The following is a 72,089-nucleotide window of genomic DNA, read 5'->3' as shown; positions in this document are numbered from 1 at the left end:
CTATTAGTAAAGCCATTTTATTTATTCTACTGGGGTTCAGGGATTATTGCACAAGCACCTACATATACCGGCTACATACTCCTTGGGATACTCCCCCCTTTCTGTGGGTGGCGGTACCGACAGTCCGGGGGATTCATCACTCCACTCTGGACCACTGTGAGAAGAGCCCAAGGGACTCATAACAACCCGGCAGGTCACCAACCATTGGGGAACAATATAGAAAACCATAACCTAAAAAAAGGTGTAACACCCAACCTGTGTGCTGACGTCACAACAGTACCATCACTGGCTAAGCTGTATTGCAACCACCAGTACATCATCATCTGGTGGTTCACACACACGTCCGCCACACTATGACGCCATTATCTATTGTTTGGAAACAGTATGAATAGTTTATAAGATTGTAGGCTGCTGTGTTACATCAAAAGCACTGGCGTGAGACTCACCCCCATATCATTGTTCCGGTTTTTCAGAGGATTAATAGGTAAATGGTGGCCGATAAACGTAAAGTAGCCATAGGAATTAATGAAAATTATTTAGAAAATTGCTTTATTGTGCATTCAGGAAACAAATGAACCAATAATGGCCCAGAATGAAGGTGTCTTTAGGAGATCCTGTTAGGGCAATAAACAGTTCTTTTACAGTTTAGAAATCTCAAGAACACAATGGACACTTGTACGTCAAAAAATACACAGTTGGCTTTGCTTCAATAGAAGAGAAAATAAGACTTGCTCAATTCAGGCACAGGGCGGTTGCTGGGATAGATATAGATAAGAATTGTTACAGACTCTGCATACTATGGACACTTGTACCAGAGTAAACCTTGACCAGGATAACTTGGAATAGCCTTGACTTGAAGTAGTTGAAGTGTTGGGAATCTGCAGGCTACAGACCGTGTATTCAGACATGAGGTACACTGCTGGGGCTGTTAGAAGAGGGTCCTGTATCTACGTGAAATGACATCCATCTGAGCTATCCTAAGGGCACAGAGTGACACAAGATGAGGGATTACAGGCCCACCTAGTGGGTAGATCTAGCCATTGGGGGTACCCCTTAGGAACCTAGCTTGTTGGCAGTAGAGACCAAGCCTTTGCACTAATTACATATGTACAGCTGGTATGTTATACATCTCCTGTATATATGGAGCATGCTGGTATAACCTGGGTACCTCCTCTATATAATTATATATGTACAGCTGGTATAACCTGGATACCTACTCTATATAATTATATATGTACAGCTGGTATAAGTTATACATCTCCTGTATATATTGGTATGAAGCATGCTGGTATAACCTGGGTATCTCATGTACAGTATATAAAGCTGCATGTACAGCTGCTATGACCTCCATTTTTCCTGTATATAATTATATATGTACACCTGGTAAAACCTGGGTATCTCCTGTATATAATATATATGTACATCTGGTAAAACCTGGGTATATACTGTATATAATATATATGTACAGCTGGTATAACCTGGGTACCTCCTGTATATAATTATATATGTACAGCTGGTATAAGTTATACATCTCCTGTATATACGGACAAAAAGAGAAAGAAGCTACTGCACCTCACACCTACGGTATGGTTGACACTAATGCCTCTCGACTATATTTAAAAACCAGCGCCAGGATGTTGGTATATAATTTGATCAAACCATATTGCCCCATGTACCACGTGCAGGTCCCCTGGTTCACTACACTAACTCAACACTGTGTCGGTCAGGGACCGCTAACCCTGCAGACCGAGCGCAAGCAGGGAAGGGAGGCCATAGAATGGCCCTGACCCCCCAAGCCCAGCAGGCTCCTCCGGCGGAGAAAGCTGCCACCAAGCAACACAAGTATGAACAAGATCTTACTACTCCCTATTGCTCCTGCAGGTAGAATGGGAAGAATAGGAGGTACTTGCTATGTGTGCACTGATATGGAGCATGCTGGTATAACCTGGGTATCTCATTTACAGTATATAAAGATGTATGCACAGCTGCTATGACCTGCATTTCTCCTGTATATAATTATATATGCTCAGCTGCTATAACCTGGGTATCTCCTGTATACAATTATATATGTACAGCTGGTATAACCTGGGTATATACTGTATATAATATATATGTACAGCTGGTATAACCTGGTTATCTCCTGTATATAGTTATACAGTATAAGTACAGTTGGTATAACCTGGGTGTGTGTGTGTGTATATATATATATATATATATATATATATATATATATATTCATATTTATTAGACAGAAGATCCCGTTAAGGCAGTAAACAGTTCAGGAACCTCAAGAATACAATAGACGCTTGTACATTGAATAATGCACAGCTGGCTTTGCTGGAATAGAAAAGAAGATAAGAGTTGCTATGTTCAGGCACAGCACTGTCGCTAGGATAGATATAGACAAGAATTGTTACAGACTCTGCATACTATAGACGCTTGTACCAGAGTAGACCTTGACAAAAATAACTTGGAATAGCCTTGACTTGAAGTAGTTGAAGTAATGGGATTCTGTAGGCTACAGATCAGGGATCTACAGTATTCAGACACAAGGTACTCAGCTGGGGCTGTTTAAAGAGAGTCCCGTTTCCATAGGAAATTACATCCGCCTGAGCTATCCTAAGGGCACGGAGTGACACAAGATCAGGGATTACAGGCCCACCTCGTGGGTAGAGATAGCCTTTGGGGGTACCCCTTAGGAACCTAGCGTGTTGGCAGTAGAGACTCCACCTTTGCACTTATAATTATATATGTACAGCTAGTATAAGTTACAGTATAAAGTAACATGAAATGTGCAGATATTTTTTTTTTTTTATCTTGGTGATAAATTAAACTTCAGTTTTTACATGGTGGACAATGAGTATAAATAACCCAATCACTATGCAGCCAGAAAACATGAGTCTTTATGTGTTCTGGATTGTGTAATTCTTCTTTCCTCCTAAAAGAAAACATACATGAGGTTAGATCGTAGGTTGGATTATGCCATTTTAATAGTTTGTTGTTTTCCTTCTATATGGTATGAAGTAGATATACAGTCATTCAAGTAGCTGTACAGTAATCCAGTTCCTGAAATATTGCTCACCTTTAATTTGTACAGGTAAATCACGACTCATCTTCTTCACATTATTGGTGGACGTCTTCACCTCACAGTAGTAGGTCCCAGAATGATCGTAGCGAGTAGACAGAACAAGTTTATTGGATGATGCAAATCCCTTAACATTCTCCCCATCTCTATAGAAAGCAAACTGGAGTTCTTTATTGTGTCTGTCCGGATGTCGTCTTGTGTTACAGGTCAGGGTGATGTCTTTTCCTTCTACCACTGCATTTGGGGTTACCGTAATGTCTGGAGTAGAGAAGAGCTCTGGCGGGGGCAACAAAGCAACAATTCTAATCAGTATGTACAAAGAGCTTCATTTAGATACCAGCCCCACTAGTTTTACTATTGTTTTCTCAGTTTATTATGGTAACAATATAAGTGCCTTACTATTAACATCCCCATTGCCACCTTTATGCAAGAGCCAATTATATGAATAAAAGACCACAGTGCACCAATGTCCTTTCCATCTTACCAGATTCAGACCCCTGGTAGATACACCAGTGCCCATGAGGTCAGTGATTCCATGCAGCTTCACGCTCTATGGCTTCCATGATTAACTGAATGTGTGAATGCGCCCTAAGTGGGTCACTTTCTTCCACCAATAGGGTGTAAATGTAGAGTTAAAGGTCCTGGGAGAAGGAGTTTTCAAGATAAACTGATTGGTAGAAATGAGTGAACTTTTCAAAAGTTTGGTTTGGCAGGTTCGTCAAACTTTGAAGCAAAATTCAAGTTTGCTTCGGACAAACCCAAACTTTTATTGCCCGAAATAATATCATATATTATTTTAGGGGATTTAGCAGTTGCATACAGTTCATTTTCTTTAGGCTAGCTTTGCTTAGACACAATCCTTGTGTATGCAGATTGCTTTCTAACCCGCCAGCTTGTTTTGTGTATATTTACTTATGACAGCGAGTTTTCATTCCAGTGTTACTGTTTTTTGTTTCCAACCGCAACAATGGAATGAAAACATGCTGTCATAAGTAAATATACACAAAACAAGCTGGCAGGGTAGAAAGCAATCGGCATACATGGGGATTGCTTTCTAACCCACCAGCTTGCTTTGTGTATACTTACTTATGACAGCATGTTTTCTTTCCAATGTTGCCCTTTTTTAATTTCCAAAAGCAATATTGGAATGAAAACGTGCTGAAATAAGTAAATGTACACAAAACAAGGTGGTGGGGGACACCAAAAACCCTTAGGAGAACACTGGAAACCACGGAAAGGTAAGAATTGGCTCTTTTTTTTTTCTGTGTTTTAAATTGTTTGGCCAACATCTTTATGAACTGGTTATGAGCTTGAAAAAAAAAAGTTTGTTAAAAAAAACTACTTTTTGCTAAGTTTGTAACAAATCTCAGTTCATGAAGTTCAGTTCTCTTGTCTCTACTGATGAGCTATCCACAGGAATAAAAGGATGCTCTCATTTCAGCTAATAAACTTATACCATATTTTCCAGGGTATAAGGCGACTGGGTGTATAAGACGACCCCTGACTTTGAAGAAGATTGTCAGGGGTTCGCCTTATACGCCCTTAATTTTAACCCCTGCCTGACCGCAGCAGGGTTTACTCCGGCATAGGCAGTGTCACACTGCCTGAGCCAGAAATAGGACGGGAGACACGTGGCTGCCAGGAACGGGTCATAGGTGAGTTAACTGTTTGTTTTTTTATAGTGGTCGCAGCATGAGGTGGGGATGCAGACATTTTTGAGTTCCCCCACCATATGTGGCGACCATACAAGATGACCTCTGGCTTCTGAGAAGATTTTTCGGGGTTAACAAATCATCTTATAATGTGGTACTGTGGTATAATGTGGAAAATATGGTACTTGTAGTTCTCTTCAAGGTAAATATTTTTGCAAATGTATTGTTTTAGCAAACTTGCCCCCTGCTCATGATATGCTGTTGCACTCCAATTGTTACCAGCTCATTGTTTAGGTTACTGACTACCACTCTGCTCTAAAAGCAGTGGTCTGGTTGGTGTATATAGCTATAGCATAGATTTTTAAATATTATACAGATTATATACAAATATATGTCTACATTATATGCCTGCATTATAGTTATATATATATATATACCAGCCAGACCACTGCTTTTAGAGCGGTGGTCGGTAACCTAGGCTTTTAGAGTGGTGGTTGGTAACCTAGGCTTTTAGAGTGGTGGTCGGTAACCTAGGTAAAGAGCTGTCAACTATGGGAGGGAAAGAGCAGCATCAGGAGAAAGAGGCAAGTTTGCTAAATGTGAAGAAGTAAAGGCACCACCATGGGGTCCTCATTGCACATTGAAGTCCAAGGCTGCTACTGTAGATATATTATATTAGTCCAATGCATTATGGAGCATTCCCTATTTAAATTTGGCTCACCTTTTACATGGACGGGAAAGCCAGGACTCTTCTTTAACACTGTAACGGACGATGTTTTCACTTTACAGTAGTAGCTCCCAGAATTCTCAAGGGGTATAGAAAGAACTTCATATTTATTAGATGATCCAAACCCCTGAACTTCATATGCCTCTTTATAAAAAGCAAACTGCACGTCTGTATTCTGCCTATAAGCATTTAGACTTATATCACAGGTCATGGTGATGTCATCTCCCTCTACTACCGGATCCGGGGTTACATTTATATCTAGAGATGAGAAGAGCGCTGCAGGAGACAAGAAAGCAACAATTCAAATTAGCATCTAGGAATATCTATCTGCATTACTCAGTACTGACCACTAGAGGCCGCTCTTTCAAAGACTTTAAAAAAAAAAATTGGCAACAGTTAGACTTAATCATTTGTTTGAAGGGGAGTGCGCTCCGTTCCTGAGCTTGCTGAATTTTTGCAGTGAAGGTACAAGGTAGAACCCATTCTCTTCATCCTACTCTTTAAAGGTTTGAAAGTGTTTCTCAAATCTTGGATAACCCATTTAAAGGGTTACTCAAGATAAAAAAAAAAGTTTTTCAATCAACAGACATGTAGTTGACTTCTATTTAATTTGAAACCTTCCGGTACTTAACAGCTGCTGTATGTCCTGCAGGAAGTGGTGTATTCTTTCCAGTCTGACACAGTGCTCTCTGCTGCCACCTCTGTCCATGTCAGAAACTGTCCAGAGCAGCAGCAAATCCCCATAGAAAACCTCTCCTGCTCTGGACACTTCCTGACATGGACAGAGGAGGCAGCAGAGAGCACTGTGTCAGACTGGAGAGAATCTACCACTTCCTACAGGACATACAGCAGCTGATAAGGACGGCAAGACTGGAGATTTTTAAATAGAAGTAAATTACAAATCTGTATAACTTTCTGACAGGAGTTGATGTGAAAACATTTTTTCTCTAAAATACCCCTTTTAGTGCTTTCATGGGAATGACAATTATAACAACTTCAACACAAAAAGTTGCAGCAATAACTGGGAAGGTTATCTGCGATGCACACGGCAATCGATTTCTGAGACTATGCTGGTCTTCTCTCATATGTGACATGACCACCTTCCCACTGGAAAAAACAAACAAACTTGTCCTTTCTCCAATATGGTATCTTTTAAGATGGTGACCACCTTCTGTACATAGCCTAAAATATAGTTCCTCTCACCTGTTACTTGCTGGGGTATTCAGATATGTCATATATCATTTGATTTGTAAGCTACTAGGATGTTCTGAGACTTGACTCACTTTGTATATATACAGCGATAACACACCAACATAGACTCCACTTATTCTAGAACATAATATAATTTCTTATATCCACCTAAGCCCCCACTCTATTGGTGCTGCTCTTACAACATATTTAGCCCCAACCACTTGACTGAGATACAGATAGCATAGTTAAAGCTCATACCTGGGCGTCTTGGTCTGTAGTGTATTGGTGGTTCAGGTCCTATCCCTATAAAATCAATTTAGCTTGTTAAAATGATATAATAGATACATGTAGTATATGTACAATATGAACGCCCAATGCCCCTTCTACTACATAAGATATGAGCAGTGTTAGACCTTATGCACACGTTCAGTAATTTTTTCTGGTCCTGAAAAAACCCGCTAAAAATTACGGGTTGGACATCCATATTGCATCCGTATTTCCGTAAATCCGTTTTTGCTGCTGACTGCTTTAGGGTATATTCACACGGGCGGGCTCGCAGCGAGATTCTCGCTGCGAGCCCGGCAGGTCCTGTCAGTTCCCATAAACTACATACTTGCTGCGGTCTAAACGACCGCAGCGAGTATGTAATTATACCGCGCTTAACCCCTTCTACTCCCGCCGGCTCCCCCGCTGTAAGCAGCATACATTACCTGTCCTTGCTGCACGGGTCCGGCGTCCTGCTCTCCCGCCCGGCCAATCAGTGGCTGCGGCTGGGCAACACACTAATTGGCCGGACGGGAGAGCAGGACGCCGGACCCGTGCAGCAAGGACAGGTAATGTATGCTGCTTACAGCGGGGGAGCCGGCGGGGGCAGAAGGAGTTAAGGGCGGTATAATAACATACTCGCTGCGGTCGTTTAGACCGCAGCAAGTATGTAGTTTATGGGAACTGACAGGACCTGCCGGGCTCGCAGCGAGAATCTCGCTGCGAGCCCGCCCGTGTGAATATACCCTAAAACAAGTTAATAAAGTTGAGTAGGTTAAAAAAAAAAAATAGCACCAGTTTGCCCAACCCCTAAAATAAGTCACATGATCGCTTGTCAGCCATTTTACTTTGCCATTTCTGGCTTGCTTTACTGCGAGACAGTTCTGTTAATTACCTCTGCTTGTCTAGCTTTGGTTTTTGGCTTTACTTATCACCGTGAAGATGAGCGATCCAGTAGCTGATGAAGCACTCCTGACCTGGCTTGTTTCCCGGCGCTTTGGAGAGCAGGAAACGCTTGAGGAAGAGCCGAGGAGCAAGCGTTGGAGATACTGGGTACACCCCATTGTCTCTGCACGCCCGGAAAGGGGACAGTTTTATCAGCTGTACACCGACCTGCGAAGGTATCCTGACAAGTTCCAGAACTATTGCCGGATGACCATTGCGACCTTTGATCGCCTCCTTGCTGACCTGCGTCCAGGACTGCTATACCGGGACACAGTAATGAAACAGAAGAAAGGCTCCTTGTGACCCTCAGGTAGGTTTTTTGTTTTTTTTACTTTAAATCCTACTATTGTTTCTTGCAAATTTTAATTAACTAATATTTTTTACTGCCTTTTATTGCAGATTTCTTGTCACTGGTAACTCATTACACAAGACGATTATCGGCCTTATTCGGCTGATATTGGCCGCTATGGACGACAGTTGTCTTGTGTAATAGAAGGCAAAGATCAGCTGGCATGAACGATGTCGGTTGATCGTTGCTGTCGTTCGTCTTTCAACATGTTGAAAGACAAACAACTAATATAGCAGGGATCTGCTGCTGTCTCTCTGTGGAATAGGAGCGGCTGCAGCAGACCGCCGCTATCTGCTATGGGCTGCATTGACGATCAAGCGATCACCCGGGCAGCCTCCCCACAACTCTCCGCAGACCCCCAGCTCTCACCCGCTCGCTGCCGACACATGTAATAGCGCCGGCAGCAAGTGGGGAATGAGGAGCAAGCGAGCGCTGACAGCTCCTCTCAGTCGCCCCGTGTAATAGGGGCCTAACTCAGGCTACTGCCAAATTTTAATGTATATAAAATATATACTGTCATTTGTCAAAAACACTTTACTGGGAACCTCTCATCACTTTAATGCTGCCTCAACCACAAGTCATTAGGGCGGTCCCAGTATGTTTTGCCTGTGGCTACAATTTAAAAAAAAAAAAAGGAGCAATCTGTCAATCAAGCCTGAAGGGGTGGGCAGAATCTGCCAGGGACTGCCCATTAACCACAACATGTGGCAGCATATTTTGACCCCACCCCTGCCTTTTATTTTTCCGGCCCACTAGGATGACCATCAAGTAAAATCACATACTCACCCGAGTATTCCTGCTTGGAACTTTGTACACTCAGGACTGTAGGAAAGAAAAAGATAACTGGGTAGTTCGGGGATAGTTTTATACAAGATTTTATCATATCAGTAATATCAAGAGTCCTCCGCACAGCACGCGGAATCCTAACACAAGATGACTCAACAGGAAACAGACAAGTAAATGTTACTTTTTCAGAAAAAGCTTAGTCCTTGTATGTGGTTCTCCATTGTGAGTAGGTGGTCTGATAATATAACCGGAAAGCAGAAGGACTGGGAGCATGATGGTGATTGTACCATTTTTTGGCATCTTGCATCATTGAGATTTCAACATTTCTAGTAAACATATGGCTGCCCGTTGTATGTGATTGCTCCTTAAGTGTGTTGGATATTTGGACCATAATCTTTATATTACAACCTACAAGGCCACAAGACATCATAAAAACATCTCAAGATTTTCAGGTAGATGAAAGAACATTGTTCAATAATTCCAGAAATTGGGGATTTTATCATCATGTAAGACTTCCCCCCTCAATTTTTGGAAATAATGATAGTCAAGGATGTTATCCGGAAACATATTAAGGTGGACCTCACATTGGCGATGCACCGGGAGACCCATGAGACATCTTCCGTAGCCTTTATTTAATTTATGTAATTATTGCCAAAAAATGGTAAAGTGGTTAACATATTCAGGGCATTTACTTACATTTTACTTATTGTTTAAAGCGGAGTTGGGGGAACCTTTGGCCCTCCAGTTGTTGCAAAACTAAAATTCCCATCATGGCTGGACATCCAAAATCAAAGATTTGGCTGCCCAGGCATGATTGGAATTGTAGTTTTGAAACAGCTGAACAACCACAGGTTTCCCATCCCTGGTCTAAAGTCTTCATAAGTAACAGACACCAATTTATTACCCAGGATACTTTGGAGAATAAGCAGCTAAATATAGAAAGTCAATCAACAGCATAAAAAATAAAATATAATACAGAAAGGCATAGATGAATGAATGCACGGCACTTACACATAAGCAGCGACAGCAGCAACATGCTTGATGTTTTGACTCGGTCATGCGGGAGGAAGTAAATACTCTCTTATTGAAGCAGAAGCTTAATACATAAAATAGTACAGTGAGTCATGTGCACAGCCAGTCATATGCAGTATTTTAACTTTTCATGCACAAGAAATTTACACGACTATTGTGATATGTAGTGAACTGGACATATATCTTTTTTTCTAAACCTTGGTTGTAGAGGAAAGCTGTGGTTAAATACCCTCCCATAGGTCTACTATATATCCTACCACTCCTTCCTCAGGTCTACTATATGACCAACCATTCCTTCCTCAGGTCTACTAGATATCCTACCACTCTTCGCTCAGGTCTACTATATTTCCTACCACCCCTTCCTCAGGTCTACTATATATCCAACCACTCCTTCCTTAGAACTACTATACAGTATATCCTACCACTCTTTTCTCAGGTCTACTATATGTCCAACCATCCCTTCCTCAGGTCTACTATATTTCCTACCACTCTTCCCTCGGGTCAACTATATGTCCAACCACTCCTTCCTCAGATCTACTATATTTCCTAGAACTCCTCCCTCAGGTCTACTTTATGTCCAATTATTACTTCCTTAGGTCTACTATATTTCCTACCACTCCTTCCTCAGGTCTACTATAAATCCAACCATTCCTTCCTCAGGTCTACTATATTTCCTAGAACTCCTTCCTTAGGTCTACTATATTTCCTACCATTCCTTCCTCAGGTCTACTATATATCCTACCACTCCTTCCTCAGGTCTACTATATGACCAACCATTGCTTCCTCAGGTCTACTATATTTCCTCTAACTCCTCACTCAGGACAACTATATGTCCAACCACTCCTTCCTCAGATCTACTAGATTTCCTAGAACTCCTCCCTCAGGTCTACTTTATGTCCAATCATTACTTCCTTAGGTCTACTATATATCTTACCACTCCTTCCTCAGGTCTACTATATATCCAACCATTCCTTCCTTAGGTCTACTATATGACCAACCATTGCTTCCTCAGGTCTACTATATTTCCTCTCACTCCTCACTCAGGTCAACTATATGTCCAACCACTCCTTCCTTAGGTCTACTATATTTCCTAGAACTCCTTCTTTAGGTCTACTATATTTCCTACCATTCCTTCCTTAGGTCTACTATATTTCCTACCACTCCTTCCTCAGGTCTACTATATGTCCAACCACTCCTTCCTCAGGTCTACTATATTTCCTACCATTCCTTCCTCAGGTCTACTATATTTCCTAGAATTCCTCCCTCAGGTCTACTATATGTCCAATCATTACTTCCTCGGGTCTACTATATATCCTACCACTCCTCCCTGGGGTCTACTATATGTCCAACCACTCCTTCCTCATGTCTACTTTATTTCCAACCATTCCTTCCTCAGATCTACTATATATCCTACCATTCTTCGCTCAGGTCTACTATATTTCCTACCACTCTTCCTCAAGTCTACTACATTTCTTACCACTACTTCCTCGGGTCTACTATATGTCCAACCATTCCTTCCTCAAGACTACTATATGTACAACCACTACTTCCTCAGGTCTACTATATGTACAACCATTATCTCCTCAGGTCTACAATATGTGCAACTATTCTTCCCTTAGGTCTACTATATACCCTAGCACTCCTTCCTCAGGTGTACCGTATGTCTTACCACTCTTTCCTCAGGTGTACTGTATAGCCTACCACTCCTTCCTCAGGTCTACTGTATATCCTACCACTCCTTCCTCAGGTCTACTATTTGTCCTACCACTCCTTTCTCATGTCTACTTTATGTCCAACCACTTCTTTCTTATGTCTACTGTATATCCTACCACTTCCTCCATAGATCTACTATATGTCAAACCATTTTTTCCACAGGTCTACTATGTGTCCTACTACTTCTTCTTCAAACCCTTGGGTCTTTTATATGTCAAAAATGACTTCTTTAGGATTCCTATGTTACATAATTTCTTCCTCATGTCTCCTATGAGTTACATTACCTCTTGATCAGATTTAATATATTTCCCACCACTCTTCTTCTATGTCCATTGCCACTAAACAGTGACAGAATATCACTTTAAGGCTATGTTCCCATTTCAAAAACATATCGGGGGGACACAGAGGTCTATTTAATGAGACAGCCACCTTCCTCAGCTAGGTTCCCTAAGTATAGCCTTATACTGTTAATGAATAAAACCACTATATCAGGATCAACATATTTTCCTTACAGTGACCATATTGGTAGATGACAGCTCTACGCAGCATCTGTGCACTTTATCAGTAATTACAGTACAATTATATCCAGTAAAAAAGACAACATCTCTGATCTGGATTGTCCACTTCCTCTTTTCTTCTCCATCCAGCCCAGACTGACATAATGATGACTTTTTCAAGCCACTACTCATCTTTGCAAAATCTGACAAACATCTTAGGCTCCAGCCCCTCACACACAGTAATGGTATCTTCTTTTTGTGTCCTTACTGTAAGTGTGTGTAAGTGGTAAGTAGGTAGGTGTCCTATTAGGAAGATAGATTGCCCTGCATTAAGAAAGCCCCATCAATTAGGTATGTAGGTAGGTCCTCCCTATTAAATGGGCTATCTTGGCACACTGAATAAGGAATGGCCACAATTAGCCCAGAATTTTACAGTACTATTCTGGTGGCTATCTAGTTGAGGTTTTGGCCTTAGGGGCAGGCAGTTGTGGACACTGCAGCCTTGTATGGTAGCCTAAATCTTTGTGGCAATTTAAACCATGTCCTCTATTGTTCCAAGTCTTGGGTATTTCTTTTATGCAACAAAACCTGCATTTACAGTATGTCAAATACAAAGTCGATGTAATACACCAATACATCAATATAGGTTGCTACTAGACATAAGCGAAACAGCATGTTTGATTAACACTAGTGATGCATGAATAGTGAAATATTCGATATCCGTACGAATATCTCACAGATATTCGAATGTTTGATCGAATATTCGATCCCAGTCAATGGGAACAAGTATTCGATTATTGAAAAACATCTATTCGACCACTTGGAGGTTCACTAAGTCTTCAATGACACCTCAGGAAAAGGGAAGGGGTATTTGAACGCTTATCGAATTTTTCTCGAATATTTGGCATACTAATACCTTACTATTCGATCGTACAGTATTCGCTCATCACTAATAAAGACCCTGAAGGGTCAAAATGTTGTATTTCTGTACCAGATATACATTTTTAATCTACCCTTGAATTTTGAATCTACTATGGATGTTCTGGGGATCCACTATAATTCATATCACAGTTCAAAGAAGCTTGTAACCATAACAACCCATATATTCTTGCCAGAAAAATCACCATACCTTGGGCTCTGAAGTTGTCAATCGGCAAAGCATAGGGTTTTCATCTGGAGACAGACAAGCAATAGAGTATGTAGAAGAGAAAAACGCATATGCTGGTGAAAAAGACGGCCAATTTCAAGTTGGTCTGAGATACTTGTAAGTTTATACAAATATGTTTTAGTTTTTTTTCTGGTCTGCATAGCGTGGCCTACAGCACTGTATTGTGACCCAGGAAGTATCCCTCACCTTTCAAATCATAGCAGATCTACCTTAGGCTGGGGCTTACATCAGGGGACAGGACTGTGGAGGTAATCTCTTCATAGCTGTAACCTCACTATCCCCGCACAGAGAGTGCTGCAGTTATGTGCCCACATCTGCTCTGCCCTGCTCATTCCTTCATGCTTCCTGCAGTCTCTGTCAGCCCTTGTGTTTCCCATCCTCTCAATTCCTGCTATAATCTGCTTGCACTTACACTCAGCTGTACACACTGCTGCTAAAATGTGCCTGCACTAACACTCAGCTATACACACTACTGCTATAGTGAGCCTGCACTCACACTCAGCTATACACACTGCTGCTATACTGTGCCTGAACTCACAATCAGCTATACACACTGCTGCTATAATGTTTCTGCACTTACACTCAGCTATACACACTGCTGCTATAATGAGCCTGCACTCACACTCAGCTATACACACTACTGCTATAGTGAGCCTGCACTCACACTCAGCTATACACAGTGCTGCTATACTGTGCCTGAACTCACAATCAGCTATACACACTGCTGCTATGATGTTTCTGGACTTACACTCAGCCATTTACACTGCTGTATAGAGAAGTTACTGCCACTATTGGTCCATGCTGAACACACCCCTTCCCCATTGCTGTCATGTGACAACACAGACCTCTGACAGCAGGCCTGCTACTCTATTCTAGCCTGTTGTACTACGCTACTGCATTATGGGAATCTGCAGTTATATCCTGTATCTACAAACTGCTGCTGTGTTATCAGGTTTATGCAGTTACTATACATTATACTCCACATGCTAAATGCTATACTGTACAGTAACTTATAATATGACATATTCAGCTGTTTCTCATTGTTTGTTTCATCTGTTCTACATGTTATTTAGAATTTAAACAAAAATCATTATTTTGGGGGTGTGGAACCAATTGTCTGCATTTCAGTGATTTCTTATGGGAAAATTTGCTTTGGTTTAAGAGTGGATTTGGATTACAAGCACGGTCCCGGAACTAATTATATTCGTAATCCAAGGTATCACTGTACTTTTGTTTCATAAGCCTTCCAGACTTCATTTACTTTATAATTCTGACACAATAGTAGTTGGATTATTTTATTACAGCATGACGACCTATTAAAAAAAGCCCCGCACTATAACAAGCAGTTGTTTAAATTTTGCACATTTTTGGATTTCTTTATTATTAGAGTACACCTATCCCATATGGACAAAACCAAGCCCACTTGTGGTGACCAATGGCCATAATATTTTGCCGTTTACCAGCAAGAACATGGACCAAATTGGGTGAGCCCATTCATCGGCAACAATGGAACCATTAGGGCCTGTTCAGACTACGGAATTAGCCCCGAAATCCTGTGTGGAACCCCTGTGCGCGGACTTGGCGCTGAAACCACCCTGCTATCTTTTTGAATGGGAGGGCTCGTGCACCTCCGCTCTCCGCTGAAAGAATTGACATGTCGGCGCCCATTCCGTAGTGTAAACGGGCCCTAATTTATATACAGTACACCAAACATATACATCTCTGCTGGATCTGGGCAGTTAATATTCTTATATACAGATGCAACCACTGACATATATGTGGTGGTGACACAATATCACACACAATAGACAGTACATGTATAGTCTTTTACATCTTCTTGTATATGATGAGATTGATGATGCTGCATAACTCGGCTAGGATAGGATATGTACATATATAGCTGGAATCTTTATTCTCTGCCCGGTATCAATTTAAACTTCACTTTTTACATGATGAAGTACAATGAAGAATAAGCCAGTTAATATGAAGACGGATAATGTGATTCGTAGTATGTTCTGCAATGTGTGGTTCTTCTTTCCACCTACAAAAAGAACACGTGAGGTTAGATAGATGTGAAGTATTACGGATGTAATTAAAGATAAAGATATATATGAGGGGTTGCTCATAAGTCTTTGGCGTTACTCAGAAAGAAACGAGATAGGGAAATGAAACTTTACATTTATTCCACATACTCTCCACTCATGTCAACACACATCTTACATCTATATTCAAAGTTCTGTAAGCCTTTAAAAAAGCAGCTATGGCATCAGAAATGGTGTGGAATTTGGTTCCCTTGAGGTGTTTCTTCAGCTTTGGAAACAGATGATAGTCAGGGGAGACTAGATCTGGTGAATAAGGTGGGTGGTCAACCAGCTGTAGGCCTAGCTCCACCAGTTTTGGCATGGTTGCTTGTGCAGTTTGACATGGTCTTGCAGGAACAAGGTTCCTTTGGAGAGCTTGCCGCACCTTTTGGCCTTTAAAGCTGCCTTTAATTGGTCCAAAAGTTCAACATAATACCTTGTGTTGATGGTGGACCCATTTTGAAGGTAGTCCACAAGCAGCATACCCTCCTTATCCCAGAACCCAGACGCCATCACCTTAGTGGCTGATTTTTGCAACCTAAACTTCTTTGGACCAGTCACTCTTTTGACTGCTCCTTGGTTTCATCCATAGTGACCAGTCGATCCAGGACGTTCTTATCAGTCCGGAAAACAATGACAAATGGACCGGGAAATTTTCACTCACATGCTTTTCTGATCTGTTGTCAGACATTTGGGGACCCACTTTGCAGATAGCTTCTTCATGTTCAATTGTTCATGAATAATGACATAAACACATTCACCAGAAATCACCAGGTTGTGCACAGCATCGACGATCTCCGGAACAACAATCGTTCTCAGTCATCCAGGACAATCCTTATCATTGGTGCTAGAGCGGCCTGTTTTAAATTTGGCAACCCAGCTCTTAACTGTAGAATCTGAAGTACATTGATCCCCCCAATGTCAGCGACACATCACCATGAATATCCTTCGTGGACTTTCCTTGCAGAAACAAGAATTGTATCACTCCTTTTCTCTCATTTGCTGTGAATATCGCCTTAGACTCCGCCATTTTGTTTTCCTGCACGCCTAGATCATTGTTGTCATAAGCTACATGCACAAAATTTGTAAAACATATATTAGACACATAAGGCTTTCTTGTGATGTAACATTTGTTACCATAGAACCAAAAAAAAAAAAAAAGAACACAAAGCCAAAGGACCATTGTATGTTGAAAATATTGTATCCTGGGGCATTTGTTAGTTCAGGGATCACTGTAGTTGATAATATAAGTATTGACAGAATCCGAGCCACCATGCTGTCCAAAAGGCATTTGTAGTAAGACAAACTTCTCACTGCCTGATTGATTAGGAAATTTAAAATGTAACTTTTATTTCTCACTTAAAATCTCAATAAACAAAAAACAAAATAGAAGCCAATTTAGGTTAATGTATGATATGTATGATAACTCTTCACGACCATCATCTAGTAACCTGCCAGTTTATTGTACTAAGTTTATAGTCCTGCTTGCCTAAGTCTTGACTGTAGTTATTGCACAGAATTAGTATTTTTTCACTAATATTACACCAGCATTTCTCTATTGCATCAATAGTTATTGCACCCATTTGTTTATTCTATTGCACATAACTTCCTTTCGCAACAATGTCCTTCAATAATAGTTTTTTGCATAGTCCCTTGTTTAGTCATGCATAATTTCTAGAGATGAGCGAACCTGGAGCATGCTCGAGTCGATCCAAACCGAAACTTTCGGTATTTGATTAGCGGTGGCTGCTGAACTTGGATAAAGCCCTAAGGCTATGTGGAAAACATCGATATAGTCATTGGCTGTATCCATATTTTCCAGACAACCTTAGAGCTTTATCCAAGTTCAGCAGCCCCCGCTTATCAAATGCCGAACGTTCGGGTTCGGATCGACTCGAACCCGAACCCGGTTTGCTCATCTCTAATAATTTCTTTTCCATGTTTTATTTTTTTCAATTTTTTCAATTTTTTTCAATTTTACTTCCCTTTATTTCCATGGAAGTCTATTCAGACATACACTTTTATAGCCCAACGCGTTTCTTGTACGATGAATCCTCAGGGTCCTGTCCCGATTGTCGTATTGGGACTCACTGCCCGGGGCCGGACATAATGAGAGGTAGCTGGGATCCCGCAGCTAACTCTTACTAACCCCTTAAACGATGTGATCTACAGCGATCATTGCATTTAAGTTGCTCAGTGAAAGATCAAGCATATAGAGATTATGGCGCAAAAAATTACACCCCAACCAGCCCTGTAGGTAGAAAAATAAAAGTGCTATGGCTATTAGAAGGCGGGGAGGAACATCGCATTAATTTGACCCGGGCAACAAAGGGCTTGGTCTTGAAGGGGTTAAATATAGTCCATGAGTCCGCCTTCCCTATCATAGAAACTCACTTTAACCACTCAGCAACTTCCTCCAGTTGCACCTGAGCTGTAATCAGCTTCTCTGTACGGGATCGTGGTCACATGACTCCAGTGCATCATGTTGCTTAGTTACCTGGAACGCATTCCAAGTCTCGCTTAGGAATCTGTTCCATCTTGCTTAGAACTTCTTGTAAAATGGTTGGTGGAGGGTAAGTGGAGGGTAAGTGGAGGGTAAGAGGGTAAGTCCCCTTTTTGTGCTGTATTTCTATAGAGTTCATTTAAAGCTCATATAAGAAATATGATCGTTCAAGCCCTCTGGTCTCATGGTATTAAGTCTGAACGTCCATTGAGCTTCTTTTTTCAACAACATTCAGTTGTAGTCGCCCTGGCACTTCGATCGCTCAATCACCTCTGTACCTGACATTTAAGTCCATCATTATTTCCCTCATGTACCTCGGTGAAATGCAATGCAACTGGTGTCTCTTTTGTTTTTTATATCACCAATGTGTTCACTAAATCTTTTTCACAGAGTTCTAAAGGTATTTCTTATGTATCCACATGGACATGTAAGTAAATGGACAACTCCTGTAGTTGAACAGTTTGCAAATTTTCGTGTTTCAAAGGTTTCCCCCGTACTAATACATGAGAATGTTTTACTTTGTTTGATGTATTTGCACATTGTGCAGTGTCCACACTTAACCCTTTGAGGACCAAGCCCAAAATGACCCAGTGGACCGCGCAAATTTTCATTTTTGTGTTTTTGTTTTTTCCTTCTCCCCTTCTAAGAGCTCTAGCACTTTCAGTTTTCTATCTTTAGTTGTACTTTGTAATAGTGTCTTTCATTCTACCATAACATGTATGATAGAACCCCAAAATTATTATTTATGAAGATGTAAATTGGTGAAATCGTAAAAAAGAATGCAATATGGTAACTTTTGGGGGGTTCCTGGGTCTGCGTAATGCACTATACGGTAAAAGTGACATGATACCATTATTCTATAGGTCAGCCCGAACACAACCATATGCAGGTTTACACAGATTCTTCAATGTTATTTTTTTTATCCTTTTTTGGGGGGCTATTAATTATTAATTAAATGGGCCTATTGTGACTATAGATGAGTGAACTTTTCAAAAGTTCCGACCGGATTTTTTTTAAATCGTTCGGTTCGACCGAATTTCGGATTTCTTCGGATTTCATAGTTTAAAGCATCTATATGATACGGGGGTAGTGTATTTGGTTGAATTTAGGGCTCTACATGTCAGTATCATCATTATCTTTTCAATATCTCAAATATCATCACAAGGATCCAACTATAGGAATTGTCTGTCTGTATAGCACTTTTTTTTTAATAGTTTTATGCTACACACATGCACTAGGTATATTTGTCTCTCAGGATAACACGTATCTGATAGACACTATCACAAGAATCAAACTATAGGACTTGTCTATTTGTAGAGCACATTTTTGTTCTGTGCACCCTTTGCTCTCCTATGCCTAATCTATCTATCTTTCGCCCTCTCTATATTTCTCTTTCAATTACTATATGTTTCTCCTCTCCGCTTTCCTAATCTTTTGGTTTTTGCTTTTCTACAATATCTTCTCAGTAGTCAGTAGTAGAGCAGCACCAGCAGCGTTTTGACAATGACGAGCTCTGTGCACTGCTAGTCTCCTTTCTCTCTCTCTCTGCAGACTGCGTCGTGTGATTGCTACAGCCTGCCATTAATGGTGAGGGCCCGACTGCTCATTGCAGCCGGCCCCAACCTGCTATGAAGCGTGTTCCGCCCTAGAACGCTCAATAGCACCTTAGACATCCTGGACATACAGTTAAGTCCAGGGTCGTCTGGTGACAGACTTCCAGAATGTAACTGTATGTCCAGGGTCATCTAGGGGTTAAAGGTGCCTTTCTGTTTCTCATTTATGGGTGTCTCATTGACTGGCATATAGCTGTGCACGAGCCTGTCTCTCAGATTTTTTCCCCTTCTATAGGTGATTTGTGGGTGTGTGTTCTGGGAGTAAATGAGTGATCACTTTATCTGATTTTAGTACTGGCCAGTATTGTGTCAGTATTTGTCTGACCGATGCCGCTTTTTCATCATATGTCCCTTATATACGCGTAACCACTTCTTGTTCTGGTTTGTTTGTGGATGTTAGCAATTCAGTTCTGTTTTTCTGTAACTCCTTCCAGTAAGCTGATCTCAACACTTTTTTGGGGTAACCCCTTTTTCAGCAGTCTTTGCTTTATTTCTACTGCTTTTGCTTTATACTTCCCCATGGTAGTGCAATTGCAACGAATGCGCAGATATTGCCCTACCGGTATCCCCATTTTGAGGGACCTAGGGTGGCAGCTATCCCATTTTAGGATGGAGTTTGCAGCTGTCTCCTTTCTGTGTACAGTACTCATAAGTTTACCCTGCTCTCCTATCCAGATTTTCAAATTCAAGAAGAATTCAAGAAGACCACTTCTTTTGCTCTTATTGTTTGTGTGAACCTAAGTCCCAGTTCATTCTAGTTAAGACGATCTACAAATCTGTTCCTCTGTTCCTCCAACAAATCTGAAGTCCTCCACCGTGGAGGTCCATATCAGTAGTACGTTGTCTATAAATCTCAGCCAAAGGCCAATATGACATGACCATTCATGCGACTCCTCTCCGAAGATGACCCGATCCTCCCAGCAGCCGAGGTACAGAGATAGATAGATAGATAGATGATAGATAGATAGATAGATAGATAGATAGATAGATAGATAGATAGATAGATAAAGTATTGCTCACCGTTAACAAAGACAAGTAAGTCAGGACTCCTCTTCAACACTTTGTCGGTTGATGTCTTCACCTCACAGTAGTAACTCCCAGAATTGTAAAGGTGAGTAGAAAGAACTTTATAATTCTTGAATGGGCCAAATCCTTGAACTATGTGCCCCTCCTTATAGAAAGCAAAATGTAGTTGTGTATTCTGTCTGTAATGACTAAGAATTGTGTCACAGGTCATGGTGATGTCGTCTCCCTCTACTACCGGATCCGGGGTTACATTTATGTCTGGAGAAGAGAAGAGCTCTGCAGGAGCCAAGAAGCAAGAATTCTGATTAGTATGTGGAGGCATTTATTTGCACCACTTAAGGTTTCCGCCTTATCAGTTACATGTTAATTCTTTGGGTAGACGGCAGAATCTGTCCGAGCATAGAATGGAGTCTATGGCATGGGCTGAGATGTGCGTGGCCACGAGCGGGACGGGGGGCGACAGAATCTGTGGAGGGTTATCTTCTTGGATTCCGTAGCATGAGTGCACTCTTGTAGAAGAAACAACAAACCCTATCTTCTGGGTCCAGTTCTTATTTTTATTCAAATCTTACTAAACATTTTCTTTTGCCAAAAAATAAATAAATAAATAAGTAGTACTACTACCCTGCCACAAAACCACATACATTCGTCAACATTAAATAGGCAACATCATGAATCTTGGGTTTTTTCTATAATTCCACCACTTTTCCTTCTTGGCGTTGCAACTTTAGTGCTGAGGAGAGAAGCCACACTTATCTAACATGAAAGTGCCACAATAACAGAGGCAAATTAGACATCATTGGTTTCCCACTAAACTTACCAGCTACTGTATATCAAACCCCCCCATACTGTCTTATAACATCGATAGAGTAGATATGTAAAATTGGACCTTAGCATTACGGAGCAACAACTATTGTAATGATTCTCACCTTTTACACCTACAAGTAAGTCATGACTCCTTTTCCACACTTTGCCGGTTGGTGCCTTCACCTCACAGTAGTAACATCCAGAATTCTCAAGGTGAGTAGAAAGAATTTCATATTTTTTGGATGATCCAAAGTCCTGAACTAGAACAAAGTCTTTGAAGAAAGCAAACTGTAGTTCTGTGCTCTGTCTGTCCGGATGTAGACTTGTGTCACAGGTCATGGTGACCTCATCGCCCTCTGATACGGGGTCTGGGGTTACATTTATGTCTGGAGAAGAGAAGAGCTCTAAAGGAGGTAAAAATCACCAACATTTATATAAATTCGCAATTCTCATGACAGAGGACCCTATAGTGTCTGTAAAAGGGTGTTAAATTGGTAACTATGTCCACCCTCAATCTCTCTCAAGCCCTGTTCCTCCTCAGTTATGAGAACCTAAGCAACATATTACTTACATGAAAGCCTAATTCTGTATGTCAGTCATGGTCTACATTATGGACTCTGATTTAAAACAGTTGACATCTCTAGATGATCTGAAATAAATCTCTAAAGGCGTGCATAGTTGTCAGTATAAAAATTAATGAGGTGTGAGCTTAAAAGGGTTGGCCATTGTATAGTAAAATTGTTTAGTGTACAGTATTAGTAGTTGTACTCATTGTATATACTGACAGCAGCTCCCTGTGTATCTCATAGAGCTAATATCAGACTCCCCTCCTCCAGGCTTTGCTGTCCTGCTCTGTGGTGGTTCTGTCCATAAGATGGACAACACGGAGGAGCATGTGACCATGCCCCGCCCCCCAGTGTCCACCATAGGCATATACAGGCTCAGTGGAGGACAATGGGGGCGGGGCATGGTCACATGCTCCTCCATGTCAGCCATCTTATGGACAGAATCACCACTCACAGAGCAGGGCAGCACAGGCTGGAGGAGGGGAGTCTGATTTGAGCTCTATGGTGTACACTGAGAGCTGCTGTCAGTAGCTACATTGAGTGCCCTTACTATTACTATAGAGTCGCCAACCCCTTTAAAGAGTCCTAGGAAAATCTTTTGGTTTAGCTTTTTTTAATCTAGTTCTATTTTTTTTCTACCTCTTCACTCCTCCACGTTGCACTCTACATACCCTATTATTGCCCTTAGATGGTTACACCTAGCACTTGTACCGTCATGGACATCTTTTACCACCATCATGCTACTGTATGAAAAAGGGGAAAAAATAATCTAGAAGACCCACACATTGATCTTTCCAAGACTGTGGATTTTCCATCTGCGATGGGGGTCAATGGACTAAGCATTTACTATATTTACTCTGGCCCTATATGAACTCTGTGAATTCTTCTCTTTCTCATCATATCAAACAAAATGGGTTTTTTTGCACTTTTTTTTTATAGTGTTTTTCACAGTGTACTTATGGTTAGAGATGATCAAACATTGGAAAATCTTAGGTTCTATAGAACTCGAACCTTGTCGAACCTTCCGCATTTGATTCCTGATGCCTTCCCGGTCCGTGAGGAAGGAAGCCTATTACCAAGGCTGAATCCTGAAATTCCAGGCGGTACCCGAGCTGTCTCCTCCTTCCCCACCGACCGGGAAGGCATCGGGAATCAAATGTTCAACAAGGTTCGAGTTCTATAGGACCTAAGATTTTACGATGTTGGATCATCTCTACTTATGGTTCAGAAACAAAATCATGACTACTGGGGAATTGAGGAATACTCACCTTTTATACTGACAAGACTGCTTCCACTCAACTTTATAACAACGTTGTCTGAGGTTTTTATCTCACAGGTATAATTCCCAGAATCCTCCTTTCTAGCAGACATAACTTCATATTTATTGGATGGCCTGAATCCTTGAACCTCTTGTCCATCTCTATAGATAGCAAACTGCAGTTCTTTGTTCCGTCTGTTCGGGTTAATATCTGTGTCACACGTCAGCGACAACGGATCTCCTTCTACCAAAGTGCCCGATGTTCCTTTACTTATAGGGGAAGTGACACCATCTACAGAAAGACAACTATTAGTGCCAGTCAGTGGATTGATGGAGTGTGGTAGAGTAGACGCAGGAGCAGAAAGGTAAAAACTGATGAGAAATAACAGGTTGTAGAATTTGTTAGTACAGTACAGGTAACTACATTTGCCCAGATTTAGTGGAGGGAGGATTAGACCAATCAGGAGCTTGCATGTTATGGGGTGGTCTAAGTTGGAGGTTCCTATTTTTAAAAATGCTTACCGTCGGAATTTTTCCTCCATTACAATCAGAAAACAAATTATTTTTCAAGTCAGTTACAGAACCTACAATATAACACTCTTTATTCTACAACTAATGAAGTATATGGACATTACAAGGGGTAGTTCACCAGTTTTTTTTCTTTTAAATCAACTGGTGCCAGAAAGTGCCAGAGATTTGTAATTTACTTTTATTAAAAAGTTTTCCAGTATGTATCAGCTGCTGTATGTCACACAGAAAGTGGTGTATTCTTTCTAGTCTGAAAAGCAGGAGTGGTTTACTATGGGGATGTGCTACTGCTCTGGACAGGTTCTGACATGGACATAGGTGGCAGCAGAGAGCACTGTGTCAGACTGGAAAGAATACACCACTTCCTGCGGGATATACATTAGCTAAGTACTGGAAAACTTGAGATTTTTTAATAGAAGTAAAAATTTTAGTGAGCAACCCCTTTAGGCTATGTTCACACGCTGTGAACATCCGTCCGTTCCGTGACCCCGGCCGGGTCACGGAACGGCCGGTCTCAGCCCGGATCATCGCGCCCGCATCAGAGCTTCCCATAGCCCATCGTGAAGCAAGCGGCCGGAGCCGCTTGCTTCACTGTGTGAACTGACAGGTCTTTCTGCGGCCGGAATTCACTGACGTGTCAGTTCTTTCCAGCGCCACATGGGATCCCGGCCGGAGCAAATACGATGTGTATACACTCTGGCCGGGATCCCATTGAAAATAAGGCTATGTTCCACCTCTCAAAACTATGGCCGTAGTTCTGCGTCGAGAACTACGGCCGTAGTTTTGCGTAGTGTGAACATAGCCTTAAAGGGGTTGTCCGGCGATAAAAAATTATTCACAGAATAACACACATTACAAAGTTATACAACTTTGTAATGTATGTTATGTCTGTGAATGGCCCCCTTCCCCGTGTTTCCCCCCACCCACGCTAGACCCGGAAGTGTGGTGCATTATACTCACCGCATATCGTGTCGTCCACGGTCTCCGATCGTCAGCAGTGACGTCTTCTTCGGGAGCTTGGCGGATCTTCCCGAGTGCCGGCCATCCTCTGCAGCGTCATCCGAAGCTCAGCCGCGATTGGCTGAGCATAACTGTGCTCAGCCAATCGCGGCTGAGCAGCTGATGACGTGGCCTACATCAGACCTCCAAAATGCCCCAACCCCAGACTAGATCAGATAAGATTACTTCTAAACAGCCATAGTTTTACGCAGTTGTTGTAGGCTTTCCCATCACATTCCATTTTTATTCCTCAGAACCTCACCTCTTCTTTCACGAGTATCCTCCATGCTCACCCTAACGCAACTTTATATGTGTGAACATATGTTCTAGAATTAGATAACCAAAATCTTGTGAAGCTGAAGATATGTTTTGTTTCAAGTAAAACTCATAATTGGTTTACATCGAGAGAACATGACTTTGAGATGAATGAACATGAGACTCTTAGGCATATAGAATTCATTTCAGTCAGTCCGACAATTCAGTGCACTCAGCTCCATATTGTATTCTATTGATCACATGTTACTGCTAGAGCCAATGAATAGGTAGTATAGGACTGATGTCATAAGGTGGCAAGCAGAGCAGCCATTTTGCAACCTGATTGACAGAGAGAGAGTTAATGTAATGGAAGGACTAGTTAACCAGTCTGTACCCAGTGAGGGAGAAGAGCGATGTACACTGATTTAGTCAGGTTCTGCAGGAACTGAAGGGTCACAGTGACCTTGTGTATATATTAGAGGACAGACAAAGTTTCACTTACTTAAAGTAGTTTATCAACATTTACCCTAATAATATCAAAATTCTATAAAACTTCTCAATTACTCTAATACTTCTCTATCACATCTGGGAGAGAAGTCTTCACTTTTGACAGAGCAAATATCACTTCATATATGAATGTTTCTCATTGTTATACCATGAATGGTTTGACTCAGTCAACCAAGAGCCCAAAATTATGGGGATTGAGGGCAATAGAGACCCAAGACAAATATTATTAGAAGTTGTAAATTAGTTGGATGTAGATGGAAGCTGGTAGGACCATAGTCCCATTCAGCTGTATCCACTGTCCCGATCTTCTGTCTTCTTCCACTTTCGCGATGAACACTATGGGGGAGATTTATCAAACTGGTGTAAAGTATTATTTTTTTAGTTGCCCCTGTCAACCATTCAGATCCCACCTTTCATTTTTCAAAGAATGGAATCTGATTGGTTGCTAGGGGCAACTAAGACAATTCTACTTTACACCCGTTCAATAAATCTCCCCCTTGGTGTTGGACCTACCACTCAGCCAATCATTGGCCCAGAGAGGACACCTCTGCAGCCATTGATTGTCTCTGTGGGCACAAAGACGACAGCAGATTGGGGTCACAGATGGAGCCAAATGACTATCGGGGGGCAAGGGCTAGATAGTTTAGGTTTCTTTCTATTTTACTCCAGACGTAATTTTAATAAAGAAAAAAAAAAAAAACCTCTGGACAAGTACAATGCTGTTTTTGGAAGAAAGCGGCAATATTACTCTTTACAACTCCTTTGAAGTGCTATTTCCATCTCAGCTCACTATTTCATATCCACAGATTGGGGAATAACAAGCTTGAGGCTGTGGATATGACTGCCGGGACCCCCACTAATTCTGAGAACAGGGATGCAATTGTGCCAGAAGCATGTAGAACTCAGCATGCCTGCATGACCACCATGGCCTGTTCCCAAATCACTCTCTATGGGACAACTGAATGCCTTTGAGTATTGAACTCAGTATTTGGCGGGCTCGTAGGCCACAATGGTTGCACAAACCCACTGCTTGACTCCCCACATTAGGCTTGTTATTCCCTATCCTATAAATTGTTAATATCAAGCTGAGCTGGGAATATTCCCCTAAAAGAAAGACTTAGGGGGAAATTTATCAAACATGGTGTAAAGTGAAACTGGCTCAGTTGCCCCTAGTAACCAATCAGATTCCACCTTTCATTTTCCAAAGAGTCAGGAATGAAAGGTGGAATCTGATTGGTTGCTAGGGGCAACTGAGACAGTTGCACTTTACACCATGTTTGATAAATCTCCCCCTTAGTTTGGAGCCATACTACCTTTATTGTAAACATTTTATAGGCGAATTCCATCATAAATAGAATGTAATGACAAACCTGATGGCCTATCATGGCCAGCACATTATGACCCCACCCCCGCCCTTGTCCGGCCCACTAGCAGTCACTTTGAAGCAAAATCAAGTACTCACCAGAGGTTTGCACATTCAGTACTGCAGGATAAAAAATGATAACAGGACTTGTCAATGATATCTAAACAGAAGATTACATTATTGATCAAGGATAGCTTTTTTCTCTTTTTGCAGAATAAATATTTTGTAAAGAGGAAACATTTTAAGGGGAAGAGTTGTGTAAGTAAGCCTTGTATCTGGGCCCTGGTAGCTGAGATACCCAGAGATGTTTTTGCTAGAGATGAGCAAAGAAAGCGACCTGATCCCATATTCGTGCTGAGATTTGCAAAAGGTTTGGTTCACTACCAAATCAAACTTTTTGCAAACTTCAGACAGGTTCGGGAAGAGCAACTGCACATCCAAAAAAAAAAAAAAAGAAGTTATTCTCACCTGTCCGCACTCCCCCGGTTTCTTCTTGTGGCTCTCCGGTCCGTCCTATTGGATTCTCCAGTGAGGGCCTACTCAGCCAGTCACAGGTCGTGGTGCTGTCTTGTCCAAGTCAGCCTGTAAAAGGCTGAGTGGGCTGTCACTCCTGAAACAAGAGTGACAGCCCGCTCAGCCAATCACAAGCTGCCTGGGAAGGGACAGCACCGCGGTCTGTGATTTGCTGAGCAGGTTGTCACTCTAGAGACAGCCTACTAAAGACACTCTAGAGACAGCCCACTGTGCCAATTTCAGGCCATGTTCACATTCATACTTAATAGAAGACTAACACATTTCATGCTCAAAGTGAGCTTTATTTCTGATTCCTAAGTCACAGTATAGACACACATAAATCATTTATAGATAACCCACACTTCAAATGGGTTGCTATCTTCTCCAAAATTGGTGCATTTCAGTAAAAATGCTGCAGTACTCAGACAGTACTACAATGAAACTGCAACATGTGTGAACACAGCCTTAGGGTTAGGGTATTAGGCAAAAAAAGGCATATTTAGTTCAATTAGCTGCCGAGATTTAACATTGGCTATTGATAGAACGTCACTGGTCAGTATTTTTGGCCAACATTGTAGAACGTAAATTAAACACATTTTTATACCATTTGATGGAGCTTGTGTTAGTATTTTACAAGCTACCAGGCTATGACACGAATACAAGCTGGTCAGTATTTTCAGCCGAACGAAAATAAAAGATGAAAACAAAGTGAAAGGACACTCAGCCAATCACTGACTGAAGCAGGACAAGGGCACATTGATAGGAATCCATTGCGAAAGTAGCAACCAGACCATTCAGCCAAAGACATCACAGAAGGGCCCCCGGGGGAGTATGTTAGGTGAGCATGGGTTGTTTACTACTTTCTCTGCAACCATAGCAATATCTATAAAGAATATATATGAATGCATGCAGTACCACTATAACACTCTTTATTGCCAAGGCGAGACAAAAAAATTACATTCTGTCAAATTTATTTATGTATGAGATCACAGAAAACAATTTATAATGCTCAATAATAGACGCTAGTCTACTAGTGGTCCCAGAGGAAAAATTAGAAAAGGAAATAACGGTAGTGGTAGGCAGTTAAAGACTAAGTTTTATTAGATATATATATAAGATATATCTATCTATCTATCTATCTATCTATCTATCTATCTATCTATCTATATATATATATATATTATATATATAATAAAACTTAGTCTTTTAACTTGACTGAGTCCGTCTACCACTACCGTTATTTCCTTTTCTAATTTTTCCTCTAGGTCATTATAATACGGGTGGAGACACCGAATCACATCTATCTACTAGATATCAGTCCTACTGTACTATTTTTCTCCATGTTTACTAATGGTCCCAGCCTCAGACCTCCAAGAATAAGAATCTAAACATAAAATACCAAACATGATATAAGGCACTGGATATACTATGGCAAAAGACTTAAAGAAACATACAGCACTTACAGAGGAGCAGTAGCAGCAGCATGCCTGTGGTGAGGACTCCCGTCATGGGTGAGGAAGGAACTGGTCTCCTGTCTAGAAGCAGAAGTTAAATAAACACAAAAGATAGAGGTGTGAGTCATGTATACAGCCCATCATATACTGTAGAGTATAATAAAGGAAACTGACAGTATGGACATATACCTGTGCTGCCAGTTTATAGTTACCTACTACTTAGGAATAATCTAGTGTCTAGGCTTGTGTCTGTGATTCGGCATTTTATGCTTAGGCTGGGTTCACACTACTTTTTTAATCAGTTTTTGCAAAAAAAGGATGAAAAAACTGATGCATTTGTGTGCATCCTTTTTCTATTTACTTCCACTATTTAAAATAAATAAATAAATAATCAAAATGCATCCGTTTCTTTTTAACATACCCAATAAAAAGGTCAAATAAGTTTTTGTGTATGTTAAAAAAAGGGTGCGTTTTGATTTTTTATAATTGAAGTCAGTGAAAAAACGAATCAAAATGGATAAAAAAAAGTAGTTTGAACCCAGCCTTACAATTAGGCTTGATCGAACATCTGAAAAAGCTAGGTTAGAACGAACTTGAACCTAGCCGGACCTTCCACATATAATTGCTGATGTCTTTGCAGTCTGTGCGGAAGGAGGAGACATCCCGGGGACCGCCTCGAATTCTGTTATTCAGCCTAGGTAATAGGCTGAATCCCGGAATTCCAGGCAGTCCCCGGAATGTCTCCTCCTTCCGCACGGACTGCGAAGGCATCAGGAATCAAATACGGAACCTAGCTTTTTTAGATGTTTACTCAAGCCTACTTACAATGTCACAGAAGCAGGTCTGTGACAGGCCGCCTACTCTCCTGAGAGTAATTAACATCTGGCTCATCTTCACCTGCGCTGGATTTCAATGTAAAATGTGTCTTTATCTGTTGGTGGAAAGTCAGGAACCCACCATACACTTTATAATGTTGGGCAAAACCGCCAGTTATGTTGGGTGAGGTAGTTTTTTTGTGTACAGACACCTCAGAAATGAGAGGAATCATGATGATGTACTTTACACTATAGACTAATAGAAACCATGCTTGAGACTAGAAGTGTAAGGAGGACCTACAATGGGGACAAGAATTGAGGGGCGCCATGTTAGACATTTAGAATAAAGGGAAACCATGCTAAGGATTAACAAAGAGAGGATAGCTATGCTTGGGACTGGGCATGGGAAGTCTTGTTGAAGACCAGGAATGATCTGATAAGAGCAGTCATGTTGTGGACCAGGCTTAAAAAAGACGACTGCTGGGGACCAGGATTGAAAAAAGGGGATGAATAAAGATAGGGAGAACCATGCTAGGAACTATCACTATGATACCTCACAAAAGAAACACAATTTTCAGAACTTTCATGATCGTTTCTGTTCTTTTGTGTACTATTATACTCACCAATTAGAGCAACAAATTTAATATTGGCTATTTCTGTGAAATGAAGGGAACCGCCATGGGGCCAAACATTATGCAGCCATTTGCAAAAAACCATTTATCTATTTTTATCACGATTATTTCTAATATTGTACATTGTAATTTATTAATTTGTGATTATCTAAAGGTCCGTAACATTTATTTTTATGAATTTTTATTTCTGAAATGAAAAAACACTGGACAATTTTAATATTCACAATGCTTTATTTTATTAAATAATTTGTCCAAATAACTGACACGTAATGCAATGTAACTTTACAAACAACACAGAAGAGTCTAGAGAGAAAAAGCCAAGATTAAGACATTGGAGACCAGATGCTTAGTGTTCATCTCTGGTCTTCACTGCTGCATAGGTAACATCCTAAAGAAGAGACAAAAACAGCAGGTACATTGTGATTATGATAATGATTTGTTGTAAAAGGTTCATATATCTAGACATGTGTATAACTCTAACTGTATGAAGTAATATGAGTAAAACTGGCACTAAAGAGGTTTTCAATTGTTTTATGTTATGGGTCAGGAAGTAGAAAGAGGTGAAGGAATGAAGAATGCACAAGATGCACTTAGTGAAGTGTGGTAGTCATTGATGCTGTGGGACTGCTTTGCACTGCAGTGTGTGGAGAGCAATGAATTATCAGGGAATTGTGGGCATCATTGGACCTTTCAACCAGGGCCGGACTGTCCATCTGGCATTTCTGGCAAATGCCAGATGGACTGGTCCCCTCCTTGGGCTGGTCTTATCTGATTCCTGGTGGTGTTTCAGTAAATATCACCAGGGGTGGGCTGGTCTGGAAGTAGGGTGGCATTTGCCCCTTTGCAGAAAGGGTGCACTTGCAGAGCTTGGAGAAAGAGAAGATAGCAGTGGACTGGCCCAGGAGCCAGGTAAGTATGTGCATGCCTACAGTGGTGTGGATTACCTAAAAGGAGGTATCTATGTAAGGGTGGGTTATTACACAGAGGGGATTACCTACAAGCAGGGAGATTGCTTATAATGGAAGGATTAGCTTACAGAGGAATTTCTTTTTTATTTACGGTATATATTTTTTTATGGGGAGATTATATTTTGTGTGGGCTGGAAAGGTTGTCTATGGGCCAGGGCTGCTTTTAAGTCCCAGTCTGTCCTGGCTTCCAACAGTATAGCAATCACAAGCAAGCCTCAAAACCCACCAAGGCTCAGTTTTAGGAGAAGTCCTGGAGGTTCTACATTAGCTGCCAAAGAACTTAACCCCATAGAAAATCTTTGTAGTAGGTGGTTGCAGCATGCAAACCTAAGAATATTAGTGACCTGGAGGCCATTGCCCATCCGGAATGGTCTAAAATACAAGAACTGATTATTTTTGCTGTACTTACATATGAGGTGTCTGTAGATGATGATATAGCTGAAAAATGAGCAGAAAAATATCTATTATTTTACATTATATCTAGAGGCATTAAAGACATCAGAGACAAATTGTGATTTTTAGTCCTTTGCCCAGTTTCAGTACTTTTCGGTAGTCACCCAAGTGATCACAGGAAGGAATAAATAAATGCTTCACTATTTGTGGTTAAGTTGTAAGTTTCCGCAGCTATGAATTTCTAGGGGAAGATGAGATATGATCGTAGAAGATACACGCGAAGCTTCCTCTTAGATGGAATTGTAGGAAATGGAGAACAGGTGTGTAAACTAATACTAGCTGGGGGGGCAGTGGCCTGGCTATAGGGGTGGCAGAAATTTCAGCATGCCCTATGACATTTCAAAAGTTTTTTTTTTTTTTTTAAATGATAGTAATTCTAGTACTTTTTAAGTTTTGGAAAGGTTCTTTAGGCTTTGTTCCTTTAGAGAGGGGATAAATGGGTCACCCACATTAGGAGAAGCAGTGTGGATAGTAGGAAGAATTATTACCATAAGTCTCCTACTCAAACCAGTGATTAAAGAATAGATTGGAAAAATAAGCTAGGCATTGCTCCCATCTAGCCAGAATCCTGCACCACACTGATGAGGGGAAACACCCCGAAACAGCTGTATGTGGATGGATAACTGGCCTTGTTTTTTCCCTTGTCATAACTTTGACTTATAGGGCCACTTGATATGGTGGTTTTGGTGGTTTCCCTGCAGGAGCCACCCCTTGGCTGGGTCCTTCCCTGAGGGATATCTGGCCAGTCCTGTGTTTCGAGACTCTTAAATGAGGGTCCGTGGGCTCTTCTTTTGCATATTCATGTTTCCCAGGGGGCAATGCACCTAGGATTTCACTACATTGGAGCGCTTTAACTGGCAGCCGGCAGTGTTATCGTTTGGCTGGTCTCCCTGAGAACAGCGATCTATTTCTCTTATGGAAAATAATCCTGACTGAGATGCAACTAACCTGTATGGTCACGGGTGAAGTTAACATGAGCGTAGACCACATTGCTTTCTTCAGTGATGTCTCCTATGAAAGAGCCTGGGTTCAACACAACAACCTTAGAAATGCCCAAAATCCTTACAAATATGTCATAAACACAATATTACCAGGAGGTAAGAGCAATAGACAAATTCCCTCCAGCTTTCATACGCTAGTTTAGTAGACGGCATAGGAAGACAATGACGGCACAAACTACAATGGCTGAGAAGACATATGGTGTGCTTAGATACACTAACTTGGTACACAGTATCACACATGGTATGCTTGGATGAACTAGCTTGGTACACAGTATCGCACATGGTATACTTAGATATACCAGTTTGGTACACAGTATCACACATGAAGATGATGGGAGTTATACCTGCTTTCTTTCTGTGACTCACAGTTTCTGTGCTTCCCAACCTATGAGATTAAACAATACTCTGTAAGGCTTTGTTCACACAATGTAAGAGACCGGCAGTTCCGTGACCCAGCCGGGTCATGGAAGGGCCAGTCTCTGAAAAGATCATCCCAGCCGCCGTAGCAGTACCGGCTGGAGTATCTTTAGCGCCGCTGAGTTCTAATGCGGGCGTATCTGTGTGCCTATGCAAGATAGGAACATATTATTGCTATTTTCTGCTCATTATGTTATGATTAAGGCTTCTGGGGATATATATATATATATATATATATATATATATATATATATATATATATATATATTCAGCTTTTCCTGTTTTATAACATGATGCTGACAGGTCAGATAACATTTCCAGTACACAGTTTCCTTTTAACCTCTTCTCGGCTCATGGTATACATGTAGGTTCAGGTGAGGGAGTATGACGTGAGCTCAATAGCTTGGCCCGTTTCCTACTCTGCAGGTGCTGCTATCTGCAGGCCATGTTGGCCATGTTGGCTTTTGCAGCTCAATGGATGGGGTAAAACTGTAATACTAGACACAGCCCATGTAACAGTGCTGCTACTTCTGTAAAAAAAAAATGAATAAATAAATACATTTTTTTTTTTTTACAAGAGGCTTTGTGTACTAAATAAGTCTGTTGTTTCATAATGACAGCCATGATTATATTTGGCATCAAACAGCTAAAGAGAGTTATAGTGTGGATATAGCCTATAAGTGTAAAAGTAAGGATATAGACACTTACATTTGAGTTTCAGAAAGTGTTGTATCTGTAATAATAATAATAATAATAATAATAATAATAATAATTTTATAGGTGGGTTCTGTACTATGTCAAAGAGATAATAAACAGGAGCTATACAATATAATATACTGTACAGTAAAACCTCGGTTCCCGAACACCTCAGTATTCAAACAATTCAGTATTCTAACTAAATTTCCCCCTGATGTTTTGCTCAGTACGCGAACATTGCTTGGTATCCGAACAAAATCAGGGGGATAACTGCAGCTGAACTGATGTTCAGCTGACAGTTAGAGGTATTCGGGAACAGGAGCGGCAATTCCGTTTCCCCGCAACAGTGAGAGGCAGGAGCGGGCGGCTGTGCTCCTGCTCCACTCAGCTGCGGGGGACACCCTGTAAAGAAGTGGGGATTCCCCTCATTATGACCTGTCACTCCACTAAGCCCTGCCGGCCCGGAATACTTCCTGTATGCTTCCCCAGCTCGCGGCGCGCCCGTGCTGTTGTGCCCGCCACCCTGCTTATCAGCTCCTTAGCCGCTTGTTCCCGCTGCTCCCCGCCACCTCTGCGGGGAGTGACAGGTCAGTAAACAGGGAGCAGTGCAGCCGGCTTCTTTACAGGGCGTCCCCCAGTGAGAGGTTGGAGCGAGTGGCTATTTAAACTTGCCGCCGTGTTCCTGCTCCTCTCAGCTGTTGGGGACACCCTGTAAAGAAGTGGGGAATCCCATCATAATGAGGGGAATCCCCACGTCTTTACAGAGTGTCCCCTGCTGCTGAGAGGAGCAGGAGCACGGCGGCAAGTTTAAATAGCCGCCCACTCTTGTCTCTCACTGTTGCGGGGAACATGGAGCGTTTTTACGGTCTGTGGGCCGCGTGCTCTGCACCTGACCCACGGAGTGTAAGAATCAATTAATCAGTTTAACATTGTTCCCTATGGGAATTTACAGCTCGGTTCTCGAACTGCTCGGTTCTGGAACAGTCTTCCAGAACCAATTATGCTCGAGAACCGAGGTACCACTGTAGAAACAATTTAATATGAAAATAATAATAAGATGCTGCAGAATTTCTTATGGATAGAATAAGCAGGTGCTGTACAACAAAAGCTGAAATACAGTATGGGATCAATTCTATATTTTAGACTCAAGATCATAGATGACATTGACTTCCTTACCTGTCCTGGACCACTGGCAAGTACTGATATAATGGGACAGTTTACGTCTACAGAGAAGCAGCAGGATGGCGGCCATCATCAGTAACGTTAGAAGGACTGCGATCAGTATGATGTGGGGGTATCTGGAGATCTTGGCTTCATGTCACGAGGGGGAAAGAAATATCAGTAATGGTAGATGTAGAACCACCGGTATATTGCTTTTTTGCTTTTGACATGGATAGACCCACGACGGTTGGGGGATGCCGGTGCTGTTGTCCTTTTTTTGAACCACCACCCGGTTCCCTTGCATGTCTCAGGTCCAATTCCGAGCACTGGCCAGGCATGAAGCACTGGAGATGAGCCCGCTGGCCCCCAGTGGAACGATCTGCCCTCCCCTTTGTGACGCGGCTCCATTGATTCTAATGGAGCTGCGTCACAGAAGAAAGGGTGTTCCGTCACACTGGGGGGCCAGCAGACCAATCTCCAGTGCTTCATGCCCACTGAGGACCACATACATTCGAGACTACTAAAAACATCCCAAAAAATTGGCTATGGAGGAATCAGATTTGTTTGGGAAAAACCCACAATAAAATTTATTCTAAAGTTAGTATATATTTCAGTAAAATTGACAAATTTGAGTTAGACCTACTGACCCAGGGTGTTATCAAAGATGGTGGGTCAACACCTATTATGAAGGTCTCATGGCTTTTATTTGTGAACCATACATCCATTTTGTCAAAATGTTACAAGATCAAGATTTGTCATTGGTCATTGGAAGGTCTATGCCGAGAATTCTATACTTACGTTCTATATGGATAGTTACGGTGTTGCTTATTCTCCATGGACTGTTGGGGGACAATCTTACTTGACAGGTGTAGTTTCCAGAATCCTCCGGATAGACGGATAATATTACATATTTATTGGATGACCTGAATTCCTGGATCATCCTCCCATCTCTGAAAAAGGCGCACTGCAGTCTGGAATGTGATCTAGGAGTAAGATTCGTATAACACATCACGACCATGGGGTCACCTTCTGTCTGTGGATTTACAGTCACATTAACCTGTGGGAGAAGTTCTGAAAAAGACAGGTAGCCATAATTACATAATAATAGGAATATAACAATATTATATATTAACAAAAGAAAAAATATAACCTGCTAAAATATTCATATTGCAGAGGAGATGCCAAGGGGGAAGGTATGTGTCTTACCTTCATCCTTGGCGCCGTTCCAATGCAGTTAGTAGTTTGATCCATGGTTCGGTGAGAATGTTAGAAGCACTGGAGCACTCGTTAGGAGCACTGCCCGCCCCCATAGCCTTGATCCGTCCCCGGCTGGCCCACTCCATTCAATTTCATTTGAAAGAGGAGGGGGGCAGCAGGGGCAGATTGGTGCTATGGGGGTCGGCAATGCTTCTAATGGGTGCCCCAGTACTCCTAATGGTCTTGCCGGACCAAGGAAAAAACTACAGTATGAAATGCAGCAGAATGGCACCAAGGAGTAAGGTAAGAGACATACCTTCCTCCTCTGCGTCTCCTGTGCAATAAGAGGCAAAAATAATAAGACCAAGTAGAGTTTCCTAGGGACCCATAGCAGAAGCTTTACCCACTTCTACATGTACACAGCGTGGAATTAGTGTAGCTCGTGGTGCTACCCTGGTTATGCAACTCCTATTACCATTGATAGGAAGTAGAATATAAAAAGTAGTTTTCTGATGCCAAACTTTGAAGGTAGCTTTCCCTTTACGTCAGTGCTAAAGTCCTTAGAACATGACTGGGAAATTAATAAATTAAATTAGAAATTCCCCAGAAGATAAAGTTGTCCATCTGAGAAATGAAACAGAGAAAATATAATGGTGCAGCTCACAGATCTATTGGAGAGACTGAGGGTAACTAGATGTTACCCCTACCTTTCAGGACATTCAGGACATTTTTATACAGTATGTATGCATATAAATATATGTATTTTGGATACACTAGTTTTATCCTTTTATCTTTGCTTCAATGAATGTGTACTATGATTTTAATCAGGATGATTTAGAGGACTAGATAGCTGTTTTTATTCGTAAAGTTGACCATCTGTAGACAACTGTTTTGGGATTGTTGGTTCCTGTCAGCACAAATCAGACTGCTGGTCCACTATCAAATACTTCTAAAAACAAAAAACTAAACATTGCTATGGAAAGGTGACAACCCTTTGTTGTTCAGCTCCACAAACTTGTATAAACTCAGGCTGGCATAAAGAAAAATAAAATGTTATACTCACCTGCCCTAATCCTCCACTGCTTCCATCCAGATGGTCCCAAGTGTCCTTTAGCTAGCCTCCTCCTCCAAGCTAGGTTACTGCTACAGCTAGTGACTGGCTAAACACTGCACTGGCTGAACTGTATTTTTCTGAAAATTGAAATGTATTTAAGAAGCACTAGGGTACCTGGATTGTCTATGTGGACACAGCAGACACAACAGTCTATGCTTCACAATTCTGTGGTACCAGAAAATCACTGCAGGCTGGGATACATACAATCATCTTCAAACGTAATACTGACACTGGGAATGTGGAAGTCATACAATTGGAGTAATGTTAAAAATTTCCCTCTGATGTCTTCTGAAGTTGACATACTGACCTCTATATTTAACCTGCCCAACTTTAGCCCTTCCTCATCTCATACCTCAATGGTTATCTTGGTATCTTACCAATGTTCCCCATTGTTGCACCTTTGAGTATTCTAATGCATATTGATGCTGGACAACATGTGACCACCATGTAACAAAAATGTAACAAGTAGTTGTGGGCCCAATAGTCACACGTGGAGTAGGGCTTCACCGAATAGCAACATTCTCCTGCTACTTATGTTTACTGGTTCCATGTCTTCTTCTCGTCAACGTCTAGTGATCTCCATCCAAATTTCTATTTCCAATTCTTCTGAGGAGAGTTGAATTCCCTCTTTTAATATCTTTCTAAGTCTATTGCCTTAAATATTTTGGAAAAAAATCTAAAATGCATATAGGAAACAGCTGCCCCACCAAAAAACATAACTTATTCACCTAATACGTTGATGTGTAATGGCGGACTCCACTTAACATTATTTGTAGCTGTTCTGACTTCACATAAATATTTCCCAGAATCTTCCAGTTGAATGGACTGAATTTCATATGTACTGGATGAGTTGTATCCCCAAACCTTCTTATTATCTCTGTTGAATGTAAAGTAAAGTTCTGTGGACTGCTTGTTTGGAGGAAGACTTGTGTCACATGTCAGGGTCACATCACCGCCCTCCACAATTATACGCGGGAACACATTTATGAAAGGCCAAGGGAACAACTCTAGAAGAAAAACATCTGAATGAGCTTCAGGTTCATTGGCCTTAGCACTATGGAATGGTTACATATTCCTGCAAGAAACGCAGACCATGACTTTGGATTACACTTTACCACTAGCCTCTTTATAGTTATATACAGTATACCAGCCCATTTCTACACTCCCTGTCAGAGCATATGGATATCATAGAGGTCCTCACTCGAAACTCTTGTCTATTAAGCAAAGGAGGCAACCGGCCTGCCCCCGGTGAGAGGAAACCCCTGCCCCAATTTTCACTAGTACTCGCTGGGTCCTCTCTGTTTTACTCACCACCATCACCACCACCACCACCACAACTACCACCACCACAACTACCACCACCACCACCACCACCACCACCCAGCTGTCCTATCTGATCACAGTTAGGAACCATCAGGATGTTTTCAAAGGTTTCCACCCCAGTAAAGGTGTATCTCTGTGCTTCTAATATTCTTTCCTGTTGCATGTCCTGATCTACAACCTATTACTCCCGATGGCTGAAGTCGTCCTGAACAATTTCACCTTCTGCCTTTTCCTAAAGTAACCTGTCTGAAAACCTAAGCCATTGCTTTTAGATACCACACTGGGGATAGTGACCAGCGGATTCCCTTTAGGGAAGCCCACACTCTGGCATAGTCCTATGTCGAATCTGAAAGTGATTGTGTTCTAGGTAGGCCTTGTGTCACTCCATTCTAGAGTGACACAAAAATGTGGTCGACCACGTTTTTGCATGCGCTAAAAAAAAGGCTGTGTTTTGATCCTTTCTTTTTGATAACGGAAGTTAATGGAAAAAAGGAGCAGAACGGATGCACACAAATGTATCAGTTTTTTTGTGAAAACTGATAAAAAAAAAAGATGTATGAACGCAGCCTAGCACTTACCCTATTTTACCCCTTTTTTTTTTTTTTATATTCTAAGTATTCTAAGTATATGTTTGACATATACTACTGTACTGTAGATGTTGCTCTTTGGTATAAACCACAGGTAAGGGCAAGTTTGGGCCAGAAGCATATAAGCATTTTTTCCTTAAAGAGGATGTACAACCAGGTACATTCTCTTTAAGCTGAACCCACCGATCGAACGGCGCCGTCACAGGGAAGCCAGTGCCGCGGTCCGTTTTTCGGACCGTGGCCCGGTTCCCGTTCTATGCACCAGAACTGGCCGGTGCTCAAGCACTGGAGGTAGGCCTGCCCACCCCCAGTGGGAGGGAATTCCCTCCCCTCTATGACGCGCCTCCCTTAGAATAAATGGGCCGCGGCACCGGCTTCCCCGTGACGGCACCGTTCGATCCGTGGGTTCAGCTTAAAGAGGACGTACCTGATGGTACATCCTCTTTAAGTGCAGGTATGATGCTTTTATAACAAATATAATTAAAAAGATCTATAGGTTTCATCTTCACTATTTTTAACCTCCACCTTTCCACAATCAATCCTGCTATTCCGGCCCGAAAACCTCCATACACCTTATCCCTTCTGCTGTGACTGATGAAAAATAGGACTTTTTTACAATTTTATTATGTTTAAGAGGGGCCTGAATGCCCTGAAAGAAATTTTGTAATATTACAAGCTATGGTTACTAGATTTCTGGTGGAACGTCAATCTAGGAGTTGATCCCGATGTTTAGCTGATTAATGTTTGGAGCCAATAAGGAATTCCCCCCCCCCCTGGTATGAGGAATTTTAATATCTGCCTCATGTGGGGTTTTGCCTCCCTCTGCATTAACAGAGTAGGGTCGTAACTTAGGGTACAAACACACACAGCAGATACGCAGCAGATACGCGGCAGATACGATACTGTGTTCAGTTATTTAGATCTAATCTGCTGCGTATCTGCTGTGTATCGCAGCAGTAAATACGCAGCGTATATGCCGTGTGTTTTTGTACCCTGAAGCTGAATTTGATACTCAAGTTTTTTTCAACCCTATTAACTATTGGAGATGTGTCAGCCAATGTGTATTTATAAAAGAGATCAACCCCATGAATAAGGGAAATTTGGTTGAAGAGAACAATCATTTTAGAATATTAATGTATTATATTGCTTATCTTGTGCTCATCATCAGTCCGTATAATACTCCAGAGCTGCATTCACAATTCTGCAGGTTGAGGCCATGTTCACACTATGTATAAGACCAGCTGGTGTTACTGAAGATCATCCTGGCCGGTACTGCAGTACCGGCTGGATGATCTTTACTTCTGCTGAATTCGGATGCAGGTGCACCCTTGTGCTCCCGCAACCGAATTCTACGCTGCACACAATGGAGCGTGCAGCAGTGTGAACTGACAGGTTCTCTGCGTCCGCTATTCAATAAATAGCGGCCGCAGAAAACTGACATGTCCGTTTTTTGTGTGGCTGCCAGCGATCCTGGCCAGAGAGTGTTCTATGTGTATGTATATATGTACTATGTGTATACACTCTGGCCGGGATTCCCTCTTGCTGCAGCACAATGTAAGTTCAGTTTTAATCACGGCCGTTGTTGAAAATCCGCAACAACAGCCATAATTAATACTGAACTTATGTTGTGTGAACATGGCCTGAGGCTATGTTCCGGCTACTGAAGCGTAGCGGGGAAAGGTGGCCATCTCATTGTCATGATCATTGTCTCATTGTCATGAACGAGATGGATGCCTTTCCCCACTATGTTCCCAAAGTTGGAACATAGCCTGTAACTGGACACTTTAAAGGGGTACTCCGGGCCAGAGGGTATTTTTGAGGATCGCCGGGGAGGGGGTGGAAATCGAAGCCGGCTTCAGTTTCCACCCCCTCCCCAGCGATTCTCAAAAATACCCCCCAGCCCGGAGTACCCCTTTAAGCAACTTTGCCCTAAGACCTAACGCCTTTAACAGTGTAGATGAGCTCCCATAACACAAGAAGAAATTCAACTCTCTCTATATCAGATAGTTATCCAGTGCCTTGTGTAACGGTCACATTTCCCGACAGAACGATTTCTGCTCTGAAGCCAAAGAAATGTGAACACACAAACAGCTGATCGTGTATCTCCCATAAGTCATACATATATTACAGTATTTACCTCTGACAGTAATGTATGTTGTATCAGAAATAGGGGCAGAGTTATAAGATACTCTCCTCTCACATCTGTATGTGCCGCTGTCTTTAGGTTTAACTGTGTCGATACGTAGTTGAGCATTGTTCGGAAAGTGTTTGATGACTTTGCCGTCATTGCCGTAGAATGTGACTCCTGGCAGTGTAGCATAGCTGTGACATCTAAGACTTATTGTGTCTCCTTCATAAACTACTGGAGGTGCTTGTAAGATGATTAGACCTAGAAAATATCAAGATATTGTTTTCTATTATACCGTATTAACCAACAGTTTGTAGCGTATTGATTGTCTACCTGTCTAAAAAAAACCATATCCTTAAAATTAAATAGTCAGAATGGTGGGGTGTCGAGTCCCTGCAGTTGGCCGAGGTGAATATAGATGAAACCTTGGCAGGCGCTGGCCGATAGTAGATATAGAACAAAGTCCAAAGCAGGTATTACAAAAAACACATTTATTTGTCTTAAGGGACAACGAGTTTTGGCGTACTGGTGTCTAGAAATGATCAAACAGTGGAAAATCTTAGGTTCTATAGAACTCGAACCTTGTCGAACCTTCCGCATTTGGTTCCTGATGCCTTCCTGGTCCGTGGGGAAGGAGGAGACAGCCCGGGTCCCGCCTGGAATTCCGGGATACAGACTATTACCTAGGCTGAATCCCGGAATTCCAGGCGGTACCCAGGCTGTCTCCTCCTTCCCCACGGAGCGGGAAGGTATGAGGAATCAAAGGTTTGACAAGGTTCGAGTTCTATAGAACCTAAGATTTTCCACTGTTCGATCATCTCCACTTGTGACCCCTTTCTCAAGTTAGGGAGACATGCAGTAAACAGTAATGTAGTCTCCCTGACTTGAGAAAGGGGTCCTCTTTCTCATGATGAGTTAAGATGTTCTTACTTTTATTCTGAGCTTTTCATGTTTTTCAGTACAGATGGTGACTTTAATGATCAACAATAAGCGTTCGTAAACCAGATTGTTTATCGCTAACCTGGAATCGTTCACCATATAACACAGAATAATAGTCATTACTACGATGGGGAATTAAACTGAATGATTAGTGAACGAATGCGGCATTACAGCCAACGATTAGCAATGATTTTGGTGTCAGCACCAAATGAGCAGTGAACAATTTCCCATTGGTCGTTCAATCGCCGCCTGCATTTACACAAGACGATTAACGTACAATATTAGGATAATTTGCACAATAATCACCCTGTAATGTGGTCTTTAGCCTCATAGTCCCACCCCCTGACACCCCATTTTAAAATTGCCTCCCATCTATTTAGAGAAGAGTACAAAAAGTCAACCAAATAGTAAAATCCCTAAAATATCTTAAATGGTTCAGAGGGATGATGTTGTAGAAGAAAGCAAACCACCATTGGAATCATTGCACTAAAAGCTACAAGATGATTAAAATAAACATATTTTTCTGAACTGATGACATTTTTAGGTTTACAGGTTAGTAGTAACTTACCAGCAATGACTTGAAGATGGACAGGGTCACTCTTCTCACTGTCTCCGATCTGACATTCATACTTTACATCACTTTCTTCCTTGACATACTGAACCATAAGATGTCTTTCATTGTCCCTCAGCTTTACGTCGTTCTTGTACCAGCCATATTGGTCATGTGTTTGTCTGTTTGGCTCCTCAATACATGTAATGTTGATTTGCTCACCAACCAATATCTTGTTCCAGTTTGGTGTGAAGCTTACCCAGGGCTTGGAAGAAGCTGCTAAAAGGTCAACTGATTAAAAAGAGTAGTAAGATGTAGTAACGATAGTATTTTTAGAGTTGGTAAAACCCCCAAGTCAGAGCTATGACCCTCTTTGTGGTCGTGGGGCAGAATAGTTACCTTTTTTATCCACGCTCAAAATTCTAACCTTGTCAACTATCCTCCAGCAATGTAGAACTCCACATCTGCCTATAGAAAAGGCAGTATGGGGGCAAAGCTTTGGGGGTATCGGGGCGGGGGGGCACATGCAGCCATGGTCCAAGGTTAAAAGGCTTAAAGGCTTCCATAGGATAAGCCCACACTTAGGTTGGACCAGTGCTAAGGAGTAATATCCCCCCTGAGCATTTACTGTATATTAGACGGGATGTTATGCAGGGTACCCTGATGGTTAAGTTTATTGTCAGTAAGACCCAATCTCAGTACTTTATGGTTGAAACAACTAGCTGTAAAGGTGCATGGAAGGTAAGTGTGTGTGTGGGGGGGGGGGGGGGCGATAGGTCTGGGTGTTTTCTGCTCTACCTTCCTATGGTGTCGTTAGTTTAAAAGTCTCCGATCACTTAGGTGTTCTGGTCTACTGGTTGGCTGCCATCACCTAATGGTTGGACGCTACAATTCTCATGACAGGCTGCAGGTCCTTGGTAGGCACAATGGAGCCTGAGAGGGTCCTGGTGGAGTAAAGGGGGCTTGTAGACCTTTCCTTAAAGTAACTCTGTATTCACCAACCCACCCCACCAAAGTGCAAGTACCATCCCTTTGATGAGAGAAATTTCTTACCGGTCGCGTCTTTTAAAATGTGCCCAGTGCTTTGATTAGAGCAAAAAATAAACTTTTACACTTGCAGCACTGTGCCATACTGGTGTGGTCTAGAGTTGGATTCTCTGATCATAATTTTGTATTATGTATTATTTATATATTTTTATATTTTTAAATTATTATATATATTATTTCATGTATCCAAAAACCACCACCTTTAGTTCTCATTAGTCGTAGATCTTCACGTCTGAGGAAGCCCATAGCTATATAATGCAATATCTATTGAAGAAGAGCCTTATTTCTGGGGCTGGTGGGGGCCCTTAGCACTGATGGAGATTTGAAAACAATATTTAGTGAAGCATTTCTGAGATAAACAGATTGCAATGTTATGTGGTATTTCAGATGAGTCTTCTTTTTGTTTGTTTTATTTTTTCCTTTTAGAAAAGTTTTACAGTATGACTTGAAGGCTGCACCCACCTTGATCTCATACTCATCACATGAGATAAAGTATACTTCAGTGAGAAAAAAAATCAAAGCTGTAATAAACTATTCAGACAGGAAATGAAAGCTGATAATATTGACAAACTACATGAAAAAATATAATTTGTGTTTCTAAAGGTCCAGCAGACTGGTCTGCAACAATTCAGAAGTTCCTTATTGCCCGGTAGAGATCTACAGTAGGTCCTTGTGCCTGGCAGTCTGCGGTGAGGTGGCATTTTTTTTTAAAAATAATGTCCTATAACAGACATCTACTTAGTGGACATGGGGGCGGAGCTGCAGCAGCATGTATTTAGACTGCAACCAATGAGCCTCTCACGCTTGATTATCACCCTAAGGCCAGGTTCACACGTACCACATCCACAGTGGTATCTGCTGCGGATCCCTTGCCCGTTAGTTTCCATGTGAATCCATACTCGCAGCAGGATTATCATCCAGCTGCGAGTATGTGAATGCCGCCCCTTTAACCCCCCCACCGACCGGAGCATACATTACCTGCTCCATGCTCTGGCTTGCTTCGGGGGTTCCCAGCTGGACGTCCCACTCAGCCAATCAGTGCGCTGCCCCGCCTCAGCCACCCAAGATGGAGCATGGAGCATGTAAATGTATGCTCCAGCCGGTGGTGAGTTAAAGGGACGGCATTTACATACTTGCAGCTGGATGATAATCCCGCTGCGAGTATGGATTCACATGGAAACTAACAGGCAAGGGATCTGAAGCGGATCTGTTGTGTGTGTTTCTACCCTAAGGGTCCTATTAAGTGGCACAATATTAAGAGCAAGGGAGCACTGACCTGTCAGGTCAGCACTCACATGCTCCTCGTTCCCCACTCCCTGTCTGTTCTATTACATGTACCGATATAGAACAGGGGGTCGCAAGGAGCTGCGTCAGGGGCTGAACGGATGATCTTTAGATCATCCAGGTGGCCTATAGAAAATAGTGGGGGTCTGCTGCTGCCACTCCTACTACAGAGAGCGACGGCCAGCAGACCACCACTATCATTATCGTGATTATATGTCATGTTTTAACCCCTTAACGATGCATGATGGGTATACCCATCAGGCGGCCTTAAGGGTAAGCAGAGAGGGCTCCCAGTGTGAGCCCTCTCTGCAGCCTGTGGCCCCCGCTTGCTATGTGCCGCTGGGGATCGCAGGGGGGTTAGCTGGCGTGGCCGATCACAGCTGCCGGATAATTAATTATTTAAATGCATCTGTCAAAGCTGACAGTGGCATTTAAATAGTTGCTGTGCCCCTCTCCCTGGTGTCTAGTGGGGGGATCTCCCCCCCACAATCCGATCGGGGAGGGGAGATCCCTTGTACTAAGCTGGCCGGGGCTCAGCATCGGAATGACGCTGATCTCAGCTTTGCAATCAGTATATCTGGTCTGCTGCAGACCAGAGTAATAGAGCACTGATCTAATGGATCAGTGCTCTATTATATACACAGCATTGATCTCAATGGGAGATCAGTGCTGTGTATATAGACGTCCCCCAGGGGGCTTTTAATTGCTGTATGTGAAAAATTCCCATTTTAGAAATAAAAATGAATGAATTAATTAAAAAATAAACATGTTTGGTATCTCCACAAGCGTAATCACCCGAACTATTAAATTATCACATTCCTGATCTCGCAGGGTAAATGGCGTAAGTGCAAAAACCCGCCAAAGTGCAAAATTGCGCGTTTTTGTTGACATCAAGTCCAGAAAAAATTATTAAAAAGTTGTAAATACGTAAACAAGGTACCAAAAGAAAGAACAGATTGTGGGGCAAAAAAAATGACACCTCAACCAGCCCCATAGACCAAACAATAAAAGCGTTATAAGAATGGGAATGGAGCATCTTTAAACACATTTTTTTTAAAGGTTTTAATTTTTTAAAAGCCATCAAATAATATAAAAGTTATACAAGTTACATATCGTTGTAATGGTACTGACTTGTGAAACATAGATAACATGTCAGTTTTACCATAGGGTGAACGGCGTAAACACGAAACCCCTCAAAATAAAACGAATTGCACCTTTTTTTTTCCAATTTCACTGCACATATAATTTTTTTCTGGTTTTGCAGCATATTTTATAGAAAAATTAAGTCTGTATTTGCAAAGAATAATTGGTGTTGCAAAAAATAAGTGCTCATGTGGGTCTGTAGGGGAAAATATGCAGGCGCAGTGACCTTTTAAACACGATTAGGAAAAAATTAAAGCACAAAAATGAAAACTGGCTCCGTCCTTAAAGGGTTAAATCAACGATCAGCCAACACTCTCCTTTAAAATTCTACAACCTATTCATTTAAGACACTGAAGGTAGTGTAGTTTATTCTGTTCCTCTCCTTAATTCTAAAATGTCAGTGGTGTAACAGGAGCTATCCTCCCAGCTGGCCTCCTCAGCTCCGCATCCTGACAATGGTCTCAGCAAATCTAATAGGAGAATCGCCGAATATTGCCGCTTTATAGCGGATCAGATGTAACCACAAAAAGACAAGAGTGACTTTCTAGTAAGAACCAGGGACTAGGATTCCAGATCAATGTTCTGTATAGTAGATGCGTATAACATCCTTTAGTTTACATCTTCATACTGAACAGAATCTGGGTCCATGGGTCCATTAAGCTCATTACATTCACAATTTCTTAAAACACATATCAATGGAATATAGTGGTGGCTCAGATGCCCCCGCTTACTACACTACAGCATTGTACATCACAGCCAGGTCACAGTGTATTTGTAGATGGTGCTTTTCCCACATATTGTAGTCATCTATAAGTGCTTTGAACTACACGGAGAGGAAGCATAAAACGATCATAGATGAATACATATAGATAAGAGATCACCCAGTACAACAGTAACAGAAGTATTGCCGGAAAGAGTATAGATTCATCTAATACCTGGTCACTGCCTTAGGGTTAATCACACAATGTAAACTTCCTATGCCCTGGTATATAGAAGGGCTATACAACATGCCCTTCCTCGGGAATTACACATCAGATATATACGGGTTATATAGCATGCTATCCACTGGGGATTACACATTATATATATACGGGTTATATTACATGCAATACCCTGGTATATATAAGGGTTATATAACATGCTATCCACTGGGGATTACACATTAGATATATAAGGGTTATAAAGCATGCTATCCACTGGGGATTACACATTATATATATATATACGGGTTATATTACATGCTATCCCCTGGTATATATAAGGGTTATATAACATGCTATCCCCTGGTATATATAAGGGTTATATAGCATGCTATCCCCTGGTATATATAAGGGTTATATAGCATGCTATCCACTGGGGATTACATATCAGATATATAAGGATTATATAACATGAGGTTAGACATCAGATATATAAGAGTTGTAAACAGTTTCCAAGGCTGATAGTTGGGTGTTAGTGCCCTAATTATTAGAAGAATCGAAGAATTAGAATTATTAGAAGAATCTCCAATACGCTCTACAACTAACAAATATATATATGAAATATTCCAATACTTACAGAGTACAGTGACCAGAACCAGGGCTAACATAGCGACTGCAGCCTGTAACTCAGTTTCACCAAAAAAAAAACTGTCGCCCACACCTAGCTTCTGTTTTCATCCGTCACTGCAGACCACAGCATATGTCATGCAGATAGGTAGTGCCACTGCCTAATGAAGCTCACGGACAGATAGCACCAAATATGAACCATTCTCGAATCAATTTCCTATTTTTTTCTTTTTTTTCAATTTCTCTTTCATTGTGAGCAATGAGTTTGTTTCTTTTTCCCTTTTTTTAAAAAGAATATATAAAAAACTTGTTTCACTATGGTGGCACGTTCTATATCTAATGACATACAGCCAGCATGAAGTGTGAGGAGAGAGGTAAAATTGTTGGTTTGAGGAATTACCAGATATAGATGCATGTCAGGGTGTCCAGATACATAAGCTATGATTACAACTTCAACAGGCACCAGTTAAAGGGAACCTTTCACCTAGACAATGCTATGTAATCTATCACCATCATTTTATACAGCAGGAAAAGCTGAGCGGAATGATATATAACTTTGTGGGAAAAGATTTAGTATAACTTGTAACATGTTGAGTGAAATCCCTGCTCACTCTGTGTTATGGAGTCCAGTGGGCGGTGTCACTCAATGGACCGGACTCTTTAGCATGGAAACATTAGAGATTTCAGTCAATAAATTAAAAGTTATAATGAATCTTCTCCCATAAAGTTATATATCAATCCACTCAGCTCCTTCTGCTCTATAACATGATGACAATAGCTTAGCTAGCATTTTCACGAGTTCTCTTTAAGCTGCCACTCTTACATGACCACACCCAACTAGAAGCTCACAGGTCGTGAACTGCAACAAGACTTGTATCTTTAGACCTATCATTGCAGGCTAGTAGTACCTTAATGCTTTTGACCAGTAGATATAGATTTTAGATTTAGAAGAAATTCAGCTTTTAGTAACCACTTAAATAGGACTCAAAATTCCTGGGTATTTAACTTTGTTTGGTTAATTTCAGACCTGTACAATCCAAGGCTATGCAGCCTCCCACTCGACACTGCTTACTGTATACTTTCTACCTATGCACTGTACTGCTGAGTACTTAGTAGAGATGAGCGAATACGATTCGATTGAGATCATATTTAATTGAATATTGCGGTATTCAAAAGATTCAAATTGAATCGAGTAGTGAGGCGAATACGCGGGAAACATTCAAAAGCCCTCCCATCGCAGTTGGCGCTTTTTTTAAGCCAATCACCATGCAGGGAGGCCATGAGGGGCCCTGGGAGTACGCATGCAGCGCGAAAACTGTGTCTACCCTCATTGGATGGCTGAACCACATGACCTTGAATTTAAAATACTTGGCTCCCGCCTCTCGACCGTAGATGCGCTTTCAACCTAGCCAGGGAAAGATCTTGCAGCAGTGAGAGGTTTTAGTAGCGTTTTGGTTAGGCAGGATTACTACACAACCCAAAAGTCCTTTTCAGGGCTAAGATACAGCGAAAAAGTCATCTCAGAATCCAAAGCTTCTCAGTGCTAAGACATAGATGATATAACAGCATTAGCAGGTGTATTCATTCCAGTACCCTGTGTGTACAAGTGACTTATAGTGTCCCTGTTTAACTCCACTAAGGACACGTCATACATACTGTTCCAGTAGCCCACTAAGGGCACCTGATATATACCGTTTCAGTAGCTCAGTAAAAGGCATGTGATACATATTGTTCCAGTAGCCTAGAAAAAGGCACGTGATACATACTGTTCCAGTAACGTTTGTAGAGCATGATGCTTGATACTCGCGAATAACATGACACTCTACGGACGCACATTGGAATCATGTATGTAACGCTGCGCAAGAAATACGAACAAAATGTGTGAACATTGCTGTAAACGTTCGTAAAGCGTTTGCAAATATTTTTCCTTCACAACTGTGAAGAGTGGCATTATACTGCGATTTTGGGGTGTTGGGTGCACCCAGGCATGCTCTTCATAATGTCCCAGTGTCATTCCGTTTCATGGGGGACTTTGTGACCTCTAAGTGGTCGAATTTTGATTTCCAAGCGCCGCAATTTTTTTTCCCATAGACTATAATGGGATCGAATATTCGTTTGAATAGTCGAATCTCGGTGCCTATTCGATTCAAATTCTCTAAAGTCAAATATTTCACTACTCGCTCATCTCTAGTACTGAGCAAACCATTCCCTCCTTAGGAAGGAATTCTGTCTCCCAGCTGGGGAGGGGATTGGTGGCTGAGCAGGGACCTCCCCTTTTCTAGAACCTTCTTTACCATATATGGATAAAGTATATTGCCCTTTAATCCCTTCTCTGCCATAATGCAGTTTACCCAATTCATGTCACTAGACATGTACATAAAATACAACCTACGTTACTTCTTAAACAGGCATTTACACGGAAAGCAGTAATGCTTAAAGCACATCTGTGATTGGAATCTTTTTTTATTATAATACTAGGCAATGTTAAGGTTTTTGTGGCCCTTTCTTATGTAAATCTTTTCTTACCCCACCCCCCCTTCTCCAACTCCTAATGGTCGTTGCTCTGCTCAGTCTGTACACAGTTATCTCTACTGCACTGTCAACTTGCTGCTCCCATCTTTGGAGTTACGTGTCCATCAAGATATTGAGACTTCACGTAGTAGGGCACTGCATTACAATTACTGTCATATGAACACTTTTTCAGTTGGAAGCTTTTCCTCCCACTTTCTCCATGCTTTTGCACTCTTAGGGTCCTGTCAGACGAAGCGATTTTTAAGGACAAACGATCACAAAGAAGATAGTTTATCGTTAACCTGAAATTGTTCACCATATCACACAGAACGATGGTCGTTAGTTACTACAATCGTTTACTTCATCTGATCCCAGCAAATGAAGGAACAATGTGGAATTACACTAAACGATTAGCAAACAAATACGGAATTACAGCCAACAATTTGTCAACACCAAATAAACGGTGGACAATTTCTCATTGGTCATTGGATTGCTGCCTGCATTTACACAAAACGATTATAGTTTAAGTTCAAATGATATAGCGATAATTTGCACAATAATCGCCCTTAGCCTTGCTGAGCATGCATTTGTTTTCAGCAGTGAGAGAGGAGTAAGCGGTTGTCAGACTATTCTGGCAGAGGCTTCTCTCCCACAGTTATAAAGGAATGGGCATGTTGAAATCCACAACGTCTGCCCCCACACATACATTAGACTACACTGCTAAACTCTGATTTGGACTATTATGTGTATAGACTCCTTTACACCAGGTGCATTGTGTTTGATCTTCTGCTCTTTTGATAGGACCCACTTCTCACTTGATATATATTTGTAGGCTTTGGTGGGTTTCATGACTGTGAAATAGAAGATTTCCTGTTTGTGGTCTATCTGTAGCAGCAGTATCGGAGCTAAGTACAAAGCCGAAAGCTTATTGTAATCATCGCCTGACCAAAATGGAAAATGCGAATGTATTTTTAGAGCTGATAAGTTTATTTTACACGTCTACCTGGAAATCTGTTTTAGAATTTACAAAAACTCACAACATCTCTTATAGGGCCGATGTGAAGCTTTCTTGTGTCCTACGGTCAGCAAATTACATACAGTGAGAGTTATCCAAGGATACTGTGTAATATTGTGTAGCGAACATATGTTGGTAAATTTGGTACTTTATCACCTTTCCGGGGTCTTCCATGCTTTTCTTCTGCTTTTGATATAAACTGCTCTTGTCTGGTGTACATCCTGTAACAGGAATTTGGGAATTCAGCCAACTCTATCTCCCTCCCACTATACATTCTTTATTATGACCTGTATTGCTCTGATGAGTATTGCCGCCTCCATCCTGGTACAGTCCATGCTGCTTTCTACCCGAGTCTCCGTCCTGCCTTTTCCTCCACCGCACTTCTCGGTTGTCTTGGGGCCACTGGTGACCTCCAGTTTTCTTGGTTCTGCTGTTTTCTTTTGGCTGCAATGCAACTCCTATCCATCAGGGTGCGCACATGTTGTTTTCCAGGGATTTAAAGGGCCAGTGTGTTTTAATGTTTGAATCTCCGCGGCACTGTAATAACAGAGCCGTGCGGAGATTCAAATAGTTTCCCCGCTGCCGCCATGATATGCGGGGAACCAATCCAATACTTGCCTGCCTTCCCTGTATTTAAGTCCTGCAAAAATGCACATGTGTGAATGGAGCCTTAATCAAACAAGCACTCATCTACAAGTGTGATTTTCCTACTCTCCATCTGGATAAATCCCCCGCAAGTGGTGTCTATTAACAGCCTAGCTCTCTCTGAACTGGTGATCTACACGACGGTTCCTCTCAAGCTGCAAGTCGGTGTGCTGCATACGAAGGAGATCACTTTTTACGTTCTCCAGGTCTCCCATGAGTCCTGTGATCCTTGGTATTCTGGTCAAGTCCTACAGTGAGGTGCTGCCTCCACACAGTCCTTATGACTGCAACATAGACCTTCTCTCAAAAACCAGTCTTCGTCTCCGGCCGGGGTAGAGAAAAAGGATAGTACCATTTAGCCCAGCATAGACTATCATGGTCTGAATAAGATCAAAATCAAGAATAAGTATCCCTTACTGCTGATTCAGAAACTCTTTGACTGGATCTAAGGGGCCAAGGTCTTTTTCAATCTGGACCTACACGGTGCCTACAATTTAATCTGCAACTGCAAAGGTGACAAGTGGAAGACCACTTTCAACATCTGTGACGGTCACTACTAGTACCTTGTCATACCTGAAATGCTTCAGCGGTCTTTCATGAGTTGCATCGGAGACACGTTTGTCTGGTCCTTTAGCGGTTAAGGAACAATACACTGTACGCCAAGCTCAAGAAATGTGTCTTTGAGAAGATCTCTGTAACATTTCTGAGTTTTCTAGTCTTACATGCAGGGCTTCAGATAGATCCAGAGAAGTAATCCACCATCTTGAACTGTCCACCTCCCCAGGAGGAGCAATATGTTGTGAGCTTCTGGTCCCTTATTGCACCTATCTTTGCTCCGATTTGGAAAGGGGTAGTAGCCAAAGTCTGGACACCTGAGGACAAGGCTGCTAACCTCCATCTAAAGAAGAGCTTTGCAGCAGCCCCCTCCTGCTGGTATCTCCATACAGTTCTTTGTGGTCGTTGCCTCCCCTTTGGTGCAGGAGCAGTTCTTCTGCAGAAGAGTGCCAAGGGGAGGATGGTGATCTGTGTTTTTTTCTCTAAGCTATTTTCACAAATCTAGAGGAACTATTCCATTGGGGATAGAAAATTGCTGGCTTATAAGCATACCCGGGAAGAATGACGCTATATGTTGGAGGCTGACCAAAACGAAAGGAAAGGCCTGTCATATGTACTAACTGGCACACCAAACAAATGAAGAAGAAAATATGTATCTTTATTTTACATAAATCAAAGTAACAAACATCACACTGGGGAAAACCACCCAAAATACATCAAGGGGGCCCCACTACATAAAGGGAAAAGCCCCCAGGACACTCCGACAAGCAAAAATGGCAAGGACCAAATCTAACCAATAAATCTGAAGTGATAACTAGGCCCCCCTACCGTAAACAGTGATGATGAAGTTGAATAACCTTAGACTCCATTCTCTTGCACAGGTGGATTATGGCGTCCTTACGAAAAATGAGCCACAGATTCCTCAGTGTGAACATACCCTTAGGTTGACTTTTTTACCATGTAACAGTAATGGATGCTGCGGCACCACACCTGTTACCATCAGACTTCCCATAACTCAATCACTTTCAGTTATTCTCATAGGTCTCAGCTATGGTTTACAGCCTATATAATTTCTGTTCTGTTTTTTTGGAAGATTTCTCGCTATAGATGGACAGTCACCTGCTGGTTCTGCGTGCAGCCACATAACCACCGCTTCGAGTTCACATTAACTACGTGAGTGACATAACCCAGTTTCCTTTTCCTGTGTTGACCAAACACCAGACCTTGTAATTATACATTCAAAATGTATCGTTCATTTATATTGTACGCTACGGCCACTGTGCTAAGTCTGAGATTCTGGGATTTCGTTGAACCTGGTAAGTATTGGGAGATGGGGGGCTGTGAAGCATTGCAGGTAATAGAACTGTGTAAAGTTGAACATTTTTTGATCAATCCCATTCATTTTGTTGAGTAAATTGTCGTAAATGTTTCTGTAACGTCTCTTGATAGATAAGGACATGTTTGGATTAGCAACAATAGTACAAATATCTAATTCCCTTCTGTATTGTTGATACATATGTATAGGAAGATTGGATTTTGTAAGATTGTGTTTGAGTTTTGTGGTGTGTTAAGAGAACCTGGCAATTTTTTTATTTTATTTTATTTTATTTTATTTTTTTGTATAAAAAAAGATTCAGTATAAATTGTAACTTGATTAGGGATGTGCATTATGAAGCACAGGGAGCACTGACCATACAGCCATAAGTGATGAATATTTGGAATGGTTGATCTCTGTCCATACACATTCAACACAAATCATCGAAGAATAGTTTAAAGAGGTTGTTTGGGAAAAATGAATACTTGGTCAGGCGGGGGACATGTCGGTAATGCATACTTACTTGTTCCATTCTCCGCCACTGCCGGATGCCATTCCGACAACTATTCACTGCTTTCTGTGTTTTCATAACATACGATGAACATACGATGGAGACTGTATACTATGTCCATTTCCTATAGGAGCACCGGAGTCATCGGATGTTTTGAAAACACAGGAAGCGATGTAGAGCGGGCGAAATGGGATGAAAATAGGCATTATCGACATGTCCCGCGCTTCCCAGACAACCTCTTTAAAGTGACTCCGTACCCACAATCTGCCCTCTGCCCCCCCCCAAAAAAAACTGCTTATACCGTCAGATAGCAGCTTTTAATCCAACATCTATCTTGGGGTCCGTTCAGCAAGCCATGCAGTTATTGTTCGAAAAGAAAAAGCTTTTAAAGGGGTTATCCAGTGCTACAAAAACATAGCCACTTTCTTCCAGAGATAGTCCCACTCCTGTCACCAGCTTGGGCGGGGTTTTGCTGCTCAGTTCCATTTAAGTGAATGGAGCTTAATTGCAAACCGCACCTGAACTGGAGACAAGAGTAGTTTTGACTCTGAAAGAAAGTGGCCATGTTTTTGTAGCAGTGGATAACCCCTTTAAACTTGCAGTCCTGTATCAAATTGGCATGGCCTGGAGTGTCTGTGCCCTAGTCCTGCACCACCTCTCCATCCCTCCTTTTTTAACATTCAGAATGCCCCAGGAAGGATTTCTTCCTCATTAGTCTGGACACTGCACATGTGCTGGATAGTTAAGGCTCCTGTGCAGTGTTCAGACAAGTGATGAATAGGATAAATCCTGCTTTAAGCCACACCAATAGCTTTAAGAAATACACTATTTGCTATATTTGCGTGGCCCACCTCATATATACAGTTGTACACTCTGTTACAAAAAGGTTATGCTTTTTTTCATTTTTTTCTTCTGCATCCTAAATGTAAGCAACTGTGCTTTGTTCTATTTAAAGGGTTATTCCACTTCCACTGGTACATTTTAAATCCCCCCCCCTTCCTGGAGGCTAATATTTCCTTCTATATTTGTTATTATCTTTTCAGTCTCCTTCCCCCTGTTTGGAGCCTGCTGCTTTGTGCTAAAGACACAGAAAACTGTGTGTGAGCCGTTTACTCCATCTTTGCTCTGAACACCCTCCTCCCCCATCCTTTCTGAGATGGCTGTCTCCCCACTATTTGATGCAGGGAAGGTTAATTACAGTGAGGTCACCTGGCTGGCTGTCTCTGCTCAGAAGGTTAATCACAGTGAGGTCACCTTGCCGTCTGTCTCTGCACTCTGTGATGCCAGGAGGGTTAATCACAGTGACGTCACCAGCAACTTGATCTCAGATTAACTCTCCCGACATAATAGAGTGCAATGACAGTCAGCCAGGGACACTGTTTACACCCCATTATGTTCCTTTGCATTTGCTGTGTATAGGGTACTCCCATTGACATGATAAGTCTAGCTTTCCAGGCCTAACTGTATCATATAATTATTTCCAGTTGTAATCAGACCTGCAGTGACCTTCACCCCAAACTGGGGCAAAGTTTTTACGGGAGAGTCTGTAACTATGACATGTGTTGTGGAGTCACCTGAGGAAAATCAGGCCTACTTGTGGTACAAAGACAATAACCAATTACAAACTGAAGGACAAATGTTTACAATCGACTACACCAAAACATCAGATACTGGAGATTACCAGTGCCAGACCCCCGCCGGTGAAATGAGTGAGAGTGTTATACTAGAAGTTATTTACGGTGAGTAACATACCCAGCTTAGTAGCAGTATTTCCATGGAGAACCTCTCTAAGGGTCCACCAGTTCTACCACTGTGTAATGGTAAGGTCTAAGTAGCCTGAGGTTATCTCATAGAGAGTCACCAGGTATGTTTTTCATTTTAGGTTATCTCATTCTACAAGTACCAGCCATTGCCTATGAGGGGGATGATGTGTTTCTAAGATGTTACAGCTGGCCTGGGTACTCCGGGCGACGTACACTATTTTACAAAGATAAAATGGAATTCCTCCCATCAGATGGAAAAACTGGACTACTCCTAAAAAACATTAAAAGAGATATGGCCGGCAAGTACAAATGTGTAAAGAAAAGTCAGCAATCGCTCGTAGCTACTTACTCTGATGAGTCCTTTATACACGTCAGAGGTAATCAGATTCATTTTATAATCTTAATTTTGTTTTAATTCAAGCTTCACCAATACAATATGTGGACTTGTCATTAACATAATAATATGTAATATATAGTCATTTTCAAGCCAGCTTGTCTTCTGCTGGACGTCTAGATACTTCCTATGTTAGGGTCTCAGAAATTGAAGCTTTTAGGGGGACATTTGTTAAGACTGGCATTTTCGTACTTCAGGTCTTAACTTAGGCCCAGCCCACAGCCTTTTCCCCAGGTGAATTCACTAAGAGGTGCATGCCTCTTACTGAATCCAGCCAGCCGTGCGCCCAACCCTGCACCCAGTGTACCAAATACACACCTGCTTCCAGCAGGTGTAGATTTGAATCATGATTTACTCCTGTGAGCGGGCACAAATCATGACAAATGAAGCGTGTGAGGAGGCCACACCCATGCCTTGCCGCGCCCCCTGAAACCCCCCCCCCCCCCGCCTGCCCGTGGGGCAAGTGCCGAAAACAGCAGACGTACGCCAGGGAGAAGGGGCAAATTTTCGCTTCACCCTAGCCTTAAGTTTCAAAAATGTCCCCCTTAGTACCACATTAATCTGGTCTCACCGTTGTGTATACCTGTAACTATGGCGGGTGACTCCTGCATCCTATCAGTTACCCTTGCTGCCAGCTCTGTGCTTTGCTATGTGTACATCACCCTGCTCCCAGCCACTGGTGCCATGGTACTGCTTTGGATTCTCCCTTTTCTTTCTGTAATTTAAAAGTACATGTGTACTACCAAAACCTGTTCCCCTTGTACCCAATCCCAATGCATTAGCACCTATTTAATCCAGTACTACCCACTCCCTGGTGCCTTGTTAGTATCCATTCTGAAGCTGTGCTGCATCTAATCCTCTTATCCTTCTCTCCGGGTAATAACCTGTCTTTTCTGGATTCGGTCTCTGACTGTTCCTTCATGTATTGTGTTGTCTCTCTGGTGCCTGAACCGGATTCTTAACCTTAAACCTACACCACTTGTCTTGACCATCTTGTCTGTTAATTTCTGCTCAATCTGCTACTGACTGCTGACAATGCTTCTAGTCTACTGGGCCAGCCATATAACCACTGGGCCATCCATAAAGCCACTGGACCAACCATATATGGATCACACTTGTGGAGTCACTTAGTATCCTTTATCCTAAATCAAGAGTAAAAACCTGGTGGGTATTTAAACTTCACTCCTAGATGTGGCCCAATGCCAACTCTGTTCGGACAACAAATTCACAACTCTTTCCTTGGTTCAATACAGATGTGCCCACCAGAGAAGGAGACGATAGTTTGAGGTCCATGGTCCCTCTTGTACTAGCTGCAGTCTGCAGTGAGATATTTGACTTATTTTTTAGGCTATTTGTTGTATGATATACCATTATATATTGATGAATCTCAATGAATCTTCATAAATTTTTCAGAACTGTTCTCAACTCCAAAATTAACTGTGACCCCAAATCCAGCACTAGAAGGTGATGACGTGGCTCTCACCTGCTACACAGACCTTAGTTTTCTCCGACGGGATACACAGCTGCAGTTTGCCTTCTACCGAGATGGAAAAAATATACAGCGTTTTAGTCCATCTAATGTATATAACATCCAGCCTGTTCATTTAGAAGATTCCGAGAACTACACCTGTTCAGTAAAAGCCTTCTCCAACAATGTGAGGAAGGAAAGTCCAGGGTCATACGTTCAAGTACACGGTGAGTAACAAGTCATGAAGTGAGATTTTTTTTATAACTGAAAGACATATAGCATCTACAAGTAATAAAAACATGATGGCACCTTACTGGGGTTTCATTTATTTATTTATTTTGGACTTCGACATGGGTGATGGTTACAGTCACTTTAACGCTGGTTATTCAAGTCTTGAATGTTGCAGAATTTGAACTTTGCTTCTTTAAAAAGTTGCTTAAAGGAGACAAAGGAATCTGGTCAACCCAACCCATCTGGTCTTCTAGAGCAACATGTTCCCAAAATACCTGAGAGCTTTCATCCATGCAGTTCACTATAGGTAAATGAGAGAAGTCTGTCAGCCCACAGGAATTCACTGATACTTCTAAGGCCCCCAGTAATTGTATAAACTAGATTCTTCTTGAATTTTACCCTGGACCTCAAGATCATAGTTTTTACAAGGCTCTCTGTCACTTACAGTCATCTCATCAGTGGTTGTGTAGTGTCCCACCACGGGTGGTCCTCCTGTCTTTTACACACCTAGGTAAAACTAGTTATTTCAGGTGCCCTAATTCAAACACGTGGTGTCTCACTTCCACAACACACAGCTGCAGTTTAGAAGGAAGGTTAGCCTACACAACCTCTCTCTTACACCTTTAGTTCCAGTAACAGGGCCCTATATAAGTTAAGGGGCTTCCTGTTCTTGGCAGTTTAGTCCTTGCCTGCAGGACAGAGGGCAGTGGAGTTGGAGTCTAGTCCAGTTTCGGTGTGAAAGACTACAACAGCCATGCACTCCTGAGCCTAACTTCAGGGTAACTGGAGTTATAGGAGTAACCCCCTACATCGTGGATTATTCACTTCAGGACAGTCACCCCCTAAGAAGAAAGGATAATGGGACTCTACCGCAGTAGAGCACAGTACCAGTAGACCTCTCTGTGCTGACTACTATGCTCGACTAGTAGGAAGGACTCAACTAGTTAGCTTTACCCAGAGACAGAGACCTGGGACACGTACTACCTCATAGGGCGGTCACTGAGACTGAAAGACAAAAGGTGGTCAGATAAGATAACTAAAACTTATCTAAACATGAGCACAAGGAGTTCTTACTTCACACACATCTCGGCAGATTAGGAAAGTGCTCCTATACGGCCCCTGTCTCCTACTACAGAGTTTTCTTCTATATGTCTTCACCTCAGGTTACCATTATATTATTGTACCTAAGCATGGTTATACCATTTTTGTATTGCACTAAAGATATTTTCAAGCAAAGTTAAAGTCTTGTTTAAGTAAGACTCATCTCTGTCGTTGCACCCTGCACCTCACACTAGTTCTACCAAATGTCCAGTGCCTGTGTGTCCGATGTGGGTATTACCACTCCTGGCCACCATGACAAGTAACCCGAAAACACCAGAGCCCACCGGCTGCACCCAACACTACACCAGCACCCTGGGCCACGGCAATTGGACCTTCCTACCCTTGTTACAAAGTCTCTCTGGCACATCATGCACTTCACAGCACACAAACATAAGTCTTAGAAGCATGAGGATAACAACCATGTTAATAAAAGTGGTCTTGGCACACTGCCTCTTTCTTCAAGCTGGCACACCTTATTCCTTTTGCCAACTGTAGCATGGTATAGTAGATCTACCCTTACAAAATACCAGCCAAAAAAGTAACAAATAGGTCGGTAACACTTTCCCCATCTGAGGTTCTAGTCTTCATATCATTATGTCATTGTTGTATTTTGTAGAATTATTCTCGGATCCACTAATAATCGTGAGTCCAGATGACACCACAGAAGGAGACAGGATGACCCTGACATGTAAACCCAATCTCAGCCGGCAAAGGAAGACTACGGAACTACTGTTCGCTTTCTACATAAAGGGAAATGAGGTTCAAGGATTCAGTTCATCCAATAAATATCACATTTCATTAGTCCAGCTGAAGGATTCTGGGAATTATTTCTGTGAAGTAAAAACCTCTACTAAGAACTTAAGGAAGGGGAGTCAGGAGATTAATATCCAAGTACAAGGCAAGTATCTGGCCCCCACAAGCTCTGCCATCCCGCCCATCAGGCGAGTGGGGCGCACGGGAGATGTACGCCAGGGAGAAGGGGCGAATCTGCACCTTCTCCCTGGCATATGCCTCTGGCGTAAGTCTTGTAAACCCCCCCCATATGATGTGTGAACTCAGCCAAAGACTCGAGATAGATTTAGGGTACAAACCCACTTGACGTATTTGCTGCGTGAATCAGTCTTAAAAATAAGCAGGCAAAACGCAGGTTGGCTTTATACAATTGTTCTGCGTTAAAATACGCAATTGCGTATTTTTGAAGCTTGAAGCTTGTTGTTAGCAAAGCATCAGTTGTTAACAACCTGTGCGAAAAACGCATGTAGCTTCACACTTCAAAAATACGAAATTGCGTATTTTAACGCAGAACAATTGTATAAAGCCAACCTGCGTTTTGCCTGCTTATTTTTAAGACTGATTCATGCAGCAAATACGTCAAGTGGGTTTGAATAGTGATTTTGAGGTCAGCTAAAAATATACCATCAACAACATATGAACAAATTTTTGTTTATCGTTTGATCATTGCCGCATTTACACCAGAAGATTATTGCTTAAATTCTAAAGATTTATTAAAAGGTTTATTTATTACGTCATTGTTTTTTGCAGAATTATTCTCAGATCCACTAATAAACGTGAGTCCAAACCGCACCACAGAAGGGGACTCGATGACCCTGACATGTGACACCAGTCTCAGTCGGAACAGGGAGGTTACAGAACTACTGTTCGCTTTCTATGTGAATGAAAACAAGGTTCAAGGTTTCGATTTATCCAATAAATATCACATTCCATTTGTCCAGTTAAAGGATTCTGGGAATTATTCATGCGAAGTAACAACCTCAACTAATACCATAAGGAAAAAGAGTCTGGAGATTAATATCCAAGTACAAGGCAAGTATCTAGTAGGACATAAAGAGTACCCGTCACTTAAAAAAAAAAAAAAGCACCAGGGGCAGGGAGTGTGTGTGTGTGTGGGGGGGGGGGATTGAAAAAGGTAATAAGTTTATCAGTCCCCGAGCCCACGCTGCGCTGCATCACAGAGATCCTGGACTGCATCGGCTGTCATCTTCTAACCGATTGTGGGTATGTCACAACCTGGGATCCACATCACAGACAGTGGGGCATCCATCAGCCTGGTCATGATGTAGCCGGCGTGGGTCAAGGAGTTGGATGCAGCTCTACGCGGGCACTTGGACAGGTGACTATTACTTGTTTTTTATTCCCCCCACCCCCTGGCCATAATGAGTTTTTAATTCCCAGCTGGAATCCTCCTTTAATAATCTTAATAATCAGTCATCTTTTATAGGAGCTATGGAGTTCTATACCACTCCATATGCAACTATAAGACGACTTTAAGACGACGACTGCATAACATATTTTTTGGCCATTATTTGTGGAATAACAGTCATTGTTTTGAAATAATGGCCGTTATTTGGGCTCGAAATTACGTTGGTCAAAAAAAAAAAAAAAAGGGCCATCAAGGGGACAAAAAGACGTCGCATGGTCGTGGCCTAATGGTATTAAGGTTGCCCAGATCATTATTTAATCCTTTTTTTTTTTCTTTTGTTAAAGGTGCAAAGTCTAGAAATTATGAACTGGAGAACATAGTGAGAATAGCCATCTCATCCTTCCTATTTATTGTCTGCTGGCTTATGGTTATACGGTGTTGCTGATAATTCAGAAGTCACTCAAACTATCGGGCAATTGACGTTGGTGTGAAGCCTGCGGAGCAGGAAATCAGAGGAGGATTTGATGGATAATTGTTCCTTTGGAGAATCAAGTTGTGGGTGAAGATCTCCAGGAAGATCTATGTTACCAAGCAGATGGTAGATGTTGGTGGTGGGTTATCTAGACCTCTACCTTATCACTTATATCTCACTTACAGGACATGTGTTTGATTCCTTTAAACCAACAAAAAAACAAAGTGAGAGTCTTTGTAGGATGAGGATCTTCTTATTTCTATATTCATCTCTATAGAGGATAGTGTAGAAACACTACAAGACTTCAGGAAGAGCACTTGGCATATTAGTCAGAGCTTCTCACGTCTTGTGGTTTGTATCAGGCCGTTTCCAGAATTCTGTGGTTTCCTCATCTAATGTTCCTTTTTGTTCTGATTAAACTAGAGATTTAGCATCTTAGCTCAAGATAGCGATATGAAGAAGTATCCACTTTCCATATACTCCTTATTATTGTCCCGTGTCTTTAGAGTTTTGCTGCCCTTATAACTTTCAAAATATAAATCAAGACGTGAAATAAGCAAGTTTGCAATATAAATTCATTATAATTATTATTATTTTTTTTTAGTTATCATTCTGTAAAACAAAGCTATACTTACTTGTATCCAAGTCTGGTCTCCTGAAGGCAGCTACTGTATGTAACAGCTATACTTACTGTATCCAGGTGCAGTCTCCTGAAGGATACTATATAACAGCTATACTTACTGTATCCCGGTTCAGTCTCCTAAAGGTACTGTAGTTATATAACAGCTATACTTACTGTATCCAGGTCCAGTCTCCTAAAGGCAGCTATATAACAGCTGTACTTACTGTATCCAGGTCCAGTCTCCTAAAGGCAGCTATATAACAGCTGTACTTACTGTATCCAGGTCCAGTCTCCTGAAGGCAGCTATATAATAGTTATACTTACTGTAGCCAGGTCCAGTCTCCTGAAGGCCGCTATAAAACAGCTATACTTACTGTATCCAGGTCCAGTCTCCTGAGGGCAGCTATATAGCAGCTATAGTTAGTGTATCCAGGTCCAGTCTCCTGAAGGCTGCTATATAACAGCTATACTTACTGTATCCCGGTCCAGTCTCCTAAAGGTGCTGTAGCTATATAACAGCTATACTTACTGTAGACAGGTCCACTCTCCTGAAGGCAGCTATATAACAGCTATACTTACTGTATCCAGGTCCAGTCTCCTGAAGGATGCTATATAACAGCTATACTCACTGTATCCAGGTCCCGTCTCCTGAAGGATGCTATATAACAGCTATACTCACTGTATCCAGGTCCCGTCTCCTGAAGGCAGCTTTATAATAGCTATGCTTACTGTATCCAGGTCCAGTCTCCTAAAGGCTGCTATATAATAGCTATACTTACTGTATCCAGGTCCCGTCTCCTGAGGGCTGCTCTATAACAGCTATACTTACTGTATCCAGGTCCAGTCTCCTGAAGCTTTTTAGACTTGTGCTGGTTTAAGGAAATAAACCAAACACATGAAGTTCCGGCCAGTACAGAGTGTCACGACTCAATGTGTCCATCAATCACATGACTGCTCTGTGAGCGCAGATGACCTGGCAAGCACGGCATATTTAGACTCTCTGACCACAATAAGGAGTCAGAAGACAGGAAGTGGCGTGTTTTCCATGATAACTAAAAAAAAAAAAAAAGAATGTGAATTGCAAACTTGCTTTATATCACATCTACTGCTGATTTAGGTTTTGAAAACCTAAGCTAACATCGAAGGAAATGAGAACTGGGGTGGTTATTAACCTCTTAAGGACATAGGACGTACCGGTACGTCCTATGTCCTCACTTGCACTTCAAAGCGGGGCCGCGCGGCGGCCCCGCTTTGAAGTGCCGCGATCCCGGGTGCCGCGTGTAGCCCGGGACCGCCGCTATTAGCGGGCACGGTCTGATCGCCGTGCCCGCTAATTAGCTAATCGGAGGCAGCTGTCAAAGTTGACAGCTGCCTCCGATTACCGGAGGCAACGTTTCCCTGGTGTCTAGTGGGGGAGATCGCTCCTCCGGGACCTTGTCCCGGAGGAGCGATCTCCGTTACTGATGCCGGCCGGGGACGCGTCCAAGATGGCGCCGTCCTCGGCTCGGCACTCGTTCGTTTTCGGCTGCAGCAGCCGAAAGCAAACGAGTGCCGATCTCATGGATCTCTGCAGCATATCTATGCTGCAGAGATCTCAATGAGAGATCACAGTGTATATACTAGAAGTCCCCCATGGGGGCTTCTAGTATATGTGTAAAAAAAAAAAAAAAAGTGTTGTTAATAGTAAAAAGCCCCCTCTTCTAATAAAAGTCTGAATCACCCCCCTTTTCCCAGGTTTTAAATAAAAGTAAACAAATAAATAAATAAATAAACATGTTTGCTATCGCCGCGTGCGTAATCGCCCGAACTATTAATTAATCACATTCCTGATCTCGTACGGTAAACGGCGTCAGCGCAAAAAAATCCCAAAGTGCAAAATTGCGCATTTTTGGTCGCATCAAATCCAGAAAAAATGTAATAAAAAGCGATCAAAAAGACGTATATGGGCAATCAAGGTACCGATAGAAAGATCACATCATGGCGCAAAAAATGACACCTCGCACAGCCCCATAGACCAAAGGATAAAAGCGCTATAAGCCTGGGAATGGAGCGATTTTAAGGAACGTATATTGGTTAACAACGGTTTGAATTTTTTACAGGCCATCAGATACAATATAAGTTATACATGTTATATATCGTTTTAATCGTAACGACTTGAGGAACATGCATAACAAGTCAGTTTTACCCCAGGGTGAATGGCGTAAAAACACATTTCCCCCAAATAAAAGAAATGCGTTTTTTTTTTTCAATTTCACCACACTTCGAATTTTTTTCTGGTTTCGCAGTGCACTTTATGCAAAAATTCAGCCTGTAATTGCAAAGTATAATTAGTGACGCAAAAAATAAGGGGTCATGTGGGTTTCTAGGTGGAAAAATGCAAGTGCTATGACCTTTTATGCACAAGGAGGAAAAACCGAAAACGTAAAAACGAAAATGGGCCATGTCCTTAAAGGGTTAAAGAGAACCAATCACCTAAAATTTACTATCCCTATTATCAAAGATTCTCTCTCCCTAAGTCTATCTATGAAGATACAGACTGCCTTCGCAGTCTGTATCTTATTCTTTACCTAATTTCTCTTCCTCTGTGCAGTAATGCTGGGCGCCGCCATCTTGATGACGTCACTCTGGAACGCACCGCTGGAACGCACGTGACGTCATCAAGATGGCGGCGGCCGGCATTAATGCACCAGAACAAAGGAGCAGGTAAAGCATAAGATACAGATTGAAAATGCAGTCTGTATCTTTATGAAGTCTATTTATGAAGATACAGACTACATTTGCAGTCTGTATCTTATACTTTACCTGCTCCTTTGTTCCGGTGCAGTAATGCCGGCCGCCGCCATCTTGATGACGTCACGTGCGTTCCAGCGGTGCGTTCCAGAGTGACGTCATCAAGAAGGCGGCGCCCGGCATTACTGCACCGGAACAAAGGAGCAGGTAAAGTATAAGATACAGACTGCAAAGGCAGTCTGTATCTTCATTTTGTCTATTTATTAAGATACAGACTGCCTTTGCAGTCTGTATCTTATACTTTACCTGATCCTCTGGTCCGCTACAGCAAGGCCGGCGCCGCCATCTTGATTACGCTACTTGCGTTCCACCGCTGGAACGCAAGTGACGTATTCAAGATGGAGGCGCGCGGCCTTCCTGCACCGAACAAGAGGATCAGGTAAAGTATAAGATACAGACTGCAAAGGCAGTCTGTATCTTAATAAATAGACAAAATGAAGATACAGACTGCCTTTGCAGTCTGTATCTTATACTTTACCTGATCCTCTGGACCGCTACAGCAGGGCCGGCGCCGCCATCTTGATTTAGTCTTTTGCGTTCCAGCGGTGGAACGCAAGTGACGTCATCAAGATGGCGGTGCCCGGCCTTGCCGCTTTGCATGACGAGAGCTTCCTGTCTCGCGCCGGCTCTTTTGAAAAGAGCCGGCGCGAGATAGGAAAGTAAAAAGTAAATATTTTAAAAACACAGCCAAAAAAGTAATGAATTATATTTACAAATATTAATAAAATAAGTAAATACATCAAATTAGGGGAAAAAAATTTTTTTATTTTCATCGATGATTGGTTCTCTTTAAGCAAAGTATTAAGCTTATTTAGGGAGAGACCATGTTATTTGTGCAGCTATGTGTATGAACGAGAGAGAAAGAGAGGTAAAAATGAAAGGAGTACTCCAGTCAACAATAAAAAATGCAGGGGGAGGAGGGTAGTGGGGGGTGGGGACATAGTAAAGAAATCCTACTTACCAATGCTTGTAGCCCTGTCAGTGCTTATGGTCCCCCACAGGGCTCCTGATCCACACTCAGAAATTCCTAGTGAGCCAATCAGTGAGTGAGGCGAGAACTTGGAAGATTTGGGAGCCCAGACACTGCACTGCAGGAGCACAGGGATGGATAAATAGAACTTTTTTATTATGTTCTTTACTATGTGTGATCTCTTAGATCTTGCATTGTTAATAATTTACATTTGTGTATGCTGAATATTTATTTTGTACTGAGTTTTTCAGGACATGGTGGCTGCATCCACACACAAAGAGGAGAATCTTCTTTATATCTTTATCTTATTCCCTCAGAAGTCGCCCCAGTATCATGTAGGACATTACACTGAAGCTGCTGAGACAGATCCACTGTACACCAGTGTGAAAAAATAACTGCCCTCGTGTCTCACTGGCCATATATAAAGGAGTAGGAGTCAGTGCCTAATAAAATACAGGAGTCAGGATTGAGGCATACTGCCCTGTTATATAAAAAATGTAGAAAGTGTCAATATTTTTTTTTTTAAAGGAAAAAAGGTTTGGAGTCTGCTATTTTTTTTGTGTATGTAATTTTTATGGAATTCACACTACAGGTGTATCTAAGCCTACCCAGCATGATACTACCTGAAAGTGAAATGTTACACATTTTTATAAAATGATCTCCATATACATCATGTAGCTGAGGTGGTGTATCTATATCTCAGCCTATTATGTATGATACTGACTGCTGACCTAATGAATCAACAAAGGGCGTAACTAGAAATATCTGAACCCCATGACAAACTTCACCAGACATTACTACTACACTGTTACTGGGCAAATCCTGCATGCTAAGATGAATAATACAAACAGTACCAGTTTAAAAGGGACAAATATTACCACTGCAAACTGACTAAGAGCACGATTACTACTGAATAAAATGCACTGTACAAAGACCAATATAAAACCTCATACAGTCAACATATAATGGGTAGATATCAGCACCAGGCTCTGCAGACCATATAAGGGAATACAGTGCAGTTACAGCCAATGACTCACAGGGGGCGTCTTCTTTAAGTGAATCACAGGAACTTCTTTTTCAGTCAGATTTGCTCACTTTTTTTTTTACTCTCCATTAGAGCTGAGCGAGGAGTAAAATGTTCGGAAGCTCGAAATTTGATTCAAACAGACTGTGATACTCGATTACTCAATCAAATATCAAACCCTATTAAAGTCAATGTAACAAAAATGCTTATTTCTTGGTGACCTCCAAATACGGTTTACAAGTCTACAATGACACCTCAGAAAATTATACAAACACCTCTGGAATGCAACTGGGACAGCCCGGTAAGCATGCCTGGATGCATCTAACACGCCCAAATCACAGTATTATGGCATTATCACAGCCTCTCAACAATACACTACAAACACTATAGGAACTTTATGTAAAGTGGAAAAATACATGGAACACTTCTTTCCTCTACATTAGCATGAACAGAAAGCACAATTGTGTCACTTGTGTCACATGAACAGAAAGCACAATTGTGACAGTGTCACTTTAAAGCCCTGGAGGTGATCTCTCCAAAATAGAGTTAGAGGCCCTTGAGGTGAGTCTTCCAAAATGGAGTTTGAGGCCCTTGAGATGAGCCTTTCGAAAATAGAGTTTAAGGGTGGCTCTTTAGATGAGCTCTCCTAAAATTTATTATGTGGCCCTTGAGGTGTGCCCTCCAAAAATAGAGTTATAGGCCCTTGAGGTGAGCCCTTCAAACATTTATTTTTGGCCTCTGAGAAGCCTAAAAATTATAAAAGAAAAAATTTGGCCCTTGAGGTGAGCCCTCCAAACATACATTGTAGCGCCCTTGTTATGGGCCCTACAACATTTATTTTAAGGCCCTTAAGGTGAGCCCTACAAACTTTTATTTTTAAGCCCTTGAGGTGAGCCCTAGAAACATTTATTTTAAGGCCCTTGAGGTGGGCTCTAAAAACATTGATTTTTAGGCCCTTGAGGTGAGCCCTTCAAATATTCTGTGCAAGAGCGTTGTGGTGTTCCACCTTAAAAAAATTGAATGGCCCATTAATCTGGTGGTTGAGGAGGAGGAAGAAGAAATGAGCTAAACCATTCACTTGATACATTTTTGTTGGGTTGATAGGGGTTTATGGGAATTTTGTGGCACTGCTTCAGCAGACACATGGCACTTCATGTTTGAATGCTTTCCACTGTTGCAGATGCAAAGTCTGGATCAATCCAGTGGCTGTTCATTTTGATAAGCGTCAGCCTGTCAGCACTGCAAGTTGACAGGCAGCTGCTTTTACCTGTGATATTGTCCTTGGCCTGCTACAATTACAATGTAACAGCAAATAGGTAAAAAAAAAGTGTAACAGGTTTTTCATTTTCTTTTATTAGTAGCGCAGAGCACCAAAACTTGCTCCTTACAATAAGAAGTAACAGCAAATAGGTCTGGAGAAGTATAAGCTGCCCTCCTGCCTGTCTGTAAATGATATGCTGGTAGGCAGCCTATTTACTGGACAGAGCTGTATGCTGTGCTGTGTAGTGGCCCTGAAATGTTTTTTTGGGGGGTCTTTTCTGCTTACAATCACTTAAAATCCTCACTGTCCATATTCCAAGATCTCTCACTCAACTTCTCCTGCAACAACTAGAATGTAGGAGAAATATGTGAACTGAACCCTATTTCTCACAGTAAGCAGCTTCCTGTCTGTAAAAATAAGCTGCATATGTGCTGGTAGCCAGCCTATTCACAGGAAATCTGTAGATATATGCTGTGCTGTATGTAGTTGTAACCCTTAGTCTTTTTGGGGGTCTTTCCTGCCTACAATCTGATCAATCTTCACTGTCCCTACTCCAAGATCTCTCCCTGACTAGCTGAAAGATGGCATCTGATGATGAGCAGAAAAAGTTAAGCTTTTATACTCTGAGATTCCTAAGGGGGATTTGCCTGTGTGAGAAAGCTGAGACGCTCTTTATAAGATCCTTGTGGAATGCTGAAATTTTTCCCACAAAGTTCTTATGGTTGGGCTGCTTAATACATAACTCTAGATATACACAATACAGAATATTTCCCTGGGTGTGGATCCCATTACCGTACCTGGAACAAAAATGCAGACTCCTGGTCCAGATGGACTGTGCCAGGGAAGCCACTGCTTTTATCACTTTTTCTTTGTAATAATCTTGCTGACGGTACTCCTGGCTGAGTTGATAGAAGGTGGTGGGCTGCAATCTCACTGCAATTTTAAGCTCTGAATAGTGTCGTACCTAATTTAGTACAACCCCATCAGGTGAGAGTGCATACTGTGTTTGTCGCTTCCTCAGAGTTTATTCTCCTGCACATGCAGTGCTTATTACTTTTTTCTTTCATATGTTCAAGTTCTTTCAATTTTTAAATTTATCTGGCACTTCCAGACGCGCTTCATTTCACATAAAGGGCTGTGGGTCTTATGGGAACACTCCAAAAATGGAGTCAGAAGCCCTTGAGGTGAACCCTTCAAAATGGAGTTTGAGGCCCTTGAGGTGAGCTCTCTAAAATGAAGTTAGAGGCCCTTGAAGTGAGCCCTACAAAATGAAGCTTGAGACCCTTGAGATGAGTCCTCCGAAAATAGAGTTAGAGACTAGAGATGTGAGTGAGAGTGCATACTGTGTACTTGTGTTTGTCGCTTCCCTAGAGTTAATTCTCCTGCACATGCAGCTCTTATTGCCTTTTTCTTTCATATATTCAAGTTCTTATACGATGGAGGTCACATGAGTAATCCAGCCAATGAATGTAGATGCTGTTTTTGCGATACCAGTGTGCTCCTAGGGCCTCTTACACACACACTGCATAGTTATTGGCTAGAAAAAGGCGCCAAGGAAGGTGGGAGGGGAAAATAATTTTTACTGTGATTTTCGGTCAGATACTCGAACGAGTATTTCGAATAGTGTAGTACTCGCTTCTCTCTAGTTATAGTCTCATACTTAATTTACATAACTTGTCTTATAATGATCCAGCTGCTACCATTGGTGCACACTAAAGAAGATAACACAATCATTGCTTTCTCATTGCCTAAGATTGGATTTGTTCCCTTAATGGCGAGTGTGTTGGACTGGAAGGAATGCTAAGAAGAAAGTTCTGGGTAGAAGGAAGAATGTGGGACTGTGATTCTAGATATATTTTACATAAAATGAATGGTATTGTATCAGTTATAATAAATGGAGCATTCTTTAAAGGTATATACCAGAACATACCACTAGAGGTCCTCCTAACATAGCTAATAAATTATCCATAATTATATATATCCCTCCCCTAATAAAATCTTTAATCTATTAAAAAAAAAACATACTTGGTATCACTGCATGCAGAATTGTATATTATGATATGATGATTTTGACCCTACATGAATTACCAAAAATAAAGTAAACAAAAGTTGCAATCTACCCCAAACTAGTACTAATAAAAACTATACATGTGTAGTAATTGAGTCATCATCCAGCTCGGTAGATGAAACAGTTATAGAGGTCGGAGTACGGGGGATTTTTCCTTTTATTTTTATATTTTTATTTTTCAAAGGTAGTAAATAGAGATGAGCGAACCTGGAGCATGCTTGAGTCCATCCGAACCCGAACGTTCGGCATTTGATTAGCGGTGGCTGCTGAACTTGGATAAAGCCCTAAGGCTATGTGGAAAACATGGATATAGTCATTGGCTGTATCCATGTTTTCCAGACAACCTTAGAGCTTTATCCAAGTTCAGCAGCCCCCAGGAAATCAAATACCGAACGTTCGGGTTTGCATGGACTCGAACCTGAACCCGGTTGGCTCATCTCTAGTAGTAAACTATAACAAACAAGATAGAAATTGGGGATCACTATAATGGCACTGACCAACAGAGTACGGATAATAGATCAATTTTATTGCAAAATAAACGGCATAAAACTAAATTCCTCAATCTTATTGGCCCCACAAAAAAAAAAAACAAGCCTTCATAGAGAAACTGTTACAAAAAAAACTTAGGCCTTACAGTGACCTCTAGTGGCAGCATTTATCTAACACACTTCTGAGTTTAGAAAGAAGAACAGGACAGTTCCTGACATGGACAGAAGGAGCAGCAGAGAATACTGTGTCAGGCTGGAAAGAAAACAACATTTCCTACAGGACATAAAGCAGCTAATAAGTACTGGAAGACTGGAGATTTTTTAAAAAGAAGTAAATTACAAATCTATATAACTTCTGAAACCAGTTTATTTGAAAAATAAAATAAAAATAAAAATTTCACTGTTCAACCCCTTTAAGTTCTTCAGTTAAACTGCAACATGAGTATTCCTAAAAAACTCATGCAACCTTTTTACAGGCAGGGACATGGTTAATAATGAAACAATAGCTCCCTCTTGTGGTTACTATCAATCCCTGCACTGCACTTTAGAGTCTTTCTGGTGCCTTTCCTAGCATTCGTGCTCTAATTCCAGATTTCAGAGACATTTTGATCATTCCCCCTTTGGTAGCCCCATACGCAGACATTTTGGACTACTACTAGCTTCACATATAACCAGCAATGAGAACACTGCAGTCTCTGTGGTTATTTGTGAGACTCACTTAGCTTGGATGAAAAAAGGAAGTGTTTTTTGAAACATTATGATAACCTGGGCATAAGTTGGGCTTACTTGTGCATGAAACCACAAAATATTCTTAGAAATAACATTTCACTTATGGTCAAA

General features: G+C 41.7%; 2 protein-coding genes across 2 annotated transcripts; one reads left to right on the top strand and one right to left on the bottom strand.

Annotated features, from left to right (window-relative positions):
- Window positions 1-14,722: 14,722 nt before the first annotated feature.
- On the bottom strand, window positions 14,723-51,630 carry LOC138770425 (Fc receptor-like protein 5). The gene is made up of 15 exons (XM_069949529.1): window positions 51,567-51,630; window positions 51,211-51,336; window positions 42,882-43,154; window positions 41,384-41,635; window positions 35,885-36,096; window positions 34,701-34,753; window positions 32,699-32,811; window positions 29,708-29,784; window positions 29,492-29,641; window positions 28,892-28,927; window positions 27,015-27,075; window positions 23,274-23,555; window positions 21,562-21,843; window positions 20,627-20,908; window positions 14,723-15,450 (listed from the first exon to the last, which is right to left on the bottom strand). Exons 1-15 carry the CDS (start codon window positions 51,628-51,630, stop codon window positions 15,341-15,343), a joined length of 2,373 nt encoding a protein of 790 aa, XP_069805630.1. The 3' UTR covers window positions 14,723-15,340.
- A 3,962-nt stretch (window positions 51,631-55,592) lies between these two features.
- LOC138770424 (Fc receptor-like protein 5) lies at window positions 55,593-68,682 on the top strand. Its single transcript, XM_069949528.1, has 9 exons — window positions 55,593-55,680; window positions 55,921-56,175; window positions 56,319-56,576; window positions 58,007-58,288; window positions 60,010-60,291; window positions 60,936-61,217; window positions 61,899-61,933; window positions 66,726-66,781; window positions 68,613-68,682. Exons 1-9 carry the CDS (start codon window positions 55,593-55,595, stop codon window positions 68,680-68,682), a joined length of 1,608 nt encoding a protein of 535 aa, XP_069805629.1.
- Window positions 68,683-72,089: the final 3,407 nt, after the last annotated feature.

The sequence above is a fragment of the Dendropsophus ebraccatus genome, chromosome 13 (genome assembly GCF_027789765.1).
Source record: "Dendropsophus ebraccatus isolate aDenEbr1 chromosome 13, aDenEbr1.pat, whole genome shotgun sequence".
NCBI classification, from domain to species: domain Eukaryota; kingdom Metazoa; phylum Chordata; class Amphibia; order Anura; family Hylidae; genus Dendropsophus; species Dendropsophus ebraccatus.
This window is presented reverse-complemented; position numbering and strand designations above follow the sequence as displayed.

Excerpts from the sequence above, each read along its gene's own strand:
- LOC138770424 (XM_069949528.1), top strand. The coding sequence starts at position 55,593 with ATGGCTGTCTCCCCACTATTTGATGCAGGGAAGGTTAATTACAGTGAG. Across the intron at positions 55,681-55,920 it reads TGCTCAGAAGGTTAATCACA|TTGTAATCAGACCTGCAGTG; the intron begins GTGAGGTCACCT and ends AATTATTTCCAG. Across the intron at positions 61,934-66,725 it reads ATTATGAACTGGAGAACATA|AAGTCGCCCCAGTATCATGT; the intron begins GTGAGAATAGCC and ends TTATTCCCTCAG.
- LOC138770425 (XM_069949529.1), bottom strand. The coding sequence starts at position 51,630 with ATGTACACCAGACAAGAGCAGTTTATATCAAAAGCAGAAGAAAAGCAT. Across the intron at positions 29,785-32,698 it reads CTTCACCCGTGACCATACAG|CGCAGGTGAAGATGAGCCAG; the intron begins GTTAGTTGCATC and ends ATTGAAATCCAG. Across the intron at positions 28,928-29,491 it reads TCAGCAATTATATGTGGAAG|TCCTCACCACAGGCATGCTG; the intron begins GTCCGGCTAGGT and ends CCATGACGGGAG.